The following is a 72089-nucleotide window of genomic DNA, read 5'->3' on the forward strand; positions in this document are numbered from 1 at the left end:
GAGTTAATTCTCTTGCAGGGGTTGAATTGTCCTCCCAACATACCTCTTTTTACATTGTCATTCAATGACGTATATCACAAAGATGTTATGCACGAAAAGTAATGGAGAATATTTCACCAGTACTATTAGAGGAAAAAGTGGTAAAGCCAGGATAAGTGGAGGAGCAACATCAGGCATTTTCTTAAGTTGCACTTGAAAATATCGTATGATAATTGTGAATGATTCACGCTATTAGTATTGTTATTACACTGTGATTTGAGTTGGCTCGAGGCCACAATGTTTTTAATTGAAGGCTCTTTACAGAAGGTTGATGTCAGGTTTTTGGGTATGGTAATTATTTATTGAGAATGAGATCATTTACTGTAAATGGATGTGCCCTTGGAAAACTTGTTGAATTTCCTTGTGGCATACATTATAGGTGGTAATAAAATTGTATTAATATTCATCCTGTTTACTTATTTTCCTATCTACTTCAAGTAATGTCTCTTGTTTATGTTTGATAGTATTGAAAAAAGCATGATTTAGCAGTTTTGTTTTATATATTTTATCCTCAAACCTTTGACGTAGAGTTGTAGCCATAATATTGAAATCAGAGTCTAATGTACAATTTTTTTGGTTCCTCATAAATTGTTTTTGCGGTATATTTTCCAAACATTTGCTATAGTGTCCACTGTTAAAATGTATATACCTGTTAGCATTGACTTTTTTTTAAAAAAATTACAAATTCTGGTGCAAATGCGAGTGTCACAGATGAAAATGTTGAAGTCCAAAAAATCGATACATTGGGAGTCAATAAAGGGGAAAAAATATATACACCAATTATTTATGTTACAATCTTTTGTTCGTGATATTATCTCCTTTTTCAAATTATCCCAAATGAGAAAGAGATCATCGATAAATCTTTTGTATAAAACTTTGCTTTCCTTGTATTTGTCCTTGTAGATATATATTGCTTTAACTGTCCCCATGAACAAATTTTCATAAGCAGGTGCGACATTAAACCCCATTGCAGTCCCTCGTATCTGGTGATAATATTCTTCTTGAAAAGTAAAGTAGTTGTTCTATAGTATGAAGGACAGACCTTAAAGAATAAAGTTTTTTTGGTGATCAGGCAGTCTCAAATCACTCCTTAAATAATAGCCCAATATCATGTAATATATTGGAATACAGGTAGGCAACATTTATTGTAACAAATACGTACATAATGTTCCATTAAATGCTTTGCAGTAATTGCATCAGATGTGTTGTTTCCCTTAGGTGGCCATTTAGATTAAAAACATTAGTCTGAACAATTTTGTCAATATGTTCAGAAAGATTACTGGTCATTGAGTCAATTCCCGATATGATGGGTCAGCCTGGCGGATCTCTGAGATTTTTATGTATTTTTAGCAAGTGGCATTACTGTTATGATCCTTAGTGGTTGAGGATCACAAATTACTCCAGCTAAGTAACAAACATAGGACAAGCTCTAGGGAGGTGGCAAACTGGACTGACCGCAAATCTGAACCTATCCAAACATACTAGAAGTAGCCGGTGAACGTGCCTAAAAATCCTAGACGTCTCGAGCCAGCCTGAGGAACTAACTACCCCCAGAGAGAAAGAAAGACCTCTCTTGCCTCCAGAGAAATAATCCCCAAAGATATAGAAGCCCCCAACAAATAATAACGGTGAGGTAAGAGGAAGGCACATACACAGGGGTGAAAACAGATTCAGAAAATGAGGCCCACTAATACTAGATAGCAGAAAATAGTAAAGGGGTCTGTGCGGTCAGTAAAAAAACCTTACAAAATATCCACACTGAGATTTCAAGAACCCCCGCACCAACTAACGGTGTGGGGGGAGAAACTCAGTCCCCTAGAGCAATCAGCAAGCGAGGAGATCACATCTTAGCAAGCTGGACAAGAAACATGATGAATGCTGATAATCAAAAAATGAACGGACAAAAACTTAGCTTGTCTTGGAGAGGCTGGGAGCAAGGTAATCACAAGGAATCTGAAGAGCACTGAATACATTGATAGCAGGCAAGGAACTGAGTATCCAGGTGAGTTAAATAGGAAACCAACCAAGGATAACGAACCAGCTGATGCAGCCAACCTGCAGAAAGACAACACTACACAGTACCGCTTGTGACCACTAGAGGGAGCCTAAAAATAGAGTTCACAACAGTACCCCGCCCTTGAGGAGGGGTCACCGAACCCTCATCAAGACCCCCAGGGCGATCAGGATGAGCCGCGTGGAAGGTACTAACCAAATCGGCCGCATGAACATCAGAGGCGACAACCCAGGAATTAGTATCTTTGGTTCTGACATAGGGCTATGAATAACAAAATCCTGAATACTTTGCACCCGTGCAGTAAGATGATCCACACTAGAAGTCAGAGTCTGAATATTCATGTCTGCAGCTGAGCTCAAAACCACCCAGAGTTCAAGGGGATGAAAGAAGCTAAACAGACTGCAGCAAAGGAAAAGCGGGAGGAAAAAAAAATGTACTCAGGTCTTCTTTTATCCCACTTCTGCGATGCATTAAACACTTTTTTGGCCTGCTATACTGTTATGATCCTTAGTGGTTGAGGATCACAAATTACTCCAGCTAAGTAACAAACATAGGACAAGCTCTAGGGAGGTGGCAAACTGGACTGACCGCAAATCTGAACCTATCCAAACACACTAGAAGTAGCCGGTGAACGTGCCTAAAAAATCCTAGACGTCTCGAGCCAGCCTGAGGAACTAACTACCCCCAGAGAGAAAGAAAGACCTCTCTTGCCTCCAGAGAAATAATCCCCAAATATATAGAAGCCCCCAACAAATAATAACGGTGAGGTAAGAGGAAGGCACATACACAGGGGTGAAAACAGATTCAGAAAATGAGGCCCACTAATACTAGATAGCGGAAAATAGTAAAGGGGTCTGTGCGGTCAGTAAAAAAACCTTACAAAATATCCACACTGAGATTTCAAGAACCCCCGCACCAACTAACGGTGTGGGGGGAGAAACTCAGTCCCCTAGAGCAACCAGCAAGCGAGGAGATCACATCTTAGCAAGCTGGACAAGAAACATGATGAATGCTGATAATCAAAAAATGAATGGACAAAAACTTAGCTTGTCTTGGAGAGGCTGGGAGCAAGGTAATCACAAGGAATCTGAAGAGCACTGAATACATTGATAGCAGGCAAGGAACTGAGTATCCAGGTGAGTTAAATAGGAAACCAACCAAGGATAACGAACCAGCTGATGCAGCCAACCTGCAGAAAGACAACACTACACAGTACCGCTTGTGACCACTAGAGGGAGCCTAAAAATAGAGTTCACAACACATTACGGGACATTAACTGGTGAGAAATCTCTTTTATTGTGGATTCAATTATTATCTGCATTTGCTTTATTAATGAGGGAGCTGTAAAGGGGAGTTGTATTAGGCAGGGAATTTGATGGTATTTTCAGGTAATATTTGAAATCTGAGAGAATTCTATAGGCTTTGCTATAATATTTGTTGTAATTCTGTATGACAACACCCCCTTTGCCTCTTGTCAGCAGATCTAACAACAATGTTCCTATTATCATTGAGAGACCGGAGAGCTTCTCTCTCTATTTTAGTGAGATTGTGAGAGGTTTTCCTTGTAAAAGAATGTTTTTTCAGTAATGAATTTAAATTTATTAAGAACAAAATCATTAAAAATGCTTAAGTGATGTCCCTTGCTCTTTTTTGGAAAAAAATTAGATTTTGCTTTTACATTTATACGGTGACTTACATCAACTTGTGATGCCAGTGGGTTGGAATTTATTTATCCTTAAATAGTAACATTTATTTTTAGTGTAATTTTTCTGATTAAAATCTGAAGTTCTGAAAAAAAGATCAAAGTCCTTAGGTATAAAATTGACACAAAATGAAAGGCCTTGTACCAAATGTGAAAGTTCGGTATTTGTTCATTTATGATCTGATAAGCTGAACACATGTGAAGGGTTGTCTACTTGGGATTTGGAGATAGGCTGATTTTTCCTTTTTTTCGACTTGCTCTGGTTCCTCTATTTGATTTTTACTTTGCCCAGTTTGTGGAAAAATTGATTTATCAGTCATTTTTTGAAAGAACTCGGGATAAAAAAGGAACCAGAGTCCTGGTTCCAGGGGTAGTGTTATCCATGGTAATTGTTTCATTATTATAGTTAGAATTTTCAGTGGAAATCAATTCGGGTGTAGTATCATATATAGATAGATCCACTAGTCTGGTGACAATGGGATCTCCAAACTCAATAAGCGATTCAGATTTAATGACACTAATTGGCGTTAGAGGGTTCACCAGATTCAAAGGTGCATTTTTTTTTCCATAGGAGTGTTTATTAGTAAGGAGGTTCTCAAATTTAAATTACTACTTTTATATGAGAGAGTTGTCCTCCTATCATTATTGGTTTTGTTGATTTTTTCCCTGATGCTCTCAACATGTTTTTTTTTTGTGTCAGAAAAGGATGTAAATGAGGATGATGAGAATTTGTGTTCGAAAATAGTTGTTTTCCTATCATGTCCAGAAGCAACTTCTATAATATTATCAGTTGTCTCTACCATTGTTTTTTGTATACAGTATTATTGCTGTATAATTCCAATGCAGTTTCCTATGGTAGGTCATGACTATTTTATTTTTTTGATGATCAATTGTTTTAGTTTTACTATTACATGTTTTTTATTTGTATTGAAATGAGATGGAGTATTTACGTTATATGACTTTTTGGGTTTATTAATGGAGGGCAGACCCTGTGTTTCATTCTTGTTTAATTTTCCATAATCCTCTCTACCAGGCTGTAGTTTCTTAGATTGTTTTGGGATCGTTTCGTGTTCAAGTTGTGATATAGAAGTGGTGAATGTGATGTTAACATTCATTTTTTTTTTTAAATCAGGAAGAGTTTCAAAACTTAATAATTCATATCCAGGCCAAAACGTAATTCCTCTTTGAGGGCGTCTTCGATCTCAAAGAAGGTTTTTCTCAGTCGTTTTGTATCATCTTCATTAAATAGATCAGTCGTATCACCGGTGTCTGAGGATGGGATCCCAGTAGATCTGATGGTTTTTAAGATGAGACGTTCTCGTGATTAAAGTCAGTTCTGAAACTATTCCATGATGTATGTGGATAAAAGGATAATAGGCTGATAATAGGCTGGATGGTGTACAATATTATATAGCAGCTGGGAAGCAGAATAAGTCCAATAGGGTCTTACCCGGTAGAAACTATAAAAATGAATAAAGATTGTGCTAACCTGATAAAGTTATGTATACACAACAATAAAGAAGCATGAATGTTCAGCTGCTGCAGATCGACAGGTCTTCCGGCCGGTATTGAAGATATGGGAGAAATGAATTTTACGCGCTGCTAATGAATTGATAATAAGGTCCAGATACAGGAACTGTATTTAATGCGATTTTTAATAGACTAATTTCAAAGTACATACACTTGTTTCTTCAGGATATAACTACATGTAGATACATGAAACAGGCAGACACATTTATTGGGGTTGAAATTCAAATAATGGCGCCAAGAAGGCACATGGTATGTCAAAGATCACTCACTATCATTTGTGCTCTGAAAAATACTTTTTAATTACATGGACACCATAAAATCAACCAAAAGAAAGTCCTAAAAAAATATGCTTGACATTTTCATGTGGTGTAAATAAATATTATATATAAATAAATAAATGTGTTTAAAAAGATAAAAAATATATATATTTAAATATATGTAATTGGAATTGAACTCATGCTTTTTGTGTATTAATGTCAGAGAGTGGGCCATATAGAATGAATAAATCACTCTGGAACGCTTGATTGGATCACTTTGATTGTATTTATGATATCATGATAGTGTAAAATTTAGTCGATTTCACTTGCGTTTATCTGTGAAAATATCAGAAATTTGCCTAACATTTTGAAAATTATGCAATTTTCAAACTCCTAATTTTTACATGCTTAAACCAGATAGTTATATCACACAAAATGGTTATTAAATAACATCTACCACATGTCTACTTCACATCAGCATAATTTTTGAAACATCATTTTTTTGTTAGAAAGTTAGTAGGGGTAAAATTGGATCATTTTATTTGCGGGGCCTACATAACAGAGAATACCCAAAAGTTACATTCTAAAAAACACACCCCTCAAAGTCCTTAAAAATATATTAAGGCTGTGTTCACACGTTCAGGATTTCCATCCTTTTTTTTTCCTGACTGAACTGCAGGTCTCTGCAGAAAACGCAGGTGCGTTTTTTGGTGCGTTTTTGGTGCGTTTTTTGGTGCGTTTTTTAGTGCGTTTTTTAGTGCGTTTTTTGATGCAGTTTTGTCTGCAGATTGTCTGTGTTTGACAGAAATAAAGTTTACTGCAGTGGGGAGGAAAAAAAAAAAAAATGATGTCATTTCCTTGTCCAACCCTTTTCTTCTTCCATCCTCCATTTTGGAACTTAACACACCAAAATGAGTGGACGTGTTTGTAATGACAGCGCTCTGCAGAGTGCTGAGAGTAGGCCAGATGACAGCCCGCGGATCCAGCTCCGCACGCCACACCGGATTGCGATCCTGGGGTTGATTCTTCTAATCTTGAATCGTCATAAACGTCAGGTAAGCAGATGTCTGTTTGTTTTATATATTGGGTTATGGGTACATGGCCACGTTCTGGAAACGCTGTGTGTTTGGCGCTGCGTGGGGCCGCAGCGCCAAACATGCAGCGTCCACATGTAACAGCATAGTGGAGGGGATTTCATGAAATCACGTGTCCACTGTGTGTCATGCGTCAGCCCTGCGACTCTGGACATGCTGCGCGTCTTTTATGATCACAGCATGTCCGTGTTCCTTGCTGAGAAGCTGCGGCTCCGCAAGGAATAAAACAGGGCCCTATGCGTGGGGTGCGATGATGCCGGATTTGTACAATGAACACATCTGGCATCATTGCGTCCCAGAAGGGGGTGGGCCTTCCTGAATGTGGACACGTACCCTTACATAATCCACATTGTTTTCCAGGCATGTTGGATATATTTTTCATTGTTGTGTTTACAAAATATATATATTTTTTTTTATTTTAGAGGCTGCGGCAGAGAAGACGTGCGCAGAAAAGGATGTGGGTGCACCCGCTTGTAGCAGACCGAACGGAGAAGGGGCACTTTTATGTGCTGTACAATGATTTGAGGAGGTAAGTAGAAATATATTGAATGACTAATTTACATTTTTTTGCTAGCAATACTTGTGAAGTAACCCTTTTTTGTGTTTCTTTTTAATTTTTCAGATATCCGGAAAAATTTATCTCTTTTTGTCGGCTACCAATTACGGCCTTCGACAGACTGCTTACCATCCTGGCACCCCATTTAAAACGGCAAGACACGGTGATGAGGAAGTCCATCTCTGCTGAGGAAAGGCTGCTCATCACCTTGCGGTAAGTAACAATTTTTCAGGGGGGAATGTAGTTAGGTCTCTATTCTACACGTCTCTGTGTCCAGTATGTGTGATTAAACCCACCCAGTCCTCCTGTTGGACAGGGTGCACACATACACACACACACGTGAGATACGGCCGAGTGTTGCATGGTAATCCCCGGCCCTGCCGCCTGCACTCTGGAGCGGAGTGTGCACCCACATACCAATACATGGAGCCGCACGCTCCACAACGGAGTGCATGCAGCAGGTCCGGGGATTACCATGCAACACTCGGTCATATCTCGCATGCGTGTGTGCACAAGTCCCATCAGGCTTTCTATTTAAATTTTTTACACCCTTTGTGTTGTGCTGGGTGTTAATGCCATCATTATTGAATGGTGCTGGACGCATATTATAGCGGCTTTACTTGTGACATGTTGTAATTACCTTTTTGTGTGACATTTCTAATTTTCTTTTTTGTTTCTTTGCAGATTTTTGGCCACAGGAGAGAGCTATACATCACTGCACCTCCAATTTAGAGTTGGTAAATCTACCATCTCTAACATTGTGAGGTGCACATGTACCGTGATCTGGCAGAAGTTGCAGCCTATAGTGATGCCTTCCCCAACCGAGGAGACTTGGCTGCAGGTTGCAGCAGGCTTTCAGTCTGTGGCCAATTTCCCAAACTGCATAGGTGCAGTCGATGGTAAACATGTTCGGGTTCAGCAGCCACCACGATCAGGATCACGCTTCTTTAATTATAAGAAGTATTTTTCAGTGGTCCTGATGGCGGTGGCTGATGCCCATTACAAATTTGTTGCCATTGATGTTGGTGCCTATGGTAGTACTGGGGATTCTCGGGTGTTGCGAACGTCACAGATTGGGATGCAAATTCTTCGAGATGGCGGCACGCTCCCAGCCCCAAGACCTTTGCCGGGTTCCACACATCCAGTGCCCTTTGTGATGGTATCGGATGAGGCGTTTCCCTTAACGACAACCCTGCTGCGCCCATACCCACGAAGGGGACTGGATGCCCGACGGAGGATTTTTAATTATCGGCTGAGTCGTGCACGCAGATATGTGGAATGCACCTTTGGGATCATGACTAGTCAGTGGAGGATCTTTCACACTGCCATTCAGTTGGACACAGACACCGTTGATGCTGTGATAAAGGCTTGCTGTGTACTCCACAACTATGCTCGTGAGTACAACACTGACGTAGATGTGGAGTACCAGCAGGCAGTATTTAATCCAGTGGTCAACGGGGGTCTGGGCAGGCCGTCCAACTCGGGTGTGCGTGTGAGAGAATCCTTCACTGACTACTTCATGAGTCCAGAAGGTGCCGTGCACTGGCAATACTCCTGTGCTGGTGTTGAGCAGCCTGACCAGCAGAGAAGGATGCATCTACACTGACCCCCCCAGAAATGTTGCCGACATCGCTGATAACAGTTTTGCCAACATCCCGAAGAATGAGAAACGCCAGCAACCAACACAAAAGTTTGAAAAAAAATTTTTTTGTTTCATGTTACCAAAAAAAGTTTTAAATAATTGGTTGTAATATCAATAAAAAATCTATTTGGGTGTAATTTGTTTTTTTTTGTTTTTTTTGGCTACAAAAATTTTGGTGTTTTATGAAAATAATAGCAGTATGACGTATACAATTGTTAACACATCAACACATAAACCACTAATTGATAGCCCATAAACCCAGGATAGCGGCCTTGACCGCATTGTAATAAAGACGAGAATATTATGTGTGAAATATAATATATTTAAAAGAACACAAATTCTTTGCAATATTTACAAAAGATTTTTCAATTAGAAAAAAACAAAAAAAAGCCCCTTTCAAAGGCAACCGGCAACTGGAGCTAAAAAACAAACAAAAAAAAACTCGGTGCCACTGAAAACTTTTGCCCACGTTCAATTCAGAAAAGTATATTCTGGAGAATAGAGGAAATTTGATCCCTCTGATTGATATGGTGCTCCCCCCATATGCTGCGAACTTCCTCTATCTCCAGAAGTAACTTGGCTGTGGGCCAAATACTGGGGTCTGGAAGCTGGTGTTTCCGGTGTTCGGTGTCGGGGCCTGAAAAGTCCCAACACCCCCATCAGAACTTCATTGTATGGAGATATCGGAGCAGGGTCCTCCAGAGCAGTGAGGGACATCTGGACCATGGACATGAAAAGAGATTGTCTATCCGGTGGCAGGGAGCGTGTTTTTCTTGCCACAGTTATTGCGAAGGAGTCGCAGTGGTCATCAGAACTTGATTTTTTTAATAGATCTAACGTGTCGCAAGCTATTTGGACAGTTTGGTCATCTTGGTTTTTCTTTGTTTTTTTTTTTTTCTCTGCTGCCACCGGATAGACAGCTCTCTTCTCCACTCTCACAGCTTCTGCGGAATCAGATGCTTCAGCAGCTGCTGAACTAGATGTTGATGCAGCAGCTGCTGAAGTGGATGCTGATTCAGCAGAAGCTGTGGGAGTGGAGGTAGAGATGGTCCCTCCCACTCCAGAGGAACTGCCTGCTCCATCCTCTTTGTCGCTGTCCTCCAAATCACCCACCGACATGTTTCCTTCCGTCCTGTTGGAGAAAAAAAAAACATCAATTTTTCGCACAACATATTATATTTAAATAATCATGTGGAGTGGATTTTAACTTACTTTCTCAATGTCCTACTGGACACAAGAAACTGCAGCTCTTCGCTAAAGGGAAATTTACTTTTGCTTGGCGAAGAGCCACTCTTAGAACATTCGTTCAGGAACTTCGTGAAACGGTCTCTGATTGAGCGCCAACGTTTTCTCACATCGTTATCTACCAAAAAAAGGTTACAAAATACAACAACATTTTTTGTGAGATCTAAACAAATTATATTTTTAATATACTCAAGGTTTACTAAATAAATTTAAATAAAATTACCAATTTGCTGCTGTGTACTCCCTGGATACTTGTCCCAATCTGGGATAAGGTCTCGTACTATTTTAGTCCAGGCTAGTTCCCGGAAATATTTATCCTTGTAGGATTCATCAGCTGGGTCCCACAAGGCCGGATAATCCCGAACCTACAATAAATACAATAGTGTCATCTCATAATCTATAGCGCGACCAAGTAATGTTAAACAATTGCTGGAATTGTTTGTGTTTGGTGTGAACTTTAGTATTGTGCTAAGTCGCCGGACACAGGGACAACTCTCCCATCCTAAATACCGCATGGGAGTTGTAGTCCGATACGGCGACTTAAAAAGGAGCAAACGGGGGCACCACGGTCGGTGGGACTCAAACCTAGGCCCAGAAAACACTATATGACAAAAAAAGAGAAAAAAAAAGATGGGCCTAACAAAAAACGGGAGTCACCACCATACAAATAACAAGAAAGCAGCTTTATTCCACACATATGCAAAAGACAGAACATTTTAAAAACATTAAAAACTAAGGGATGTGACATATCCCTGTACAAACCAAAGGCCCATAATACGGCCACAGCACCGCATCACTCCCAAAGGGGTATTATTTGCACATGCCCAAAATAATACAAAATCTGTCCCACAGGCTCATGTGAAGGCTAAGAATAAAATTAACCAGCTCCCTGAATGCTGACTGTCACTAAGATGTGAAAAATGCAATGCCTACCTAATAGTGGTATGCAATCTGAAAAAGGAAGAAAATGCACACAATTTTACACATGAAAAAAACCATCAGACTAGGACAGCATGCTGTAAATAACCATGGATGAAATACCCACCAGTAGAGGGAGAATCATGACCTGGAGCGCAAAAACACATGCAATAACGCAGAAATACCACAGATTGCTAGCATGGGCATGTATACCCTAAGGGAGGTGCGGGCGGCAGACACCCAACGCGTGTCGCCACACAGCGGTGGCTTCGTCAGGGGTGATGACATCCTTGGTTTGTACAGGGATATGTCACATCCCTTAGTTTTTAATGTTTTTAAAATGTTCTGTCTTTTGCATATGTGTGGAATAAAGCTGCTTTCTTGTTATTTGTATGGTGGTGACTCCCGTTTTTTGTTAGGCCCATCTTTTTTCTCTTTTTTTGTCCGATACGGCGACTTAGCACAATAGAGGCATATCGTCGCATGGGGACGGACACACATATTTAAGTATTTAAGTGCCACGTATAAGTGCCACGTGCCACGTATTTAAGTGCCACGTGCCACGTATTTAAGTGCCACGTATAAGTGCCACGTGCCACGTATTTAAGTGCCACGTGCCACGTATTTAAGTGCCACGTGCCACGTATTTAAGTGCCACGTGCCACGTATTTAAGTGCCACGTGCCACGTATTTAAGTGCCACGTGCCACGTATTTAAGTGCCACGTATTTAAGTACCACGTATTTAAGTGCCACGTGCCACGTATTTAAGTGCCACGTATTTAAGTGCCACGTATAAGTGCCATGTGCCACGTATCACGTACAAGTGCCACGTGCCACGTATTTAAGTGCCACGTGCCACGTATTTAAGTGCCACGTGCCACGTATTTAAGTGCCACGTGCCACGTATTTAAGTGCCACGTATTTAAGTACCACGTATTTAAGTGCCACGTGCCACGTATTTAAGTGCCACGTATTTAAGTGCCACGTATAAGTGCCATGTATCACGTATAAGTGACACGTATCACGTATAAGTGACACGTATCACGTATTTAAGTGCCACGTATCACGTACAAGTGCCACGTGCCACGTATTTAAGTGCCACGTATCCCGTATTTAAGTGCCACGTCTTTCATTTGCACGTATTTTTCCTATTGTAAGGTGGCATTAATCCCGGTTAATAATGGAGAGGCGTTAATAAGACGCCTATCCATTATTAATCCTATTAAAGGGTTAAATGGCGGAAAAAATTGGCGTGGGCTCCCGCGCAATTTTCTCCGCCAGAATGGTAAAGCCAGTGACTGAGGGCAGATATTAATAGCCAGAAGAGGGTCCATGGTTATTGGCCCCCCCTGGCTACAAACATCTGCCCCCAGCCACCCCAGAAAAGGCACATCTGGAAGATGCGCCTATTCTGGCACTTGGCCACTCTCTTCCCACTCCCGTGTAGCGGTGGGATATGGGGTAATGAGGGGTTAATGCCACCTTGCTATTGTAAGGTGGCATTAAGCCCGGTTAATAATGGAGAGGCGTCAATAAGACGCCTATCCATTATTAATCCAATGAAAGGGTTAAAAAAAAAAACACAAACACTAGAAAAAAAATATTTTAATGAAATAAAGACACACACTTTTTGACCATATTTTATTGTACGCTCAATCCGTCCTGAAGACCCTCGACCTGAAAAAGACGCAAAATAAAAAAACAAATTCATACTCCCTGGCCCTGTCCGCAGAAATCCATCGAGGGTCCAACGAAGATCTTCCATGGAGAACAGACACATCCAGAGATATGTCTGCTCTCCACGGCTGCAGCAACACACTGACAGGAGCCATAGTTCCTGTCGGTGTGTCACTGCGCATGCGCGAGCGAGTTAACCGGCGGTCATTGACCCCGGCTCTCTCGCTTAACGGCAGTGCTGCGTGGGAAAGTTCAACGCAGCTGTACTGCCGTTAACCGAGACGCCGGCGCCATTGAGCTCAGGGACAGTACGCGATACACTGCTAGGAGCTTCGCTCCTGGCAGTGTATCGCCGGAGAGCAGCCGATCGTCGTGGGACACTCGGTTATGGATTCTGCGGACAGGGAGTATGGATTTGCTTTATTATTTTGGGATTTTTTCATTGAGGATCGAGGGCTTCGCCTACAAGTGTGCTGTTGGTGAGTATATACTCTGTGTTATGTGTTGTATGTACTGTACTGTGTGTCATGTTTGTGTATTGTGTGTTTGTGTTTGGTGTGAACTTTAGTATTGTGCTAAGTCGCCGGACACAGGGACAACTCTCCCATCCTAATACCGGATGGGAGTAGTAGTCCGATACGGCGACTTAGCACAATAGAGGCATATCGTCGCATGGGGACGGACACACAGACTTACCAAATCAATCAGACGCCCGACATCGATCCCCATGCGACGGTATAACTCCATGATGACAGTCTCTTCGTGACACAGTCGGGACCACACACGCCGCCCACGGACTTCCGCCCACGCACTTCCGCCCGCTTCCCCGCACTTCCTGCAGCAGCGGTTCTGCACATCAAACCGCAGTAAAACACGCAGATATATTTTTGATCTGCGTGTTTTACTGCGATTTTGACCTCACAATGGAGGTCTATGGGTGCAGAACCGCTGCGTTTCAGGAAGAAGAATTGACATGCTCCTTCTTTTTTCCGGGAGCTATTCAGCACGGCTTTTTTTTTAAATTTCCGGACCATGTGCACAGTGTGTCCTGTTTTCCATAGGGTACAGTGTACTGTACCCTGCATGGAAAACAGCTGCGGAACCGCAGCGGCAAAACCGCCGCGGTTCCGCGGCAAAAAACGCACTGTGTGAACATGGCCTAAAGAAGATTATTAACTCTTCAGATGCTTAACATGAATTAATGCAATGTGGAAGGAAAAAATGACACATTTTACTTTTTTTTTTTACAAATATTTTACTTTAGCCCCAATTTTTTTATTTTCACAAAAGTAACAGGAGAAATTGGGTACCAAAATTTTAATGCAATTTATCCTGCGTTATACAGCATATGTGGGGGAAAACTACTGTTCGGGCACATGGCAGGGCATGGAAGAGAAGGAGCGCCATTTGAGTTCTTCAATGCAAAAATGTCTGAAATCTAGAGTGAACACTGTCATGATAATGTAAAAATGCCATGTTTGAGTATCTACCTAAAAGTCCCATGGCTTTTCAGACACACTCTGTGGGCCTTTCCGACACCCTCTTCCTTCTCACTCTGCCTGAGTATGTAATTCAAAACCCCTCATTTCCCCCCTCCCTCAAGAATTTATATGGCTTCAAAGTGAAAGTACAAGTAGAAGCACATGGGAAAAAGAACCCAGGTTTCTTTGTCCTTGCAAATGTAAATATCATAGCACCAATTAATAATAGATGTGGGACAAATACATTTTTGACATGGGCTTCGGTAGAACAATCAGCCTGTGAGTTTTCTAGGTTCCAGAACCAGCACAATTGAGAAATGGATTACTACAGAACTGGGTCACCCAGCTACCCCATGTCTATACTCAATGAATCCTTATGGCATGCTGAGCATAACGACACAGGTGTCGTCTTTCTACAAGGTTCCTACACCAAGATATGTGGGATGATGGGTTTTCATAATGCTAAGACAGGGGAATATCTAGTCTCTAAGTGAGGTCACCACAGGGGAGGGCTTTGGTTTTAGGCTAGGAAATAAGTGAGTCAAGCAGCAGTCTTCACATGTCTTTGTCTGGGGTCTAGCTGCTATACAGGGGTGATGCATCTGGACATATGCTTGCCCTTCCCCCACAGCACACGGTCGGCCAGGAGATGATATGACATAACGAAATGTAAGTGTTTTTCAATTTTAATCCCATTTTATTTATAATTTTATTGTACATATGATATTTGTCTTCTTTATAATATCTTTTTATACTTTGTAAACACTGCATACCTTTTTTGGAGTAAAATATAAAACTACTAGCTTGTCTCTCCTTGTTCTATAACGAACTGTCACGTCCTCTGATGTGAAATACGCTACTGATTTGGGTTGCCTCCGGACCCGTAAATAATTACAAAATCGGAGCTGGTGGCAGTGGAATTGTCCTGGGTGTTTTTGGAGTCTTTGCAGCAACTGGTGGCATTGACAATTATTGTTTCCGCCTGAGTGGGAGTAGTTATATCACCCTCGCTGCAGCGTGCCCAATAGCCAGTACATATCAGGCAGCCTTTCTGGTGACTAATTACCCTAGGTGCAGTATCCTGACTGACCTGAGGGTAAGGGGGGCGCCAGAGAGCTGCAGGTTCCATACTGGAACTTGGAAGTGGGATATAGATAAATCCCCTTCAGAAAGAACCAGGTTCAACCAAACAACCCCGGTTCATGACAAATTGGTGTGAGTGGTGGGGATGATAAAGGTATCCTCCCCGTGAGCCTTGACATATTGGGGACACACAGTGGGATTCCTGACAGACACCATGTCACATTTGGAGAGCCCCTGATGTAACTAAACAGTGAAAAAAACAGTGACACCATTTTGAAAACTAGACCCCTCAAGGAACATATCTAGATGTATGGTGAACACCTTGAACCCCCAGGTGCTTCACAGAGCTTTATAACATTGAGCTGTCAAAATAAAAGTCACATTTTACCCACAAAAATGTTCTTTTAGTGCCATTCTTTTTTAATTTTCACAAGGGTAACCATACAATTTGTTGTGCAATTTCTCCTGGGTACACTGATATGCCATATGTGGGGGAAAACTACTGTTTGAGCACACAAAGGGCTTGAAAGGAAAGTAGTGCCAAAATTGTCTGGAATCATTAGCGAATGCCATGTTGGATTAGGAGAGCCTCTGATGTGTCTAAACAGTGGAAATCCCCCACAAGTGAAACCATTTTGGAAACTAGACCCCTCAGAGAACTTTTCTAGATATGTGGTGAGCACTTTGAACCTTCAGATGCTTCACGGAAGTTTGTAATGTTTTGAAAATGAAAAAAAAATGCTTTTCCTGCAAACATGTTGGTTTTGCCTTAAATTTTTCATTTTTACAAACAGGTAACAGGATCAAAATGCACCATACAATTTATTGTGCAATTTCACCTGAGTACAACGATACCCCATATGTGGTTGCAAAGCTCAGACGGGAAGAAGTGCCATATTGAAGTTCAGAAGGGAAAAGGCGCCATATTGGAGATCAAATTTGCTGGAATGGTTTGCGGGTACCATGTCATATTGGCAGAGCCCCTGAGGTGCCAGAACAGTAGACCACCCCTCATAAGTAATGTAATGTAACAAACTACACTTCTCAATGAATTCATCTAGGGGTGCAGTGAGAAATTATACCATTAGGCGGTGAAGAAAGAATAATTACATTTTTACAGCTAAAATGTTGTTTTAGCCCCAAAGTTTAAATTTTTATAAGGGCTAATTGAAAAATGGACCTCTCAGTTTGTTGTGCAATTTCTCCTGAGAGCGCCAATAACCTACATGTTATTAGAAACTACTTTTGAGGCACAGTGCAAATCTTAGAAGGGAAGAAGAACCATAATTTAGTGCAGATTTTACTGTTCGGGTTTGTGAGGTCTATGACCCACTGAGCTGTACAGGACTCGGGAGGGATGGAGCGCTATTGGCCTCCTGGAGTGCAGATTTTCCTAGAATAGTTTGCAGACTCCATACATAGAGCCCTTAAATGCTAGAAGAGTAGAATACCCCCCTCAAGTGACCCCATTTTGGAAATTACACCACTTTAGGAATTTATCTACAGATGTAGTGATGATTTGACTCCATGTGTTTTTTCCAGAAACAAGAAGCAGTGGATGTTGCAGAATGAAAATTACAAATCTGCTATTGTAGTGCCCGTACATTGTAGAGCACAGTACGTTATTCCCAGCTCGTGCTTCTGGAGACACACATTTTTAAATTAAGCGGGCTCTCATCGTTACAGAAATTTCAACTATGTGAACGTTAAATATGGTTTCAGCATATGTGGGGCTCAGAATGGAGGGTGCATTTGGATTTGGGAGTGCAGAATTCGCTGGATTTCTTTTGGGGGGTGAGGAGCCATAGCGCTTTTCAGAGCATTTGTGCTACCAGTAACGTAGAAGCCCCCTATATTTCCATTGACAGTTCATGGAGCTGAGTGGGGACTTGCTTTTTTTGTTGAATGAGTTGAAACTTTTATTGGGAACATTTTACATAATGTTTAAGATTACATTTATCCGGTGATCTACGCTGAGCACTTGCATTGTGGTTTCCATCTAAATCTTCAAACAACTTTATTCAGAAGAAACCCCTGAGGGACCAATTCACTATGATGAGGCAGCAGGGTTATTCTGGACTCTGTTCAGTGGTGTTCTTTTTTTCAGAGGTGCATAAAACTGTGGTTAACTGTATTTTTATGCATGCCTAAAAAGATGGACACCACCAGATCATAGGCCAGACACCGTCCACAGTGACCCCATCTACCTCATTTTAGGGAATCTTCCACAGGGGGGTTTCATCTGAATTGCATATTTCAGAGATTCACCTGGAAACCCTGGTGTAAGCGCTTAGCGCAGAGCGCAGGCTAAATATGGGCCAAGCCTTACTGCGATCTTTAAGAGGTAGAATGAACAAACCAACAGCAGGTGAAGAATTTATTCTATTTATTTTTTACACTGTTCCTCATGTGGTATAAGTGATTACTGATTAGACTACTTTATTCTTCTGGTCGTGTGATTACAGTGATACTAAAAAAAAATTATGTTTGTAAGACAATAGCTTTTTTTGTTTTTTAAACTAGATTTTGCATTGCCATATTTTGAGAGCTATATTTTGAGAGCTATAATTTTTCCATATTTATGCTGACAGAATGATGTTAGGGCTTGTTTTTTGCGGGACCAGATGGCGCTTTTATTGGTACAATTTTTGGGCACATGGCATTTTGTGATCACATTCTATTCTGAATTTTGGGAGGCAGAATGAGCAAAAATGAGCAATTAAGGAATTGTTTCTTTGGGGTTTTTTTATACCGTTCTGTGAGTGGTAAAATTGATAAAACAGCTGTTTTATTTGGGTCAGTACGATTACAGTAACATAGTAACATAGTTAGAAAGGCCGAAAAAAGACATTTGTCCATCTAGTTCAGTCTGTATGTCAAAATAAATCCCCAGATCTACGCCTTTCTAAAGAACCGAATAACTGTAAGATACAATATTGTTACGCTCCAGGAAGACATCCAGGCCTCTCTTGAACCCCTTGATTGAGTTCACCATCACCACCTCCTCAGACAAGGAATTCCAGATTCTCCCTGCCCTATCAGTAAAGAATACTCTTCTATGTTGGTGGAAAAATCTTCTGTCCTCCAGATGCAGAGAATGCCCCCTTGTGAATATCACCTTCCTTGGTATAAACAGATCCTTGGGGAGATATTTGTATTGTCCCCGTATATACTTATACAGGGTTATTAGATCGCCCCTCAGTCATCTTTTTTCTAGACTAAATAATCCTAATTTTGCTAATCTCTCTGGGTATTGTAGTTTCCCCATCCCCTTTATTAATTTTGTTGCCCTTCTTTGTACTCGCTCTAGTTCCATTATATCGTTCCTGAGCACCGATGCCCAAAACTGTACACAGTACTCCATGTGCGGTCTAACCAGGGATTTGTACAGAGGCAGTATAATGCTCTCATCATGTATATCCAGGCCTCTTTTAATGCACCCCATGATCCTATTTGCCTTGGCAGCCACTGCCTGGCACTGGCTGCTCCAGGTAAGTTTATCACTAACTAGGATCCCCAAGTCCTTCTCCATATCAGATTTACCCAGTGGTTTCCCGTTCAGTGTGTAATGGTGATATTGATTCCTTCTTCCCATGTGTATAACCTTACATGTATCCTTCTTAAACCGCATCTGCCACCTCTCAGTCCAAGTTTCCAACTTATCCAGATCCATCTGTAGCAGAATACTATCTTCTCTTGTATTGACTGCTTTACCTAGTTTTATATAATCTAAAAATATCGATATCTTACTGTGTAAACCTTCTACCAGATCGTTGATAAATATGTTAAAGAGAATAGGTCCCAACACCGACCCCTGCTGTACCCCACTGGTCACAGCGACCCAGTTAGAGAATATACCATTTATAACCACCCTCTGCTTTCTATCACTAAGCCAGTTACTTACTCATTTACACACATTTTCCCCCAGACCCAGCATTCTCATTTTGTGTACCAACCTCTTGTGTGGCACGGTATCAAATGCTTTGGAAAAATCAAGATATACCACAAACACATCTAATGACTCACCTTGGTTCAGTCTATAGCTTACCTCTTCATAAAAACTGATCAGATTGGTTTGACAGGAGCAATTCCTCATAAACCCATGCTGACATGGAGTTAAACAGTTATTCTCATTGAGATAATCCAGAATAACATCCCTCAGAAACCCTTCAAATATTTTACCAACAATAGAGGTTAGACTTACTGGCCTATAATTTCCAGGTTCACTTTTAGAGCCCTTTTGGAATATTGGCACCACATTTGCTATGCACCAGTCCTGTGGAACAGACCCTGTCGCTATAGAGTCACTAAATATAAGAAATAATGGTTTGTCCTTTACATTACTTAGTTCTCTTAGTACTCGTGGGTGTATCCCATCCGGACCCGGAGATTTATCTATTTTAATCTTATTTAGACAGTTTCGCACCTCTTCTTGGGTTAGATTGGTGACCCTTAATATAGGGTTTTCTTTGTCTCTCGGCATTTCACCCAGCATTTCATTTTCCACCGTGAATACTGTGGAGAAGAAGGTGTTTAATATATTAGCTTTTTCCTCGTCATCTACAACCATTCTTTCCTCACAATTTTTTAAGGGGCCTACACTTTCACTTATGATTCTTTTACTATTGATATAGTTGAAGAACAGTTTGGGATTAGTTTTAGGGTACCGTTACACTAAACGACTTACCAACGATCATGACCAGCGATACGACCTGGCCGTGATCGTTGGTAAGTCGTTGTGTGGTCGCTGGAGAGCTGTCACACAGACAGCTCTCTCCAGCGACCAACGATTAGGGTAAAGACTTCGGCATCGTTGAAATTGTCTTCAACGATGCCGAAGTCCCCTGCAGCACCCAGGTAACCAGGGTAAACATCGGGTTACTAAGTGCAGGGCCGTGCTTAGTAACCTGATATTTACCCTGGTTACCATTGTAAAAGTAAAAAAAAAACAGTACATACTCACATTCTGATGTCTGTCACGTCCCCCGCCGGCGTCCACAGGGTTAAACTGCTTTCGGCAGGAGCGCTTGCTAATGCACACGCTGCTGCCGAGAGCTTCCCCACTGAATGTGTCAGCGCCGGCAGTAACAGCGGTGACGTCACCGCTGTGCTCTGCTTTACGGCCGGCACTGACAATCAGTGCAGGAAGCTCTCGGCAGCAGCGCAGCATTAGCAACGCTCCTGCCGAAAGCAGTTTAACCCTGTGGACGCCGGGGGACGTGACAGACACCGGAATGTAAGTATGTAGTGTTTTTTTTTTAACTTTTACAATGGTAACCAGGGTAAATATCGGGTTACTAAGCGTGACCCTGCGCTTAGTAACCCGATATTTACCCTGGTTACCATTGTAAAACATTGCTGGCATGGTTGCTTTTGCTGTCAAACACAACGATACACGCCGATCTGACGACCAAATAAAATTCTGAACTTCTAGCTCCGACCAGCGATATCACAGCAGGATCCGGATCGCTGCTGCGTGTCAAACACAACGAGATCGCTATCCAGGACGCTGCAACGTCACGGATCGCTGTCGTTCTCGTTGGGAAGTCGCTCAGTGTGAAGGTACCTTTACTCTCCTTAGCAATGTGCTTCTCTGTTTCCTTTTTGGCAGCTTTAATTAGTTTTGTAAATAAAGTATTGTTTTCCCAATAGGTTTTTAGAGCTTCAATGGTGCCATCCTACTTTAGTAGTTTAAATGCTTTCTTTTTACTGTTAATTGCCCCTCTTACTTCTTTGTTTAGCCACATTGGGTTTTTCCTATTTCTTGTCCTTTTATTCCCACCAGGTATAAACCGCTTACAGTGCCTATTTAGGATATTCTTAAACATTTCCCATCTATTATCTGTATTCTTATTTCTGAGGACATTGTCCCAGTCAACTAGATTAAGGGCATCTCTAAGCTGGTTAAACTTTGCGTTCCTAAAGTTCAGGGTTTTTGTGACCTCCTGACAATTTCCCCTAGCAAAAGATGCCCGAATAGCTGCAGATTTGTTATTCTGTCAGGTCTATTAGATAGTATTAGATCTAAAAGTGCTGCTCCTCTGGTTGGATTCTGCACCAATTGTGAAAGATAATTTTTCTTGGTTATTAGCAGAAACCTGTTGTTTATGGGTTTCGCAGGTCTCTGTTTCCCAGTTAATATCCGGGTAGCTAAAGTCCCCCGTAACAAGGACCTCATTATGGGTTTGGGTTGCAGCTTCATTTATCTGCCTTAGTAGTATACTTTCCATGACTTCTGTTATATTTAAAGTTGTAAACTTTCCATGATTTCTGTTATATACAGTGATACCACAATTACATTTTTTTTCATGTTTTGGCACTTTTACGCAGCAAAAACTATTTTATAGAAAAAATAATAATCGGCCCCTCGCGTTGATGTTGCCGATCGGAGGGGATAGGATGCTCCCTCCCTCTCCCTGCCTTCTAAATGCTGCAATTGATATTGATTGGAGCATTTAGGGGTTAAACTGCTGTGAATCGGTGTGGGCACCTTTCCTTCGCAGTGAGAGCTGTGTGTGTCAGCTGTCAGAATCGCTGAACACTCAGTGACGATCACTGTGTATGCAAAATCGCCAGGACATATCCATATGTCCAAGGTCGGAAAGTTCTTCCCCATCTGGACGTATGGATACGTCTAAGGTAGTGAAGGGGTAAATGAAGATGATACAAAACAACTGAGAAAAATCTTCTTTGAGTTTGAAGACGCACTCAAAGACGAATTACATTTTGGCATGGATGTGCAGTTCTTGAGCAGCTATAGGGAAGGAAAAATGTGCCCCAGAAGGTTGGTGAATAACTTGCCCTTTCCTAACGTAATTGACTTCACATTAGAATGGAGTCCAATATTAATAATTGCAGGTACAAAATGGACTTGTTTATAAAAAAAGGTGTAAATTTTCTGACATTGCCACTGTGAAGATTCTTTTGTTTGGTAGGTAAAGAATTATTAGGTTTTGAAAATCTGATTTTAAAAAAATGTATTCTAACATTATCACTTCTATTCAAGTAAAAGGACACCACACTCAAGAGTCAGCATCGGTGCACAAGTAGGGTATCCAGCCCTTCGTAACAATGTCTAGAAGAAAGACTTGGCACTCAGGTAGTGAAAAAATTGAAAGTTTAATTTATTTGCATCCAGACAACAATCCGTTATTTGAATGTTTTGGATCTACAATCAGACCTTCATCAGAAAAATCTTTTATCCGGATGGAGAATACATATACATATGGAGTAAACAAAAAATAGTTTTTCTTCTATACATTATCACTTCTACATCACAACTCGAACATGAAACTTTCATGAAAAAATCTATGAAACTACAGCATGATAGGGTCTGTCCCTCATTAACAAACCTAAAAAGTCAAATAACGTAAATACCACATCTTATTTCAATACAAATAAAAACATTTTTAATTGGAAAGCCAAGAAAATTGATAATAAAAAATTAAGCAATCATCAATGACCATTGACCAATCAAAGAAATCTGCATTGAAATCAGACAGTAATAATATAAAAATTACAATAGTAGAGACAACCAATAATATTATGGAAGTGGCCTCTGAACAAAATAGAACACCATGTTTTGAACACAAATTCTCATCATCCTCATTTATTTCCTTTTCTGACACAAGAAAACACCTTGAAAGTGTCAATGAACAAATCAACAAAATCAATAATCATAGGACTCAGGAGGATATTCTCTACCATAAAAGCATTAATTTAAATTTGACAACCTCCTTACTAATTAACACTTCTACAGAAAAAAATGAAAGCCTCAGAATCTCATTAAGTGGAAATTACAAATATAGATTAAACAACAAACCAGGTATCATTTTAATCAGTATAACGCCACCAACCTGACAGTGTCTGTAGTTTACTTAGCAAAATTCTGATGATAGGTTCGCTTTATAAAATATATTTTTATTTTCTGTCTATTTAAACATTTATTTTTTTATATAAAATAATTCTTGACACCACATGCAAATGCCAAGAACTGTCTTTTGTTTTTTTTGTTAATGGTGTTTATATAATGAAAAATGTTTTATTTAGAGCACAAACAATAGTGAGTGAACCTTGACATACCATGTGCCTTCTTGGTGCGAATACTTGAATTCAACCCCTATAGATCTGTCTGACCGTTTCATATATTTACACGTGGTTATATCCTGAGGAAGTGTGTGTTCTCCTGAAGGCGTCAATTAAAACCGGCAATAAATACAGTATCTGAACCTTGTTATCAATTCAATAGCAGCGCGGAAGTTCTACAAATTTCTCCCATATCTTTAATACCAGTCGGACAACCTGTGGATCTGCAGCAGCTGAACATTCATGCCTCTTAATTGTTGTGTATGCAAAACTTTGTCACATTAGCGCATTCTTTATTAATTGCTATAATTTCTACCAGGTAAGATCCTATTGCTGTCATTCTGCTTCCCAGCTCCTGTATAATATTATACACTGGGAAGGAAATATCCTATTATCCTTTTATCCACTTGAGTCGTGGAGAATTTTGACAACCAACTATGAGTAGTGCTGGATATGATTTGATTAGTGATTGCAGACCACTGGCATGAAAAACTCCCACTACCCCAGTGCGCGTTTCACCATTTTCTGCATCTTTTTGGGGCGTGTCAGGGTAGCGGGATTTTCTCATGCCAGTGGTCTACAATCACTATTCAAATCATATCCAGCACTACATTTCCCTGATAATGCTATTTTTAAAGCACTTTGTCCCATTATATGGGTTGGTACAGTAGCTGACAATATGCAGTCCAAGAGAATGCAGTGTACTAATCACGTGGGTGTGTATGGCTGTTTGTCTATGCACTAGAATTGTATTATTAATTTTCGCATACCTACATGTGGCTGGCTAGGCAATTGCAAATTGGACTTAATAGGTGTTTGATGATACCAATTATGGCCCTTTCTGCTCCATATTAGAAACTCCTCTACTTTGCACATTTATATAGATATAAGAGGTTTTGGACATTCATGGGAACCACATACACTTTTTGTTGGAGCATGTATGTGCATTATTACAGCTTGGTATAATTTATACTAATAATTGTTTTGGATCCTTTTATCATATAGTAAGTATTAATGATTTATAACAGGCATGTTTATGTCCCTAGAGGTACTCCATGTTTTATGAGATTATTTATTTGCATGTTTTTTAATATAATACTTTATTGAACTTTTCAAGATTTTTATTATACATATATCTCTTCTTTTCTATCCATCTAACTTCCTTATGGACATTATAAAAATTGTTAATGACAATTCATGCAGATTAATGTTTTTAATCTAACTGGCCACCTCAGGGACTCATTTGATTCAATTAATGCAAAGCATCGGATGAAACACTACGTACATATTTCTTATATTAAATGTTGCCTCCCTGTGTTCCAATATATCACATGATATTGGGCTGTTATGCTTTGAAAATTATTTAATGAGTGATTTAAAACTTCCTGGTCACCGACAAACCTTTATTCTGGAAGGTCTGCCCTTCATACTAAAGAACAACTACTTTACTTTTCAAGGAGAATATTATCACCAGATATGTGGGACTGCAATGGGGTCCAAGATCGCACCTACTTATGCGAATTTGCTCGTTTATGGGGGCATTTAAAGAAACATATATCTTTAAGGACGAATACAAGGAAAGCATAATTTTATAATAAACATTTATCTATTATCTCTTTCTCATTTGGGATAATTCAAAAAGAGTCATACAATCTTTTATTCATGATATTAACATAAATAATTGGGGTAGACATTCTTCCCCCTTCATTGACCCCAATGTATCAATTTTCCGGATATCACCATTTTCATCTCTGACAATCGCATTTGCACCAGAACTTCTTCTTCTTTTTTTTTTTAAAGTTGATTTTAACAGTTCTATACATTATAACAGTGGAGACTATAGCAAATGGTTGCAAAATATACCACAAAACCAATTTATGAGCATCCAAAAAAATTGTACATTAGACTCTGATTTCAATATTAGGGTTAAAACTCAAAGTGAAAAGTTTGAGGATCAAAAATATCCCAAAAAACTGCTAAATTGTGTTTTTTTCAATGCTACCACACATAATCAAGAGATGCTATTTGAAGTTGATAGGAAAATAACTAACCAGGATGAATATTAATAGAATTTGATTACCCCCTATAATGTATTCCACAAGGAAATACAAGCTTTTCAAGAGCACTGGCTCATCATTTAAATGATCCCATTTAGGGTAAATAATTTCCATACTGAAAAACCAGCCATTGACCTTCCCTAAATCACCTACAATTAAAAACATTGTGGCCTCGAGCCAACTCAAACCACAGTGTAATAACAATACTGATAGTGTGAATCATTCCCAATTATCATACTTTATTTTCAAATGCAACTTAAGAAATTGCCTGTGTTGCTCCTCCACTTGTTATGGCTCTACTACTATTTCCTTTAATAGTACTGGTGAAATACTCTTCATTAACAACTACCTTTCGTGCATAACATCTTTTTGTGATATACGTAATTGAATGCCATTGTATGCTGGGAAGACCCCTGCATAAGAGAATTAAATCTCATAGATCAAATATAAAAAAAAGTTTTCTCATGCATGGATTATCCAACAGTTTAGTATTAAGCATAACAAAGACTATAAAGGTCTCCATTTTAGTCCCATTGACGGGGCAGTGTTAGGGGTGAGGCAAACTGGGCATTTGCCCAGGGTCTCCACTCTCACAGGGGCCCCCAGCCAGTGGGGTGCCATTAATAGTCGGATGACTCTTTTTTTCCCCCAAATTGGACAAAAGAAAGCACCAAATAGAGGAACCAGCACAGATCAAAAGAAAGAACGAAAGAAATCGGCCTATTTCCCATTCCCAGGTAGAAACCGTTCAAATATTTAGCCCACGTGTATTAAATTAAGAGGGCACATGGGAATTTAAGGTACAGTTTTGTAAAATTGTGCCCTTCTGCACTCTACTGATACTGTTCATGTTTGTGAGCTTATTAAAGGGTTAAGCCTGCACTGTTTTGGCTGGAGTGAGCTTTCAGGGCAGATGTGGAACCTCTGAGAAAGTTATCCTGCCAGAATTTCAGACCCCCCAGGATGGGTGGATCAGCTCGAAGGTGGTAGAGAGAGGACCCATCTACTTAACCCCCCCAGGCTGTCAGCATCCTGACCTGTCAAGTTTGAAGATCTAGGATGGAGGAGCTGCTCATCCACCTCAGGGAGAAAACGACTGGAGGGAAAGCTTGGCTGCTTTGCTGTTTTGAGGAGTAACTGACAATACCCACTAGAGCTTGGGAGGAGGACATCAGATGACAGTAGAATGAGAAGGCTCCTAGTTGAAAGGCTACCGACAGAAGGAGACCATCATCTTCATACTCCCCTACTGACGGGAAAGCAGAAGGAAAAAGGTGGCGCTGGAAGAGATGCCATTGGCCATTTTAATGATAACACAGCTAATGTTGAAAATGCTCATGAGGTTTGTTTAAAAGAGTCTTTCCCTTGTGAATTATCCACTCTCAGTTTTCATCTGTCAGCAGGTACAAAAAAGAAAAATTGGCGTAATGATTTTATTGATTTATTTTCATTACTGCCGTCTGCTAAAGAATCGTTTAAGCCTGATAAAAACCAATGAGAAAGAAGAGGACCACGAAAGAGGTGCCCCTTCCATAATTGGCTCCAGGATTTTTGTATATTTTCATCTATAATAGCTGAAAAATTCCCTAACAAATGTAGTGGTTTGTTTCAGCAGGTTGACATTATTCTTGAAGCTTATAAAAAGGTTGGCAGAATGGCTTGGTTTTATTACGATGAGCAATTCCACCAAAAACTGACTGTTCAGAAAAGTTTAAAATGGGGTTAAAGATGTGGTTTTATGGATAAACCTCATGCTCCTCCAGAGAATACCAAGCTTTGTTAAGCAACAAAATATTCTGTCAATCACATTAATGCAGTCCTACAGTAGAGGTTCGTTATTAGCAAAAGTGGATATAAAGGGGGCTTTTCGTTTTCACCCAGTAGACCCAATCGGTTTTCCATCATTGGGTTTTCAATCTGATAAACAGTTTTTCGTTGATAAATGTCTTCTCATGGGTTCTTCCTTGTCTCATTATTACTTCAAGGCATTAGCATCCTTCCTCCATTGGGTAGCTACAGAAGGTGAATCGGTGAGAGGGATCGTTCACTACTTGGATGATTTTTTATTTGTAGACCTTCCAGGTTCCCCTGTATGTCATAGGTTACTTAAAAAAAATTTATCTTCAAAACCAATTTCCTTGGCTTTCTCCTGGCCACCGAAAAAAAGTTTTTTCCTTCATGTTCATTGGATTTCCTAGCTATTGAATTGGACAGTTTGGCTTTGAAATTTAGACGTCCAATGTCAAAAACTGATTACATGGTATGTGACATAGTCCCCTTTGTCTGGTATAAAAAAGTGTTGTTGAAGGATTGTAAAGTTTTGCTAGGTAATTTCACCTTTGCCCTTAGAATTATTCCAATGGATATTTTTTTAAAACTTTTATATCTTGCGACTAAGGGTCTCATATCCTCCAGATCCCAAATTAGACTAACAAAGGATCTGCAGGAGGATTTTTGTATGTGGTTCTTATTCTTGAGGGGTTTTAATAACCATAACATTATGCAGGACCATTTTGTCTCTAATGCATCGCTGTCTCTTTTCACAGATACATCTAATTTGTATGGTTTGGGTTATTATTAGTCAGGTTTCTGGTGCACGGAAGTATGGCCACCCGCTTTGCAGCAGAAGGCATTTTTGGGTAACTTGGTACTATTAGAATTATGCCCAGTGGTGGCAGTGGTGATTATTTGGGAGCAATTTTTGAAAAACAAAAGTATTTGCCTCCTTTCTGACAACATGTGTGTCATGTTTGCAATCAATTGTTTGAACTCAAAGAATGTTATGGTGGTTAGTTTGCTCAGACTTGTGGTTCTGTGTTGCCTAGAGTTGAATATTTGGTTAAAAGCTAAATATATCCCCGGGTCTAAGAATATTTTGGCTTATTGTCTATCTCGTTTCCCATGGAAACATTTTCAGGAGTTGGTGCCAGTAGCTGATCGAGATGGACCTGATCATGGAATATCGCTTCAGTTTATTAGAAGGTCTGTGTGTGAAAAAATGTCGTGTGACTATAATAATTGTGGGTTAAAATGATACCACAGAAAGCTGTTCTGAAACTCATCTGTTTAGGGGAAAGATACCAGACCGCACAAGAGCTGTGGACAGGGATCAAGCAACAGACTGTTGAGAACTTCAACACTGGCATGGTGGTCTGCGATAACGTACAAAATCTCGTAGCAACTTTGTGCTTAGACGGTTTCAAGCACATGCCTTGCCAGGTGCATGTGCTGAATTTGGTAGTTCAGAGCTTCCTGAAAAAATATCCTAATGTCTCAGAGCTGCTGCTGAAAGTGCGGGCCATCTGTGCATCTGTGCACGCTTTTGGTGTTCTCACCCTGCTGCTGCTCGCCTGTCTGAGGTGCAGCATGACTTCTACCTTCATGCTCACCACCTCTATTGCAATGTACCCACAAGGTGGAACTCCGCCTTGCATATGTGTCATGTCGGACGCTGTTCAGACCAGGTCGTTCGACAGACTACGGTAATTCCGCTTTCGACCACTATTTGCTCACTGGCGTCGGCTAGATGTTATCTAGCTGTTCCGGGGTTAATTTGCCTTATCCTCGGATTGGAAGCTGGGCCATGCCCATTGCCTTTAAATAGTTCTCCTGATCATTGGGCGTCGCCGATTATAGCTTCTGTCTTGTGCGTTGTTATCTCGGTCTGGAGTGGAGAGCTGGTTGTTGGAGATTCGTTGCTGGTGGTGTATTTTCCTTTGTCTTATTTACTCCTTCCTATATTTGTATTTATTTTGCCCTGCACATTTATAGTGTATTTCTGAGTGACTGCGGCGTGGTGTATATTTTCCTTTATCCTTGTCTGTGCTAACTGTGGGTATTGGTGTATTACCTCTTCACTGGGTAGTGGGCGGAGGTTTCAGCCTGGGGTTGAAACAGGAGACAGGGTGAGGTTCGAGGCCTGGACATGCACACCATCAGTGTAAACTCCAGGTAGAGGGTCAGTCAGGATTTCCCTAGTCTGAGGGAAATTGCAGGGGCCCGGGTTATTAGCTCTCGCCCACCTAGTCTCCCCGTGACAATATGTTGTAGAAACTGTGCCAGCAGCAGCAGGCAACAATGGAGTTTCAGCTGCAACACGCACATATGAGTTCCTTTGTAGAACAAAACCACTTCACCACCAATCAGTGGGACGTGTGTGCCGTGCTGCCATGCCCGAATAAAAATAACTGCCCCATGCTGAGCCCCTGTATAAACTAATAACTCTCACAATGTTCCCTGCTCAAAATATGATCCACACTCTTCTACTCTTATGGTAAATATCCTCCACACTGTCCTCTCTTTTCTATACAGGATCTCCTCTTCAGACTGTCCTCTCACACTGGGTCCCCAATATACTGCCCAGTTTTTATATTGTGCCCCTTCCTCACACTACCCCTCCTCAGCATACTGTTCCCTCCTTGCTGTGGCCTCACACTTTCTTCCCTTACTGCCCACTCTCTATATCTCCCCCCATACTACCCAGTCTCTATCCTCTGTCCCCTCACACTTTTCTCTGACCATACAGTCTCCTCACACCATTGCCATCAATAGTCTCCTCACACATTCCCCCTCACTCTCCATACTGTCTCCTGATACATTGCCCTTCCCCATTCTGTTTTCCCACCCATTCACCATACTGTCTCTTCACACATTCTCCCCATACTGTCTCCTCGACTTTCTCCACCATGTCTCCCCAATAATAACAAAACTTTCGAAGAGCACGCAGACATGCACAAAGACACACATACAGAAGCACACAGACATGCAGAAGTGCGCATACACACACAAAGACACGCACACATACATGCAGACATGCACACGCAGGCACGCACGCACGCAGACACGCAGGCAAGCATGCACACACACAGAAATGCATGCACGCATACATAGATGCAGGCATGCACTCACGCACGCACAAACACAAACACGTGCAGGCAGGCACACATACTGAAATACATATGCAGATGCACAAACAGAAATGCACACTCAAACACGCACACAGCACTTATGCAGAAACGCAGACACATAAACAGAAATGCATACGTAAACTCACGCAGACATGTACACGCAGACTCATGAGCGCACGCATAGTCATGCACAGACTTGCAGATACGCACACAGAAATGCACACTCAGACAAGCACACACATGCACAGACACAGATGTACAAACACAGAAATGTGGACACGCACATATACACACGCAGGGAAGCACGCACACATGTGCAGATACACATGCTATACATAGAAATGCACACTTAAACACACACCGGCATGCACAGATAGACACACAAAGACATGTGCACACAGTAATGCACATGCAAACGCTCATATACACACAGAAATACATATGCAGACACGCACACCCAGGTAGACACACATGCGCAGACACACGTGCACGAGCACACACACAACCAAATGCACAAACATATACAGGAACACATGCACAGACATATATATATATATGTACACATACAGGCACATACACAAAAATTCATATTAACATATACACATATTAGCAGTGTTATTTCCCTACCTTGGCTGGAGTCTTGTTCGGCCCAAATGCCGCAGCAGTGGAGGGCTCGCTGAGTGGCATAATTTTTAGCAGACACAGTTGCGGCAGGGTCTGCTTACTAGGATGCGGCAGTGTGTACATTCCCCGCTCCCCTGCTCGTGATCTCTGGCCAAGCCCACCACTGTTCTGTGCATTGCGGTGGTTAAGCTGCGTGTGCGTGCCCCTGCGCTTTTATTTTAATTTTTTTTTTCTCCTCTCACCCTCTCTCCTGAGCAAGGGTCTGCCGGTGCTTTAACTGGCACCCCGCTAGGCCAGTCGGTCCCTGGTCCACAACCAATGTGGGCAAGCTCACACTTTTTAAAATAAACCAGGCATGGATCCTACTGGACTTGTCTGTACCTTTGGATGAATAGAGAAGTAGAGTACTGCCACAGAGATGGGTGCAAATTACCCCCACAGAGACGGGTACAGAGTACCCCCACACAGGATTACTAAATTGTTGGTACAGATTCAAGAATACCAGTAGATTATTTTATCAATTTATTTTGTTATTGCATTTGCACAAAAAAAAACGAAGCACATGTTACTGAACAAATTCCTCCTAGTATAAATCGATGTGAATACTATTCTGCCCAATGATGACAGAAGTATTCTTCTGTCATCATTGGGCAGAATAGTATTCACATCGATTTTTCTGGCTAACACGGTACCACAATACAATTTGTTATTGTACATCACTCCTAGTATAAAGAAAGCCACTGTGAATTTCAGATCGTAAAATTAAATTAGCTTTGAAATGTCATTGTGGCATCACTACAGGTAGCCATAGACGTGTGTTTTGTAAGTGCCCCATAACTCCATACACAGGATTCGATGGGCAGTGATACCGGCTTTCTTTCATTCTTTTTTATGGTTTATTGATATATTTGTGCAGGAATTTTACTTAAAGTTACTTTTTACATTTCAAAGTGTTGTTACTGATTAGAAAGTGGGGTTTGTATTTTCCAGTGTACAACAGTGGTGCTGTCCCTGAAAAAAAAAAGTTGACCTCTTAGACTATGTGAACAAGGAGTCTTTTTCATAAGTTTTCGAAGCAGAAACCGGAAGCAAACTCAAGTGTTTTTGAGGCTGTTTGAGACTTGGACGAGCCTTTGGGGAGTCCATATAATTTTCCAAAAACTATTAGAAAAACTCTGTGTGTACATAGCTTTAATTTATTTATGTACAACCACAGGGGAAATTCTTTTTTATCATGTTATTGTGCATGTTGGAAAACAAGCAAAGCATCTACCGCAAGGTAACATATACAGCTCTGGCAAAAATTAAGAGACCACTGAAAAATTTTCAGTTTGTCTGATTATCTTTTTATAGGTATATTTTAGAGTAAAATGTAAATTGTTATTTTATTCTATAAACTACTGACAACATGTCTCCAAGCAATAAATGTTGTATTTTTTTTTCTGACAACGAAAAATGGTCAAAGTGAAAAAACCCCAGTGCTTTCAGACCTCAAATAATACAAAGTAAACAAGTTCATAATCATTTAGAAACAACAATACTAATGTTTTAACTCAGGAAGAGTTCAGAAATCAATATTTTGTGGAATAACCATGATTTTTAATCATAGCTTTCATGCGTCTTGGCATGCTTTCCACCAGGCTTTCACACTGCTTCTGGCGCCAAAATGTAAGCAGTTCTTTGTTTGACAGCTTGTGACTATCCACCTTCCTCTTGATTACATTCCAGAGGGTTTAAATGGAGTTCAGGTCTGGAGATTGGGCTGCCCATGACAGGGTTTTCATGTGGTGGTCTCTTAATTTTTACCATAGCTGTATATAAAAGATCTTTCTCTTGAGAGGACCATACACACGTGATACAAATTAGTTGAACTTTCATTTTCAAGTCTTCTAGACGCAACATAAGTAGAAAACTATCTTACAAAAATCATTAGCAGAATAGGTATTTTTATATTGCCAATGCAGCAAGCTAACATTGCTGTAATCTATATTGTACTTCTGTATATGATTTATTACACGTTTATAGTAACACATAGCATTTTTTGCACTTTAATAAATTGCCCTCTGGCTGGTTCCTTAAGGAGTTAATTGGGCCTTCGACCATACAGTGACTGTATTCCGTTGACGTCATCTTGTGGCAGGCGATAATTGTCTGTGTTTACAAAACGGTAGGTTGGAAACATCAGGGCCTGTGGGTCTTCAGAGTGATTGAGTCCCAAGGAATGGCCAAACTCATGTGCAGCCACCAGAAACAGATTGAAGCCTAAACAAAAGGTTTAAGTAGGTTAAAATGAGAGATATTCAGCAGGTGTACGTGGCTTCTCGTATTATCCTAGACAGATGTTTGCTTTTTTATGTTTGTTGTGTGTTTTAACCACTTAAGGTGATGTCCTCTGTTTTTTATTCTTAAAAAGTTGCCTAACATTTACTAAAAAGTAAAAAATCTAGCATACGCTCCTACTGATCTTCACTATTCCTCTCCAAGTACCACTCAGGTCACCACCGCTCTCTTTGTCTCTTCTTCTAAGGACTCTTATTCACTTGCGAGAAACTCGGATGAGTCTCGCACGGCAATACCCGGCACTGCACCCGGCGCTCAGATCGGAGCGTGCGGCCGCATAGCAATACATGCAGCCACACGCTCCGCTCCTGAGTTTCGTGTGCAGTGCCGGGTATTGCCGTGTGAGACTCATCCGAGTTTCTCACAAGTAAGAGCCCTTTCAGAAATGCTTGCGTAAATGCTGCAGCCTATCAGGGTATGTTCCCACGGTCAGTAAACGCTGAGGGTTGGACGCTGTGTACATTCGCAGTGTCCAGTCTTAGCATCCAATCCGCAGCATCCAACTCGCAGCGGCCAGATGTTTCAGCATAGTGGATGGGATTTCAACAAATCCCATCTCCACTATACATGCAGGGACGCCTCTGGTTTCCCTGCGGAGACGGATGTGCGGCGCATCTTTCCAGACCGTAGCATTTCTATTAATCTTGCGGAGACGCTCAGTCCCCTCAAGATAAATATCACCAGTCCAATGTATTGGGACGCGGTGATTCCGCACGGTTCAGTGAACACATGCGGAATCACCTGCGTTCAGAAACTGGCAGAGCTTTGGGTGGAGCGGACATGTGCTGGATCCAAAGCGCTGCCAATTACTGACCGTAGGAACATACCCTAACTTTTGAAGCAGTGACTTATGGATAATTGCTGCTGCCAATGATTGGCTGCAGCAGTCACTTGTCCATCCAACTCAAACAGGATATTTACAACTGATATTTAGAATGTTGCAAGTGGAAGCAAGAAGATAGTCCCCTGAGCACTTAAAGGAGAGGAACAGCAAAAGTTCAATAGAAGACTTTGAAATCATTTTTTAATTTATGCTCGTCTTCTTTTAAAATTAAAACTAGAGTGGTAAATCCATTTATTGTTTTTTTTTCTTAATGATGCTATGAATATTATAAAATCTTGAGAGATTCCAGTTCTCTCGCTGGAGTAAACAATAGGCTGACATCTCCTGCTTCCTGTGTAGACTGGGGCAGAATCAACAGGTTTTAATGAATTTTGTATTGTGGTGCTGGGGGATACCAAAATAAGGTAGGATAAAAACATTATGTATGAAGCTGCCCTGATAATACCTGGTCTCTGGAGGACTGGCTGTGTATCATAATCTCACGGACACTGTAATTAATAATGTTTTTCTGTCAACTAAAATGGTTGTCCACCTTTTTTTCTCTTTAAAAATACGCCCAGCATGGTCTTCCCCAACCATTTCCGCTCCAATCCTCCTCCTCGCAGGTCACCGGTTTCTTCACTTCCTCTTTTAGCAAGAACAACATTCTAATTATTGAAGCTGACCTGAAGCGCACACATACTGCTGCAATGTCTATGCAGGGAATATAGGAAGGAAGTCCGTGCCTCCAATATGGCTAGGATTTTTTTTTTTTTATTGAAAACAATAATAATAATAATTTTAACCTTTTCACACCCAATCCTGTTTTCACCTTCCTCACCAGGCCAAATTTTAAAATTCTGTCCAGTGCCACTTTATGTGGTAATAACTCTGGAATGTTTGAACGGATCACACTGACTCTGCGATAGTTTTTTGTGACATATTGTACTTCATAAAAGGAGTAAAATTTGTTCTATATGTCTTGTGTTTATTTGTGAAAAAAATCAGAAATTTGGCAAAAATGTAGGAATTTCCAAACATTTCATTTTTATACCCTTAAATCAGAGTTATGTCACACAAAATAGTCAATAAATTACACTTCCTACATGTCTACTTTACATCACTACAAATTTTGAATCCTAATTTCTTTTTTTATAAGAATTTAGTTGACAATCGATTTCTCATTTTTTCAACAAACAGGGGTCTACATCGCATTTGAAGCAACTTTGAGGGATCTATATGACAGAAAATGCCCAAAAGTGACATCATTCTAAAAACTGCAACCCTCGTAGTCCTCAGAACCACATGCAAGAAGTTTATTCCCCTTCAGGTGCTTCACAGAAAATAATGTAATGAGCATTTAACTTTTATTTTTCTCCTGAGCACATTAATATTCCATATGTGGGGAAAACTGCTGTTTGGGCACACGGCAGAGCTCGAAAGGGAAGGGGCAAAATTGAACGCAAAATTAGCTGGAATCGGGAGCGATGCCATGTTGCATTTGGAGAGCCCCTGATGTGCCTAAACAATTGAAATCTCCCACAAGTGACCCTATTTTGGAAACTATACCCCTCAATGAACTTATCTAGATGTGTAGTGAGCACCATCCATAGTGCCTCTATCTGCCTCATAATAGAGAATCTTCTGCCGGGGGTAAGCGCTCACCATAGAGTGTAGTATAGATGTGCAGCCACCCATGCTGCGATCATTGGGAGGCAGAATGAACAAATCAACAGCAGGTGAAGAATTGTTTTTATTTATTTTTTAAGTCGTTTCTCGTGCTGTATAAATGATTAGACAACTTGATTTTTCAGGTCTGTGCAATTTCAGTGATACAAAATTTGTATACTTTTTTCTCTTTGGCTGCTTTAGCACACTAAGGCCTCCTTCACATGTTCTGTGGATTTTTGTACTGGAAAAAACTGGTGAGATTCGTAGCCCATATCCGTGTGCCATCCATATGTACTTATGTGGCATTCGTGTATCTGTTTACTCTCTGTGCAATGTGTCACATCCATATGGCAACTGTGTGCTGTCAGGTGCCTGTGTGACACATATCAGCACCTGAGAAAAGCAGTACAGTTAGCTGTTCCCAGGCGCTGGGTGCTGAAAGCAGCTCTCATCATTGTCACCTGGTCTCCCTGAGATGAGCATGGTTAGGCAACAATGATTGGAGTTATATTCAGCACCTACTGTGCACATCGTGTCTAAAATAAATAATTAAAAAAATGGGGTAGGCTCTTGTGTAATTTTTTGAACCAGCAGAGGGAAAGCTGGTAGGGGAGTATTTTTTTCAAATAAAGGATTTTATTCTTGCTGTGTGTTTATTTCTAAACTTTCTATGGGTTTGTAATGGGGTGTCTAATAGATGCCTCTCCTTTACTAACTCCTGGGCTTGATGTCAGTTGACACTACAAAGCTGACATAAATCCCAAACCTATAACCCCACTTGCCACTGCCACAGGGCAAGTGGGAAAAGTGAAGCTAAGAGCCAGATCTGGCGCATCCTATGTATGTTGCGGCTGATGTTGGTAGCCTGAGAGGGAGGACAGCTGTCTGTTTAGCCTCTGCTGGCTAGAATTTAAAAGGGACCCTACATCTAAACTAAGCAGTAAGGGCTAAGCAAACATCTGTGAGCTGTTATTAATAGCATGGGAACCTTTTTAGGATGTTGTCCTCTTTCCCAGATTAGAAACATCAGCCCCCAGCTGTGGGCTTTCCCTCTACTAGTTATCAAAATTACGTGGGAGCCCACACCAAATTTTTTTTATTTCATTCTTCATTTTACACATGATCTACACAGCTCCCATCATTGTCGCCTGGTCGCGCTGATCTCAGGGAAACCAGGCGACAAATATTAGAGCTGTCCTGAGCACTCGGTGCCTGGCAACTCTGCAAACTGTGCAGCTTTTTCCCAGACACCGGTAAGAGTCACGCTGATGACACACGAATGTCATCTGTCTGTCATCAGTGTGCACGTACGCGACATGCATTTTGTTCGTGGTGCATGTAAAAAAGCTGACATGTCTGCAGGTTTTTCACACTGACACATGGTTTGTGTGAAATGCCTGACATGCTCGCACCAAAACAATACAACGGGTGTGCGTGTGTTCGTATTTACGGACACAAAAAACAGACTTGTGAAGGTGGCTTGATAGACACTTTTTTTGTGTGCAAAAACTGTTTTTCCATCGCCATGTTTCGAGAGCTATAATTTTTCCATATTTCGGCTGATAGAGTTATGTGAGGGCTTGTTTTTTGTGGGACGAGTTGACGTTTTTATTGGTTCCATTTTCGGACACATATCATTTTTTGATCGCTTTCTATTCCAATTTTTGGGAGGCAAAATGAGCAAAGACCAGTAATTCAGGAATTTATTTTTGCACATTCTTTTATGTTGTTCCACATGTGGTAAAATTGATAAGGCAGCTTTTCTCTTCTGGTCAGTACAATTACTGCGATGCCACATTTATTTTTTTATGTTCTGAAGATTTTGCACAGTTTAAACGATTTTATAGAAAAAAATAATTAGTTTTGCATCACTTTATTCTGAGAGCTCTAACTTTTTAATTTTTCTGCTGATGAAGCTGTATCACTGCTTGTTTTTTGTGGGACAAGATGATGTTTTCAGCTATACTACGTTTATTTGTGTCTTTTCAATCCCCTCTTATTCCACTTTTTGTTCGGTGGTATGATGAAAAAGCATAGATTTTTGCCTCGTTTTTTATTTGATTATTTTTTTTTACAGTGTTCACTGAAGGGGTTACCTAGTGGGACAGTATTATAGGTCGGGTCATTCTGGACTCAGCAATACAAAATATGTGTAGTTTTTTTGTTTATTTTTTTCCTAAAAATATTTATTTATTGGTACAATATACAGTGGGTACGGAAAGTATTCAGACCCTTTTAAATTTTTCACTCTTTCATTGCAGCCATTTGGTAAATTCAAAAAAGTTAATTTATTCTCATTAATGTACACTCTGCACCCTATTTTAACTGAAAAGAAAAACAGAAATGTTGAAATTTTTGCAAATTTCTTAAAAAAGAAAAACTGAAATATCTCATGGTCATAAGTATTCAGACCCTTTTGAGCTAGTACAGCCATGAGTCTTCTTGGGAAGGAACAAAGAGTATATATATATATACTGTTCAAAAAACTAAGGGGAATACTAAAATACCACATCATAGATATCACTGAATAAAATATTCCACTTGTAAACCTTTATTCATTACATAGTGGAAAGCGTTGAGAGCAATAAAACATAAAAATTATCAATGCAAATCAAAATTAATATCTCACAGAGGTCTGGATTTGGAATGATACTCAAAATCAAAGTGGAAAATCAAATTACTGGCTGATCCATCTTCAGTGGAAATGCCTCAAAACAAGGAAATGATGCTCAGTAGTGTGTGTGTGGCCTCCACGTGCCTGTATGACCTCCCTACAATGCCTGGGCATGCTCCTGATGATGTGCCGAATAGTCTCCTGAGGGATCTCCTCCCGAACCTGGACTAAAGCATCTGCCATCTCCTGGACAGTCTGTGGTGCAACGGGACGTTGGTGGATGGAGTGAGACATAATGTCCAAGATGTGTTCAATAGGATTCAGGTCTGGGGAATGGGAGGGCCGATAGCTTCAATGCCTTCATCTTGCAGGAACTGCTGACACACTCCAGCCACATGAGGTCTGGCATTGTCCTGCATTAGGAGGAACCCAGGGCCAACCGCACCAGCATATGGTCTCACAAGGAGTCTGAGGATCTCATCTCGGTACCTAATGGCAATCAGGCTACCTCTGGCGAGCACATGGAGGGCTGTGCGACCCTCCAAAGAAATGCCACCCCACACCATTACTGACCCACTGCCAAACTGGTCATGCTGAAGGATGTTGCAGGCAGCAGATCACTCTCCACGGCATCTCCAGACTCTGTCACTTCTGTCACATGTGCTCAGTGTGAACCTGCTTTCCTCTGTGAAGAGCACATGGCTCCAGTGGCGAATTTGCCAATCCTGGTGTTCTGTGGCAAGTGCCAAGCGTCCTGCATGGTGTTGGGCTGTGAGCACAACCCCCATCTGTGGATGTCGGGCACTCAGACCATCCTCATGGAAACGGTTTCTAACTGTTTGTGCAGACACATGCACATTTGTGGCCTACTGGAGGTCATTTTGTAGGGCTCTGGCAGTGCTCCTCCTGTTCCTCCTTTCACAAAGGCTGAGGTAGCGGTCCTACTGCTGGGTTGTTGCCCTCCAACGGCCCCCTCCACATCTCCTGGTGTAATGGCCTGTCTCTTGGTAGCGCCTTCAGCCTCTGGACACTACGCTGACAGAAACAGCAATCCTTCTTGCCACAGCTCGCATTGATGTGCCATCCTGAATGAGCTGCACTACCTGAGCTACTTGTGTGGGTTGTAGAGTCCGTCTCATGCTACCATGAGTGTGAAAGCACAACCAACATTCAAAAGTGACCAAAACATCAGCCAGAAAGCATTGATACTGAGGTGGTCTGTGCTCCCCACCTGCAGAACCACTCCTTTATTGAGGGTGCCTTGATAATTGCGAATAATTTCCATGTGTTGTTTATTCCATTTGCGCAACAGCATGTAAAATTGATTGTCAATCAGTGTTGCAGAAGTTTGATTTACTTGGAGTTAGATTCTGTTGTTTAAGTGTTCCTTTTTATTTTTATTAAGTGTTTATTTTTTGAGCAGTGTATATATATATATATATATATATATATATATATATATATATAATTTTGTGATTTAAGAAAATATTTTTACACTGTTGTTTACTTTTTTTTGCTTTTTTACTTTGTCCACTATGGAATTTTGGATTTCTGCAGACTGATCACAGTTATAAAGCATAGCATGCAGGAGATATTGCTGCACATGATCTAACTAGCTTTCTAGAGCCTGGTGATCTGGACGTCATCATGTCGACACAGGGTCGCTACGGCAACATTCAGCCCCTCATGATAATGTCACGGGGGGCACCAATTGGAGGGCAGAGGAGCCCCCCTCTCTCTGCCTGCCTTCTAAATGCTGCGATCGATATAGGTTGCAGCATTCAGAGGGTTAAACTGGTGGGCACCGCTCCTGACAGTGAGTGCCGGGTGTCTGCTGTCATGTCAGCTGAACACCCAGCGGAGACCGTACGTGCAAAATCACTTGGACATATCCATACATCCAAGATCGGTAAGTCTAAGGTCATGAAAAGGTTAACTATGTCTCTTCTAATTCATGAAACAAAAGTTAGATATATGAGAAAGTCCCTTTAGGCTATTGAGAAATATTTCAGCATTTTTTGCATTATTTTAAAGAAATCTATTCGCCGATAACATGTTGTAACTGTGTAGTATCATACCTGCTTGGCTATTTGTCCATCTTTCATCTTCATCAAAGTGGGCATCACCACCGATTCTAGCACCAGGAGCATAGGCATGAGCGAGGACACGACCGGCACCATCAAATGGATTCTGATCACCATGTGCTGCAAAAAAAGTACAAATTTCATGTCATTGTGTTCTTGACTTTGATGCTGCATATTGAGGTGCTGGTATTTTGCTGGAAAAAATACCAAATAGTTCACTGGGAACACAAGAAATCTATTATATTTTAACGTAGCTGTAATATACTGTATTATGCTTTACTTTTATGTAAAAGGATCATAACGCACTTACCTCGTGCCCGGAACTGGATGAGGATATCTGCATCTCCACGGTTCACTTTGGTGAACCTCAGAGGAGTGACTTGGCTCCAGACACCGAATGCCTTCTGGATCGAATCGTCAACCACACCGGTGGGAAGATCTGGGGTGTAATTTAGAATTCTGTACAAGAAGACAATATATCTCTTTAATGTAATAATCCTCTTTTTTTTGGACTAATTCAACAAAAAAATAAATAAATACCGTACTTGACATCTAAAATGTGATCAGTGGAGGAGGTTTACTAATCAAAACTAAGAAGAATTCTGATAGAAGCTGTGCCAAAAAACATCAGTGCAGGTCATTTTGTTTTTTGCGTATTAGTCACCATTTGCTCCATCATAATTTTCTAAACTTTTCTTTAAAAAAGAGTCATAAAGTCACAATCTCTGTATTTTTGTTTTGAGTATGTTTGTAGTTTTGGGTGGGGCAGCTCTTTAAGAAAATGTTTACAATCAATAATAAAGAAAATGAGCAGGCTGTAGCTTCCAGAAAGAGATATGCTCTTTATTGCCTATTTAGGAATAAATAAAAAAAAAAAAAATTGGGCCCCAGCTTGTTTTCATTTGTCCTTATCCATGAACCTACCTGTAGGTTATAGAGTTTGTCTGCCATCTTGGCCTTCCATTGAAAGTAGAGAATTCTGCCACGTCAGGCATGCCACATCTTGGGGCTTTCATCATATTCATTGTGTTTGTGTCCAGCTGTCCTGTAACTTTCATCCTGAAGAATCTTTGCATTGCCTCAAGCCTTTCCGTAAATGAACTTTTTTCCTCAGCGTTGGAGGAGTAAAATTTGTTTAAATATTCCTGGGAGAAAGTCAAAGATAAAGAGACTGGTTAATGAAAAAAGAGTATACTACTTGGTATTATTTGTATTGTATATGTATGTATGTATATAGAGCAGTGGACACAGACAGGAGAGGCCTCTGTGCAAGAACAATATATAGGCCAGTTGCAGTCCAAAAGCGCATCATTATGCACAATTTCTCCTGGTCTCAAGGTGGACATGGACCCGATATCACTCTGTTCCCTGTACAACTGCACAGGTTTCACCAATGGTATGTCCGCCCCTGTGTATGTATTGTATAATTTTCCCCTTAAAATAAGAATTACTCCAAAATAAGCCCTAACATGATTTTACAGAATTTTTCAAGTATGCTTGATTAATAAGCCCTACTTCAAAAATATGACCCAGTTACAGTCAAGGCAAGTGTTGGGGGAGGAGAGGGAAACTGGGCAATTTCACAGGGCCACACTCTCCTAGAGATCCCCACTGTTTCTAATCTGAGGTTAATACTGCTTAGGGAGGACCTTTGGTGACATGACGGTCATGTGGCCATGATGTCACCAGAGGTCCTTTAACTGCAGGAGTCTAGAGAAACTTAAGAGGAGACAGGCTGCTATGTGCCTTCTGTGCAGTGTGTGTACAGTGAGTATGTAAAGTATTCAGACCCATTTAAATTTTTCACTCTTTGTTTCATTGCAGCCGTTTGGTAAATTCAAAATAGCTCATTTTTTTCTCATTAATGTACACTCTGCACCCCATCATGACTAAAAGAAACAGAAAGGTAGAAATTTTTACAAATTTATTAAAAAAGAAAAACTGAAATATCACATGGCCATAAGTATTCAGACCCTTTGCTCAGACACTCATATTTAAGTCTCATGCTGTCCATTTCCTTGTGATCCTCCTTGAGATGGTCCTACTCCTTCATTGGAGTCCAGCTGATAGGACTTGATCTATATAAGACCTCACAGCTCACAGTGCATGTCAGACCAAATGAGAATCATGAGGTCAAAGGAACTGGCCAAGGAGCTCAGAGACTGAATTGTGGCAAGGCACAGATCTGGCCAAGGTTACAAAAGAATTTCTGCCGTATTCAAGCACAGTGGCCTCAATAATACTTAAATCGAAGAAGTTTGGGACCACCAGAAGTCTTCCTAGACCTGGCTGTCCAGCCAAACTGAACCATCATGGGAGAAGAGCCTTGGTGAGAGAGATAAAGAAGAACCCCAAGATCACTGTGGCTGAGCTCCAGAGATGCAGTAGGAAGATGGGAGAAAGTTCCACAAAGTCAACTATCACTGTAGCCCTCCACCAGTCAGGCCTTTATGACAGAGAGGCCCGACGGAAGCCTCTCCTCAGTGAAAGACATATAAAAGCCCACATAGAGTTTGCTAAAAAACACATGAAGGACTCTCAGACTATGAAAAATAAGATTCTCTGGTCTGATGAGACGAATATAGACCTGTTTGGTGATAATTCTAAGCATTATGTGTGGAGAAAACCAGACACTGCTCATCACCTGCCCAATACAATTCCAACAGTGAAACATGGTGGTGGCAGCATCATGCTATGGGGGTGTTTTTCAGCTGCAGGGATAGGACGACTGGTTGCCATTGAATGAAACATGAATGTTACCAAGTACAGAGATATCCTGGATGAAAACCTCTTCCAGAGTGCTCTGGACCTCAGACTTGGCCGAAGGTTCACCTTCCAACAAGACAATGACCCTAAGCACACAGCTAAAATAACAAAGGAGTGGCTTCAGAACAACTCTGTGACCATTCTTGACTGGCCCAGCCAGAGCTCTGACCTAAACCCAACTGTAACAAGGTTTGAGATTCACCGCACACTCTAAGATAGTATAAATTTGTAATAGAAATTTATTGTATAAACAATCTGGGAGCGGAACAGAATATACAGTATTTTGCGATCTTTTAACAACGTTTCGGCTCAACCTGAGCCTTTTTCACGTGATCGCTTCTAATGGTATCCCCAATATTCTGAAGGGGTAAGGTTTTACTGAAAAAACCTATACTAATGGGATGTGAGTATCCACCTGTTCGCCGAACACAGCAGGGCGCAGGAGCGCCGCTTACCATTAAGGATTCTACAGATACAGTGGGGCAAAAAAGTATTTAGTCAGTCAGCAATAGTGCAAGTTCCACCACTTAAAAAGATGAGAGGCGTCTGTAATTTACATCATAGGTAGACCTCAACTATGGGAGACAAACTGAGAAAAAAAATCCAGAAAATCACATTGTCTGTTTTTTTATCATTTTATTTGCATTTTATGGTGGAAAATAAGTATTTGGTCAGAAACAAAATTTCATCTGAATACTTTGTAATCTATCCTTTGTTGGCAATGACAGAGGTCAAACGTTTTCTGTAAGTCTTCACAAGGTTGCCACACACTGTTGTTGGTATGTTGGCCCATTCCTCCATGCAGATCTCCTCTAGAGCAGTGATGTTTTTGGCTTTTCGCTTGGCAACACGGACTTTCAACTCCCTCCAAAGGTTTTCTATAGGGTTGAGATCTGGAGACTGGCTAGGCCACTCCAGGACCTTGAAATGCTTCTTACGAAGCCACTCCTTCGTTGCCCTGGCGGTGTGCTTTGGATCATTGTCATGTTGAAAGACCCAGCCACGTTTCATCTTCAATGCCCTTGCTGATGGAAGGAGGTTTGCACTCAAAATCTCACGAAACATGGCCCCATTCATTCTTTCATGTACCCGGATCAGTCGTCCTGGCCCCTTTGCAGAGAAACAGCCCCAAAGCATGATGTTTCCACCACCATGCTTTACAGTAGGTATGGTGTTTGATGGATGCAACTCAGTATTCTTTTTCCTCCAAACACGACAAGTTGTGTTTCTACCAAACAGTTCCAGTTTGGTTTCATCAGACCAAAAGACATTCTCCCAAAACTCCTCTGGATCATCCAAATGCTCTTTAGCAAACTTCAGACGGGCCTGGACATGTACTGGCTTAAGCAGTGGGACACTGTCATGATTCCCAATGGCAGGGACACGGGCAAAAACGGACTAGCTCTAGGAAGATGGTATCTCAGGTAACCGCGATGCTGAACCTAACACGCAAATAAAAGTAGCCAGGGGGTGTGCCTATGTTTTATCCCTAGACACCTCGCGCCAGCCGGAGATCTAGCTGCCCCTAGAAGAGGAATACACAGACCTGGCTTGTCTCCAGGGAAACCCCAAAAGTTATAGTAGCCCCCCACATATAATAACGGTTAGGCAAGAGGAAAACACAAACGCAGTATGAATATAGATTCAGCAAAGTGAGGCCCTCTGACTAGATAGATGAAAATACAAAAGAGGACTTCGCGGTTACCTCAAAACCCTAAGGAGCCATCCTGAAACTACCTTGACTCCGTTATCAACTCATGACACCGGAGTAGTAATTTCAGATCACTAGAGCTTCCAGCAGCACGAGAAATACAAATGCATGCTGGACAAAACAAACACAAAAAATGCCAAAAAATTCAACTTAGCTGAATTGCAGACTTGGAGCAGGTAGCAAGCAATAAATTTGCAAAAACTTCTACAATTCTGTTTTTACCAGTCAAGATGGGTGCAGAGTGTACATTAATGAGAAAAAAAAAATGAACTTTTTTGAATTTACCAAATGGCTGTAATGAAAAAAAGAGTGAAAAATTTTAAGGGGTGTAAATACTTTCTGTACCCACTGTATATACATGTGTATGTGCATTTTGTATGTGTATGCATTTGTATGTGCAGTGTATGCATACATGTCTATGTATAGTGTGTGTACATACAGTACATGTGTATGTGCAGTGTGTATGCATGATGACATGATTTTATTTGAATAAATGTTGATTATTTTTTGTACAAGAAAAATGTGGATTGTTGGTTATGGAAAAAAATAAGTTATACCCTGAAAATATTCTGTAACCCCACTTTTGGAGCAAAAATTAATATAAAACCCTATCTTATTTTTGGGGAAACACAGTACTATATTTATGAATACTAGAGATAGGCAGATCTAGTGACATAAAAAATTTGTTAGATCTGGGAATAATTTTGATTTGCAGCAAAGTTTTTCCCTGCAAATTGAATGTTCCATAAGGTGCAAAAAAACTAAAACAGCCTAATACTCACTTCACCGCTCACCTTTTCACCCTTTGCTCCCTGAATGGTCCTCCTCGACATTTCTTTCCACCATCTATCTCAGGATCTTCAGCATCTTTACTCTAGAATGGGATTTCCAGGCACAACCAGACCTCGGAAGTAAGTACCTGCGTGCTGTGCAGTGGTGGCGCACGCTGTGACGTCACAACATGCAGTGACCTTCGAGGTCTGCTCGTGCCCAGAAGTCACTTTCTACAGTCAAGACGTCAACGATGCAGTGTGCAATGCTGTAAAGAAGCTCTGTGCAGGACGTTAACGGTGAGCAACGGGGTATTATTGATTTTTTTTAACCTTTTGCTGCCCTCTATGATTCATCAAAATGGTGGCAAGCTGGATGCCATTTCGTTGAAGTGGTGTGGAGGAAATTACTATTGTAAAATTAAAGCGAAATTCAATTTCTTTTTAATAAATCAGCCCACCTGTAATATGCCGATGTACATAGGCCATAGACTGTATTTACTGTGTATATTATATCCCAGTATTTTTTTAATATCTTCCTTTTCTTTAATCTCTATTTCCCTCATATCACAATAAAACTTGAGAACTACATAATGATCTTCCTTGTGCCTCCTCCTCCTCCTCTTCTCAGGCCTGTGTGTTGCAGTAAGACAACTCTCTGCAGCAGATGCCTTCTGCCTTCTGGACCTGACATGTCGGCAGCAACATAAATATTGATAAGTTCCACACCTTTGCTATTAGGCTGGGATTTAAATGGGCCATCAGCTAAAGATGGTAGTGTTCACCGCGTAATTACTAAAAGAATTGCTGTTTCAGGATCATGCAAAAAAAATGCTAGAGCCTAATAAATAGTAAGTAGATTTATTGCTTCATGTAAACATTCATGTCTATACTTAGTGTTCCTTTATAATAGTAAAAAAAAAGCCCCAGTACATGGAGTGTGGCAGTAGTCCACCTTCACAACCTTTTTGTCACAGAACATTTAACTTATAAAATGAAGCTGTTTTGGAAAACTCCTAATTGAAGGGAATCTGTCAGTAAAATCAACCCCTAAACTGCCTATATGATCATGCAGGTCTTAGAAATGTGCATCCATATACACTTTAATAACTTATATCTGTTGTTGCATTACTGAGAAATTAGTATTAAGAATGAGGTGTTAAGTGCTCTGGGCATGACAGAGAACTTCCTGAGCCTCTGCCTCTAGAGGCTTGTTCCCGCCCAGCACCAGCCTCTTTAAGTTGGTTGATAACTCACTGTCAGGAGCCAGGGAAGGAAATCAGACAGTGAGCTATCAACCAATCTAAAGAGGCTGCTGCAGGGTGAGAAAACAACTTCTGGAGGCAGACAGTCTGAAAGTGCTTTTTCACACATAGAGCACTTAAAGCCTTGCTTGGCATATGGATGAAAATGCTAAATGCTCAGGAATGCAGCAACAGATAGAAGATATAAAAGAGCTGAAGGATTTACATTTTAAAGACTTGCGTGCCCATATATGTGGTTTGGTTGGATTGATATTATGACTGATTCCCTTTAACGATTTCAAAGTAATTTTGTGGCACCTTAGGCAGACTTATTTGTTTATCAGACTACAAAAAACTTTATTTTACACTGAATAAACAATCATACTTTATGCCATCTGTTCCTTATATCTTATTAATTTACATTTGTTATGTTGGCAATAAGCAGGGGACAAATAAAATAAATATTGATGGCAGAATCAGACTACAAAGGGTTTGCTTGTAGTCTGTTACCAATGGAGACATTTTGGGTTCTGTGCTAATATATTTAGGTCTCAGAGCATTACTTAGACTGGATGCAAATGTATACAGGATTAGCAATGCACAATTTCAGTGTCTGAATTTAGACATGAGTGTTCCTACTGACGTAAAACCTATATTGATAAATTAAAGCAAGGCAGATTACAAAGTTTTAGAACTTAAACCCCATCTGGAAGGCATTAGAATTCGCTCACAGAAGTAGTTTTCATTGATCGAAATTTACAGTTTTCCATTTTACTATATGTATAAATTCTTCACATTTTTCAATTCTGTTTTCTGTCAGTCACCGTTCATCATTTACATCTAAAGGATAAAAATCTACATTACTCATCTGATGGATACACAGATGCAGGACTGGTTACACTTACAGTACAGTCATCACAATTGTGTCTTGTAATAAGTCAAAGTGTTAATTCCTAGAAGTAAACAATAAAGGTTTCTATTGTACAACAGCAAGCAGAAATCTTGAGAATTGTGACAAATTAATGAATATATTAGTGCATTTTGTAACCGGTCATTAATTATACAATAAATCCTCTTAATTGAGGAAATTATATTACCCCTTTCTAGTTTTATGTTATTTATTTTTTACAAAAACATACCTCTGCCAACTTCTGATCGGAAGAACTGACGTCTGTGTCGTCCTGGGGTCTTGGCATGGCAAGGGCACCATAACACAGTGAAAGTAGGACCAGGTAATGTACTTGCATCATGGTGGCAGTCAGAGTGCACAACCTGCACTGTACTGTGCCACTCACATCATCATGCTTTATAGCTGAAGGTGTGTTGCAATGTAGTGATTAATTATGAAATTAACCAAGTTCTTTTTACAGTAATGCTTCTTAAATAGTCACAGGCACTTGTCCACTGTAATTATAAATGAGTAACTACACAATTACAATACATTGCAACTTTTTTAAAGGGAATATACCCGCAAGTTCACTCCTTTTTAACTATTTCAAATATAAATGCATGGATACCTTATTTATTGCTCTCCATTGGGTTATCCTGCTGATTTTATAAATATGCAAAATAAGCATTAGATGCTTTGTCCCACCCAGAGCACCTAACGAAAATCTATCACTCTTGGTCATTTACATATTTAGCTCCTGTCTCCCACTTTTGATTGATATCTAGCAGTCTTGCTGATGTCGGGTGCTGGGCACGAAATCTCGCGCCTGCTCACTTTGCGGTTCCCAGGCCAGCACTGTAAAGAACCCTTTAAAGGCACTTGGATTTTTTTTTTCCTATTTTCCAGTAGACTATGTCACAAAATAAATGGTGTCATTCAAAAATACAGCTCATCCTGCAAAAAAACAAGCTGTCATATGTCAACATAAAAAATAAAAAAAAGTTATGGCTCTTGGAAGAAGGGAATTAAAAAGTTAAATAAAGAAATGGAAATTGTCCTACTCGAGAAGGTGATAAATGATTGGATAGAACGCACATCCACCCCACCTCCAGAGTCCAGCGCAGGCTTCCTGCTGCTGCTCTGGTCTCTCTGTTTTGCCTGCAGTGGTAATATCACAGCATCACCACTGCAACCAATCACGGAGCTCAGGAGCGCTTCTCGTGATTATTTTTCTACATTTTTCCTCAATTTTTAAGGGAACACTAAAAATATAGCCGGCACATTTTCTGTGTCGAGGAGGCTCAACGGCTAACCCTGCTCCATAAACCGGGTTGTTTCATGATGGAAAGGAGTTAAACTATATAATAAATCATGTAAAATAAATCTACACATATTTGGGAGTGTTATATTACTGCCACATTTAGGTTTCATTATACATTGAATTTTATTTTAAAAATGTGTTATGTGTATTTTTAGACTATGCTCATTTTTTGGTACGCAGTGTTTTTTTTTTCATTACAATATCCTGATATACATATGTCTGGCAGTGTATTGCATCTATGCATCTTTTTCTACACTTATGTTACTTACTTGACGGAGGCCCGTAATGTCACGATGGGGGCAGGCTTTGCAGCGTTGAGAATCTCTCCTCCATGTGCTCACCCATCTATCCACTCTCTCTTTCTCCGTCTGTACTCTCTTCTTTGACCTGTCTACCCCATGTGCTATCCCTCTTGTCTGCTGTCTCTCTCCTTCCTGTGCTGTGTTCTCCCCTAAAAGACAATACTGATATTACAGCAGGGGATCGCAGAGGACTCATTTTGTGAGGTAAAATATTTTTTAAAAACAGTCAGTGAAATATTTTACCTCACAAAATGAATCCACTGTGATCCCCTGCTGTAATGTCAGTATTGTCTTTTGCTTCCTCCCCTACCCAGGAGATGTGCTATGCTCCGTACATGGTCAGACACAGACAATTTTTTAAAAAAAAGTTCATATTAAAAATGGTTGATACCTTTTAATGGCTAACTGAAAAGATGGTAACAAATTGCAAGCTTTCGAGACTACACAGGTCTCTTCATCAGGCATAGACTAATACAAATTCTGAAGAATCACATATTTATGTACAACATAGCACAGAAAAAAAAACAACCATGGATAAGACAGGTGACATGAAGCAGAATTACCATGAGTGATAAACAGTTATGTCCATAAATATTGGACCACTTCTTAGATAAGGAATGTTTTATTGTCCTCTGATTGGGGTCTCTGTTGTGATGACCCCTCATAGTCTGAGGGGCAAGTTCATTAGTTGATGTAAAAAGACATAAATCCATGCGACACATTCATTCCACCACTAAGACAGTCAAAGGTCGTCATCAGTTTATATTCCCAGACTCTTCTGTCTCTCTGAGTTTTGAAGTTACCTTTTAACACAAGTAATTTCATGTCTATAATGTTATGATTTGGGAGACAAAAATGTATTGCCACAGGTAGATCCATTCTTTTTTCTCTTATTGTGTGGCGGTGAGAATTCATTCTTGTTCTCAGTTTCTGCCCTGTCTTCCCTATGAGGGGTCATCACAACAGACCCAGACCCCAATCAGAGGACAAAAAACATTCCTTATCTAAGAAATGGTCCAATATTTATGGACATAACTGTTTATCACTCATGGTAATTCTGCTTCATGTCACCTGTCTTATCCAAGGTTTTTTTTTTCTTTTTTTTTCTGTGCTATGTTGTGCATAAATATGTGATTCTTCAGAGTTTCTTTTAGTCTTTGCCTGATGAAGAGACCTGTGTAGTCTCGAAAGCTTGCAATTTGTTACCATCTTTTCAGTTAGCCATTAAAAGGTATCAACCACTGAGGACTCTCAATTCTAAATGTTTTTTTATTGTACATCACTAATTGATAATAGAAATGTAAGAATGACCAAATGGCATGATGATGTCTCTACCGCGCTGTGGAATATGTTGGGGCTTTATACATAATAATAATGGTGCACACATATACCATACATTAAATCTAAGTCATGAAGGCAACTTCAAACCCAGCTTTGAAGCATACATATACAAACAGTACTGCAGCATACATACACAAAACAGCTCTGCTGTACTCACACACATGCATGCTCAATCCTGTTGAATCCTACACACTGATTTTTATGATGGAGTGAAGAGCATATGCAGTGCCCCAGAGTCCTGGTCGTTGCAGTAATGTCGGTCTTCCACCAGGGGGAGTGATGTTACGTCTGATGGTACTAAAGGAGTTCACCTGACCAGGTATCACAGTCACACACTACACTTCACACTCCAGTCCACCAGGGGGAGCAAAGGTTCTATTTACTAGGCCACTCCTCCCACATGGTTAAAACTGATGGGTTGGATAGGAAGTCAGTCAGAAGCTGCCTGGGTTTGACCCAGAGAGGACCTGTCAGGCAGATAGGGGGAGAAGGAGGAACATCTGAGCTGCAGACAGAGGGTCCCTGTCAGGGGTGGGATCCTGACAGGCCAAGCACGAGAAAGAACGTTATGGAGCTGCGCCTGCAGTTCATTGCGGCAGCATCCTAAGAAAGGACACAAAGCGAAGTTTATTGTGGAGAGTGAGAAACGAAGTCATAGCACAAGGAGATAATACCGGCAGGAGTCCTGCCCCAAGATCGGCAGCCTCCTTCTGAGGCGTGTAGCCGGTGGCCGGAACACCGAGGGAGTAATAGGCTCTATGCATTACTTCAGAGACTGGCAGGACAGTCGATTCCAAGTTGGCTGCCCGACCTTAATACCTATGAAGACACGGAGGCAAATTGTGGGAGAGGGGCGTCTCTAGGGTCCCTATAAAATAGCTCCAGGCCTACCCCATCATACGGGTTGTCCTATCCATATCATCTGGGGGACAGAGAGAGAGAGAACATCAGAAACATCCACGAAAGTTGTGAGGACTATCCCGTGGTGCTCAGCAGGGAGGTACTACAACACACAGGCGCTAGTAGGAAGGCTACTGATTTCCACCTGGATAAGGGAACTTTGGATGTGCCTTCGGACCGGCCGGACTCAGCCTGCCCTGTGGACGGTACTCTGGACTGTGGACTCTGAAGTCTTCAGTAAAAGGTAAAGAGACTGCAACCTTTGTGTCCTAGTTATTCATTGCGCCTTACGACGTCCACCATCACCACCTATACAACTGGGAAGCCCTGGGGACATACTTCACCTGTGGGAAGGTACACCATGTAGCTGCCATTCCATCACCCCAGCGGACCCCTGGCAGCGTCGGTCACCCTGACCGAATACCACAGGTGGCGTCACGAACACCGTACAAACAACAACCCCTTTAAGTGGATGCCCCTCAGAAGGGCCACGGACCGGGTGGGCCACCGTGACATCCCCAGAACCGAGAGAGATAGACCTGGTTCCGAGTACCCCATTGCCCTTGCACGTGGGGGCGCTCCAGACACACTACCATATTTTGAGATTACTTCAAGGCACGTGACTGACAGCATGGCCTGATAGGTCTTTCAACTAATCTGGACCTGCAGCATCTGCTGAGATGTGTAGGTCATGTTCAGCTTTCTCTCCTGCCCTGCACTCATCAGCTAGATAAGAGTCAGGCAGAGAGCGAGAGATGCAGACTATAAAACATACATGAATTTAACAATATGTTGTTCTTGTTAAAAAGTAAGACTTATGTATGGTAAGACTTATGTATGGTAACTAAACGAACCATAAAAGCCATAAAAGTCACAAGCTGCAATGCAAAATTCACTCCATTCCCTCTATCCAATAATTAAATGGGTCATCTGGGAATTTACAAATGTACAGGTGCTTCTCACAAAATTAGAATATCATCAAAAAGTTAATTTATTTCAGTTCTTCAATTCAAAAAGTGAATCTCATATGTTATATAGAGTCATTACAAACAGAGTGATCAATTTCAAGCATTTATTTCTGATAATGCTGATGATTATGGCTTACAGCCAGTGAAAACCCCAAAGTAATTATCTCAATAAAATAGAATAATTAACAAAAAACACCTGTAAAAGGCTTCCTAAGCATTTAAAAATGTATCTTAGTCTGTTTCAGTAGCTCCACAATCATGGGGAAGACTGCTGACTTGACAGATGTCCAGAGGGCAGTCATTGACACACTCCACAGGGAGGGTAAGCCACAAAAGTTCATTGCTAAAGAAGCTGTCTGTTCACAGAATGCTGTACCCAAGCATATTAAAGGAAAGTTGAGTGGAAGGAAAAGTGTGGTAGAAAAAGGTGCACAAGCACCCGGGATAACCGCAGCCTTGAAAGGATTGTTCAGAAAAGGTAATTCCAAAATTTGGGGGAGGTTCAGAAGGAGTGGACTGCTGCTGGAGCCATTGCTTGAAGAGCCACCACACACAGACGTATCCAGGACATAGGCTACAAGTGTGGAATTCCTCATGTGAAGCCACTCATGACCAATAGACAATGCCAGAAGCATATTACCTGGGCAAAGGAGAAAAAGAACTGGATCGTTGCTCAGTGGTCCAAGGTGTTGTTTTCAGATGAATGTAAATTTTGCATTTCATTTGGAAATCAAGGTCCCAGAATCTGGAGGAAAAGTTGAGGCCATAATCCAAGCTGCTTGAGGTCTAGTGTGAAGTTTACACAATCAGAGATGGTTTGGGGAGCCATGTCATCTGTTGGTGTAGGTCCACTGAGTTTTATCAAGACCAAGACCAAGGCAATTTTCCAATACCTGTAGCATCTCCATTTTTCGTGACCTCGGGTTGCGTGAGGGCTTATTTTTTAGATGCTGAGCTGACATTTTTAATGATACAATTTTGGTGCAGATGCGATCTTTTGAACGCCCTTCATTGCATTTTAAGGCAATTTTGCAGCAACCAAAAAAACGTAGTTCTGGCATTTTGACTTTTTTCTCGTTATGCCGTTGAGCAATTGGGTTAATTCTTTATATTGATAGATCTGGTGATTCTAAACCCGACGATACCAAATATGTGTATGTTGATTTTTTTAATTTTATTTTGAATGGGGCAAAAAGGGGGATGATTTGAACTTTTATTTTTTTTATCTTTTAAAATATTTTTAAAAACATTTTTTTTTGCTTTTGGCATGCTTCAATAGTTTCCATTGCAAAACAGTGGGGAGACAAAAAGCGCAATAGGGTCTTATCCACGTTACATAGAGGAGAATATACACCAAATTTGCTCACCTGGTTAGGATGAGATTAGAGCATATAGATAGCGGCTGCTGCAGATCCACAGGTCTTCACCGACCAGAGAAAATAATGTCTTCAAAAGGAGATTTGTAGTTAAATTTCCGCGCTGCCGCTAAGATGAATTTCAGGAGAGTATAGTTGACTCACAGTGGTTTTATTCAACGCGTTTCAGGGGTCTCATGCCCCCTTCATCGGGAAATACCACACAGAATATACAGGCATCACAGGTATAAATAGTTTTGCTAGGTTAAAAAAATGAGCTCCACCAGGTCAGATGACTCAGTGTCAAAGTTCAATGATAACACATCATTAACAATTCAAACGATTAGAGAAGTATATACAATGACAAAATACAATGACTTCTTTTATGTTTCTAGACAATAGTTCCAAATTTGCAACATTAAGGAGGAAATTTTAGAAAAAAAAAAAAAAATCTCTACTTAAATGGACAAGAACCTGTAAGAAAAGGAGCTACTCCAGTTCAGAAGCGAATGCCTTACAGATGAACTACCGTGTGGAATCAACAAGTTGCTATTTTCTTATCGTGAATCCATTGGAATCTTTACATTAAATGTGGAATAAAATCATGTTTTATTATTTTCCATTAAAAAATATAAATATATATATGAAAATTAATTTCAACGCGTTGAATAAAACCACTGTGAATCAACTATACTCTCCTGAAATTCATCTTAGCGGCAGCGCGGAAATTTAACTACAAATCTCCTTTTGAAGACATCAATAGTTTCCATGGGAGACTAGAAGCTGTCATAATCTGATCGGCTCTGCTACATACAGGCGATGATCAGATCGCCTGTATATAGCAGAATTACTCACTTGCTATGAGTGACAATCACTGGGCGGCACTCATAGAAATCCAGCAGTGACAACCATAGAGGTCTGCTGGAGACCTCTGGTTGTCATACTGATGGGCGGGATTTCCGTTGCACTTACCGGAAGCACGAGTTAAATGCCGCTGTCAGAGTTTGACAGCAGCATTTAACTAGTTAACAGCTGCGGGTGGATCATGATTGAAAACAGCTGACATGGGCCAAAAAGGATGTGGGCTTAGCACCGAAGCCCATATCAAGGGAGGGAGTCCAACATCAGTGTACATTTACGCCCGATGTCAGAAAGGGGTTAACGAGCCTTTCAATATGAATTAGAATAAATTGCAAATCAGAATCTCAATTTCTAAACACGGTGTTTCAGAGTATTGCCCCTCATCATTGCAATGCATGAGATCTGATTAGGTTAGGTGAGAGGCTCTGGACTGAGGTCTAAGGAGTAAAGTATCTCCTTGTGGAGAGTGATATACCGACTCTGGAATCCCAATGTAAAGAGGCACATTTCTGTGCAATATTCCTCTGGGAAATTAAAGATGCAAATTGCCTCTTCAGAGAGGAAGAGGACTAGAACTCTAGGGAACTCTAGGGAAAATGCTTCTTTTGCCCCAAATTTATCATTTTCACAAGATTAAGAGGAGAAAATGGACCATAAAATTGTTGTGCAATTTCTCCTGAGTACACCAATAGCCAGTATGTGGTGGAAAACTACTGTTTGTACACACAACAGGGCTCCCAAGTGGTGGAGCACCATTTGAATTTGGAGTGCAAAATTGGCTGGAATAGGCAGCATACCCCATGACTCGTTTGCAGAGATCCCGATGTGCCTAAACAGCAGACACCCTCCACAAGTGACCACATTTTGTAAACTACACCCCTTAAGTAACTTATCTAGGGGTATGATGAGCACCTTGAACCCACAGGTGCTTCAGAGAATTTTATAACATAGAGCTGTGAAAATGAAAAAATATATTTTTCCTTCAAAATTGTTCCTTCAGCCCCAAATTTTGCTACAGAAAGCCCAAACATGTGGATGTGGTTTAAGCACACTGAGACTCAGAAGGGAAGGGGGCATTTAGATATGGTAGTGCAGAATTTGCTGGACTTCCTTTTGGGGGTGAGGAACCATAGTTCTTTTCCAAAGCCTTTGTGCTACCAGTAACGTGGAAGCCTGTTATACTTCCATTGATAGATGATGGACCTGAGTGGCGACTTTTTTTAGGACCTTTAAATTTGTCACTCTATGTGTCATAGCAGCCATTTGGTAAATTCAAAAAAGGTAATTTTTGTTCTTATTAATGTACACTCTGCACCCTATCTTGACTAAAAAAATAGAAATGTAGTAATTATTGCAAATTTATTAAAAAACAAAAACTGAAATATCACATGGTCATAAGTATTCAGACCCTTTGCTCAGTATTGAGTAGAAGCAAACTTTTTAGCTAGTACAGTCTTGAATATTCTTGGGAATGATGCAACAAGTTTTTCACGCCTGCATTTGGGGATCCTCTGCCATTCTTCCTTGCAGATCCACTCCAGTCCCATCAGTCTGGATGATAAACATTGGTAGACAGTCATTTTCAGGTCTCTCCAGAGATGCTCAGTTGGGTTTAGGTCAGGGCTCTGGCTGGGCCGGTCAAAAATGGTCACAGAGTTATTCTGAAGCCAATACTTTGTTATTTTAGCTGTGTGCTTAGGGTCATTGTCTTGTTGGAAGGTGAACTTTCAGCCAAGTCTGAGGTCCAGAGCTCTCTGGAAGAGGTTTTCATCCAGGATATCTCTGTACTTGGTAACATTCATGTTCCTTTCAATGACAACCATTCATCCTGTCCCTGCAGCTGAAAAACACCCCCATAACATGATACTGCCACCATCATGTTTCACTGTTGGGATTGTATTGGGCAGGTGATGAGCAGTGCCTCATTTTCTCCACACATACCGCTTAGAATTATCACCAAAAAGGTCTATGTTCATCTCATCAGACCAGATAATTTTATTTCTCATAGTCTGGGAGTCTTTCATGTGGTTTTTTTTAGCAAACTCTATGCGGGCTTTCATTTGTCTTGCAGTGAGGAGAAGCTTCCGTTGGGCCACTCTGCCATAAAGGCCTGACTGGTGGAGGGCTGCAGTGATAGTTGACATTGTGAAACTTTCTCCCATCACCCTACTGCATCTCTGGAGCTCAGCCACAGTGATCTTGGGGTTCTTCTTTACCTCTCTCACCAAGGCTCTTCTCCCACGATTAATTAGATTGGATGGACAGCCTGGTCTAGGAAGACATCTGGTGGTCCCAAACTTCTTCCATTTAAGTATTATGGAGGCCACTTTGCTCTTAGGAACCTTGAGTACTGCACAAATTCTGTTGTAACCTTGGCCAGATCTGTGCCTTGCCATAATTCTGTCTCTGAGCTCCTTGGCCAGCTCCTTTGACCTCATGATTCTCATTTGGTCTGACATGCACTGTGAGCTGTGAGGTCTTATATAGACAGGTGTGTGTCTTTCCAAATCAAGTCCTATCAGTTTAATTAAACACAACTGGACTCCAATGAAGGAGTAGAACCATCTCAAGGAGGATCACATGGAAATGAACAGCATGTGACTTAAATATGAGTGTCTGAGCAAAGGGTCTGAACATTTATGACCATGTGATATTTCAGTTTTTATTTTTTATTAAATTTGCAAAAAAATCTACATTTCTGTTATTTTCAGTCAAGATGGGGTGCAGAGTGTACATTAATGAGAAAAAAATGAACATTTTTTAATTTACCAAATGGCTGCAATGAAACAAAGAGTGAAAAATTTAAAGAGGTCTGAATACTTTCCATACCCACTGTACATCTGGGTTTCCATCTAACTCTCCAAATGAAATGACTCAGATGAAACCTCCGAAGGATCTATTCACTATAATGAGGCAACAGCGTTACTTTGGACTTCATCTGTCCTCTGTTCAGCAGTGTCCGTCTTTGGCCGACCACACTTTTATGCACACTTAAATAGACAGACACCGCCAGATCACAGGCCAGACGGTTTCCACAGTCTCCCCATCTGTCTCATTATAGGAAATTTTCCCCGGTGGTTCCGTATGAATCACGTGTTTCAGAGATTTATACGGAAACCCCATTGTAAGCACCCAGTGTAGAACGCAGGATAAATGTGAGCCAAGACTTACTATAATCTTTGGGAGACAGACTGAACAAATCAACAGCAGGTGATGAATTTGTTCTATTAATTTATATGCCGTTCACTGTTCAGTATAGCTGAATATACAACTATATTCATCTGGTTGGTGCAATTACAGCAATACCAGATTTACCGTATATACTCGAGTAAAAGCCGACCCGAATACTGTATAAACCGAGGCACCTCATTTTACCACAAAAAACTGGGACAACTTATTGACTTGAGTATAAGCCTGGTATGCATTGCACCCTCATCCTTATCCTGGTATGCATGGTTCCTTCTCCCTATCCTGGTATGCATTGTCCCCTCATCCCTACCCTGGTATGCATGGCCCCTTCATCCCTATACTGGTATGGATGGCCCCCATCAGAAAAACATTTAAAAAATAAACCATCTTACCTACTTGCCAGCAGATGATTTATACTTGTAAGCAGCGCATGGCAGTGACATCATGCTTTGCTTGCAAGCAGAGGACAGCTGCCAAAATACTCACTGCTCTCCATGCCAATGACTAAGGGAGTGGAGGGCAGTGAATATTTATTGCTCTTTAATTGCTGGCACAGTAACCTCAGCCGCTGGTTTGCTGAAACGAATGGGAGATCATGTGTATCCGCTACTAAAGAGAATGAGTATTCACTGCCATCCACGCCCATGGATGAATTTTTTTTTTCCTTTTTGTGCATAAGCCGAGGAAGGCTTTTTCAGCATTAAAAATGTGTTGAAAGACTTGTGTTATACTCGAGTGTATTTGGTATGTTTTGTTGCTGTCACACACTGAAAAAATGTTTTTTTTTCAAAGAAAGGTTTTTGCATCACCTTATTTTGAAAGCTTTAATTTTTCCAAATTTCTACCTACAGTGTCATGTGAGGGCTTATTGAAATGTTGTTTTTGTTGGTACTATTTTTGATCAATTCAATTAATAAAGAAAGAAATTTGAATAGCACTAAGATAAAGTTTACTCACTGTTGGAGACGGTGAATTCCGAGTCAATAACGCCACAGCCTGTTAAACCACAGTGTTTGGGGTGCTTGCTAGAAGACACGTGTAGTAATCCAAAGCAGAAAAGAAAGCAGCTGCAGTATTCGATCATTCCGTGTGATAAAAACCTTTGTCCTTTATTTATTGCAACATGGACATGGTGAAAAGGGCAGGATAATTGCAGAAATGGCCGGTAACAAGAAAAGGACTACGGCCGTTTCACGTCCTACACGCTTCAACGGGTCCTGATGTAACAAATGGTATATCATTTCCTTTTATCCGTCATCACTAGGGTTGAGCGAAACGGATCATTCATTTTCATAAGTCGCCGACTTTTGGCAAAGTCGGCGTCTCATGAAACCCGACCCGATCCCTGTGTGGGGTCGGCCACGCGGTACGCGAACTTGGCGCGAAAGTCGCGTTTCGTATGACGCATTTAGCGCCATTTTTGCAGCCAATGAAGGAGCGGTAGAGTGATGACATAGGTGTTAGGGGGCGTACACAACTAACGGAATTTTTTGCGCGTGCATTACAGCGATGTGCAAAGTGTAAAATGAGCGTTCTGGGAACGATGTGCAAAATCAGCGTTCTGGGGTTCAGGGGAGAGAGAGAGAGAGAGAGAGAGAGAGAGAGAGAGAGAGAAAAAAAAAAAAAAAAATAATAATAATTTCTTCATTGGGTTTCGTGTTTCGGCCGATCCCCGAATTTGAACGGTGGTCGGCCGATTTCACTCGACTCAACTTTTAAGACAGTCGGGTTTCACAAAACCCAACTCGACCCTAAAAAACTAAAGGTCGCTCAACCCTAGTCATCACATGACTACATTTGCATATATTTAAAAACAATTAAAACATCGATTAAAAACAACCATTGTGACAAAATACGTTGGTAACAATTTTACACAAAATACTGTAAGATGAACATAATCAAGTTGTTATAAGCAAAACTTTTTCAGAATTTTTTTTTTTTACAAAAAATTACAAAAAACATGAATAATCTAGTCTTTCATTAAGTCCCAAGGGACCCTGTGCCTTTGTTTTTATAATCCATTTGGCTTCTTGCCGTAAAAGGATTTTATTATGGTCTCCCCCATTTTTTGGAAATTTAACCATTTCAATGCCTGCACAATGCAGGCATTGGGGATTAGAGCCATGTTCCTCTTGAATGTGTTTTATAAGTCTTGGTGAACCCTTGCTTGTTGAAATCGAATGAAAATGTTCGCGAAATCTTATAAATAATGGTCTTATAGTTTTGCCGATGTAATAGAATAGGCAGGGAGAGAATATTATATATACCACGTATTTAGTTTTGCATGATATTAAATCATTAACCCTATATTGGATATGTCCAATTTTCATGGTAGTGCCTGTTAGATGGTGTTGACAAAAATTGCAGTTCCCGCATTTAAAGTTCCCTTAGGGAGTGGTCGCATTTAACCAATTTTTTGGTGTATTTTCAATCCGATTGTGGACTAGAAGGTCTGACAAATTATTTGTTCTTTTATATGCAGATCTGGGTTTGATTTTTCCTTGTTTAGTTAAATCACTATCAGTTCCTAGGACGTGCCAGTTTTTTTGAATTGCTGCGTGAATTGTTTTATCTAGGGGCGTATGTTTAAAACAAAAGTTGAAAAAATATTTCTTGTGTCCCTAATTGAGGAAGTTTCTTTAAGCGGTTAGATTGTTTGAACAATAGTTCTCTTTGAGTAATTTTAATTACTTGTGTTTCGGCACTGTTTAAAACTTCTAATGGGTAACCTCTATCAAGAAACCGCTCTTTAAAGTCTGTTATTTTTTCTTTAAAACACTCGTCATTGTTATTATTCTTTCTTAGCCAAAACATCTGTCTAAAGGGTAGGCTTCTTTTAGCATAATCAGGATGGGCTGAGCCATATTGCAGCAGTGAATTAGGCAGTTATTTTTCTCTGGACTTTAGGTGAGAATACTCCTTTCTATAATGCTTATTTATACATCACAAAAATGTAATTTATCAGTGCCAATGCACACTGTGAACTGCATATTTTCGTCATTAGTACCATTCAGGTATTCCACAAAATTTTCAAAGTCAATTTGACTACCGTCCCATACGATGAACACATCGTCCACAAACCGTATATAACAATGTGTTTTAAGAATGGATTATTCATACACGTAATTAATTTTTCTTCGAAAACCGCTAGAAACAAATTTGCGAATACGCATGCTACTGGTGTATCCATTGCGGTACCAGCTACTTGTATGTACCACTGATTAAGAAATTTAAATGCATTGTGTGTAAGCATAAAATTCAAACCTTCTAATATAAAGGAAATGAACTCAGGTGCTTTGTTGGTATGGTCCAGAATCTTTTTAACTGCATTAAATGCGGGAACTGCAATTTTTCTCAATACCATCTAGCAGGCACTACCATGAAAATTGGACATATCCAACATAGGGTAATGATTTAATATCATGCAAAACTAAATATGTGGTATATATAATATTCTATCCCGGCCTATTCTATTACATCGACAAAATTATAAGACCATTATTTATAAGATTTAGCGAGCATTTTCATTCGATTTCAACAAGCAAGGGTTCACCGAGACTTATAAAACACATTCAAGAGGTACATGGCTCTAATCCCCAATGCCTGCGTTTTGCAGGCATTGAAATGGTTAAATTTCCAAAAAATGGGTGAGACCATAATAATCCTTTTACGGCAAGAAGCCAAATGGATTATAAAAACAAAGGCACAGGGTCCCTTGGGACTTAATGAAAGACTAGATTATTCATGTTTTTTGCAATTTTTTTGTAAAAAAAAAAAAAATTCTGAAAAAGTTTTGCTTATAACAACTTGATTATGTTCATCTTACAGTATTTTTTGTATAATTGTTACCAACGTATTTCATTACAATGGTTGTTTTTAATCGATAATTTAATTTTTTTTAAATATATGCAAATGTAGTCATGTGACGACGGATAAAAGGAAATGATATACCATTTGTTACATCAGTACCCGTTGAAGCGTGTAAGACGCGAAACGGCCATAGTCCTTTTCTTGTTACCGGCCATTTCTGCAATTATCCTGCCCTTTTCACCATGTCCATGTTGCAATAAATAAAGGAGAAAGGTTTTTATCACACGGAAGGATTGAGTAGTGCGGCTGCTTTCTTTTCTGCTTTGGATTACTATTTTTGATAACTTGACATTTTTTCATAGCTTTCAATTCCAATTTATGGAAGGCAAAACTAACAAAAACCATCAATTCAGGAATATTTTTTTTATGTCATTCACTGTGTAGTAAAATTAATAAGACAACTTTAGTAGCAAAGCTACAGGGGGCAGAGGGTGTAGTCGCCCCGGGCTCCGAGCGCTGAGGGGCCTACTTGGAGCTACCATTAACTATATTGGTGTGCGCAATCCCCCTTTACTACCACTGTCTGTTAGGTAAAGTCCAGCGGCGGCTGGGCCGAAGTTAGAGGGCAGAGGAGCATATGCCCCCTGGGGTGCTGGGTGTTGGCACTATACTGGTGTGACAGCTGCCTCCAACATACAGCAGACATGCCCACATTGCACTCTGTGTGGCCTGGCCATGTCTGCTGAAGAGACTTCAGGACACATAGCGCTGCTTCTTTCCTCCAGAGAGGAGCAGGACATGAGACAGGATGGTGCTCTAAGTTAGCACTCAAGATGGATTCTTGAGCACCCAGATTCCCAGACAGATTGTTGTGCACCTGGATTTCCAGATGGATTCTTGTGCACCCGGATTCCCAGGTGGATTCTTGTCTTGTATCTGTTGTTTTGCTATCTGAGGCACAGTAGATTTAAGGCAGCTGCTTGAACTTTTTAAACTTTTCATGGCACCCATAACATTGTGGGTTATAGTTAATTTAGTGTCAAAATGTATAATTGGTGGAGGAGGGTTAAACTTGATGGACCTAGGTCTTTCTTCAAGCTATGTAACTATGAATAGCAAAAGTGTAACGGGATCCACACACATGAAGTAAGGGGAGGATCAGCACGGTTGGACATAGCAAAATACATATAGTGATGGCAGTAACGGTCAGTACAAAACAAACAGAAGACAATAATAATACATTGTAAAGATAATGAGGCACATAAAGAATTTTAATGGCATCATCTTGCTAACCCATTATTCCCTGTGTTAGGACCACATATCCACAAACCTTGAAGCATGTTTTGCGTAGGCTTCTTTGGTGTAACTTTGCAATAGTGACAATTAGATTTAGCTGTTAGTAGATTATTAGAAACTTTAGTAAGGGCAATTTCAGTAGAGTGTAAGGAGCGGAAACCAGATTGTGAAGGGTCAAGATGAGCATTATCTGAGAGAAAGAGGTTTAGACTCGAGTGGACCAAGCTTTCCAGGAGTTTAGAGATGAAGGGAAAATTTGAGAAAGGTCTAGTTTTCAGCACAGTTCTGATTGAGGGATGTTTTTAAGTAATGAGTGTATGATGGCATGTTTAAATGAGGAGGGAAAGACACCAGATGAGAGAGATTTAATATTTTAGTTAGGTGAGTGGTGACAACCAGGGAAAGAGACTGAAGTAGATGTGAGGGAATTGGGTCATTGATGCATGTAAAAGGACGAGAAGATACAAGGAGCCTGTTAACTTCTTCTGTGACCAATTCAAAGACAGTAAGTGAGCTAGATGCAGTGCAGGAGGCAAGATAATGCGTAATATTAGGAGAGTGGAAGAAAATTTGCTGTCGGATATTGTCAATTTTTTCTTTGAAAAAAATTTCCAGATCGTCAGTGCTGAGGTTGGTGATGGGGGCCTGCACTCTTGGATTGAGGAGATAATAAAAGGTGTCAAAGATTTGTTTAGGATTGTTGGTTAGTGAGGTGATAAGGTTGATGAAATAGGTTTGTTTGGAGAGATGACGTCAGAGTTGTATGTTTTAAGCATAAACTTATAATTGATGAAATCTTTGGCCAGATTGGATCTTCTCCACAGATGTTCAGCGCACCTGGACAATCGCTGGAGAAAACACATTTGCAGCGTGTGCTAGGGTCGCCGCTGTCTGTGCGAAGTTGTTCTATGTGTAGGAGGTTCAGCTTCATCCAGGGAACTTTGCAAAGTGTCATTATAATATTTCAAAGCAGAGTTGGGGAAGAGGAGATTGGGGCAAATGATGACTACACATTTTTCAGAAGTTTCTGGGTATTAATAATATCTATATTCCTATAAGTGTAGTAAGTGAGGATGTCCTGAGAGGGGTGACAGTTATTGACAGAGCATGAAAGAATGTAGTGGTCTGGGAATGGGACAGGGGAGATAGTAAAGTCATGCACTGAGCAGAGTCAGGAGAAGACTAGGTCCGGCGTATTCCCGTCTTCATGCTTATGAGAGATAGTAAGTAGTGAAAGGCCGAGAGAGAATGCTAGAGATTAAAGTTGAGAGGCAAATGGGGAGGGGAGATCACCAATAATCAAGCATACGGTACTGAAGACAGCTGGAGGCCAAAAAATCCAAAGACAAAAAACAAGCTTGCTGTCCAACATGGATCATAAACTGTAAAAACAAGTGAGAAGACCTTACAGCATCAGGGAACAAACTCAGGCAGATGAATGAAATATATGCCATTGAATGATAGAGGTTTACAGACATGGAAGTGTGATGCAGGCTTCAAAAGGGTTAAACACAGCAGATGAATGAAATATAAACCTGTATGAAGACCAGAGTTATGAGTAATTAGAGTCATGTTTCATATGCCTTATAGCTGTCAGTTACACTGACTGAATGCCTTTTAGATCATGCCCCTGGCATGGTCTAACAGGCCACCATAGCTGGCAGACCCAATGCCATGATGATGTGACCTCTGGTGGCCATGACTACTATCAGCCCCCGTGATCACGGAGGTGCTCATCTGGTGTGAGAGGTAGCCCCCTCCCTTTCCCAGCCTTCTAAATTCTGTGATAGATATTGATCATGGTATTTCTTGGGTTACATTGCCTGAGGCAGTGCAGGCAATGACTCTGGCTGTAATAGTCAGAGGGTGTATATTACTTGCACCAAGCTCCAGACTCCTCTATCTGTCAATTGATGGACAACTGTGATCCGTCTACAGAACAAGATTCCGCTGCTCCAGAATCCGGTGGTGGCAGCTTTACACCAATTCATCTGACACAACATTGTGCTTCATGATGTAAGGCTGCATACAGCTGCTCGACCATAGCGGGGCTCAGTTTATGTGCTGATGGGAATACCAAAGGAGGTTTGGACTTTGCTGCAATGAAGTCAGTCTTCAAAGAGCCCGTTTGTGGCCTCCTATCAGCAGGATTTTGCTAAGTAATCTACAGACGCTAACAGGTTGGTGCTGTTATACTGATTAAAAGAATACCTGCTGTGAAGACATCTGTCTTGTGGTTCTTGTGGAATCAGTGTTAAAAATTTCAAGTTAATGATATGCCCATGCTCCGGGGCGGAACTGTAGGCAAAGTCTTATCTTCCTGCTCTAAGCCAGAGAAACCAAGGAAAGACCTGCCCACAGGCCGTCCTAAAGCACAAACAGTCTGTCTCTATGATGAGAATAAGACTCTTCCAACAGTCTCGCCCCCCGAAGCATGAGCATCTCATTAACTGAAAACTTCTAACACCGATTACACAAGAACCACAAGATGGATTTCTTCACCCCAGGTATCATTTTAGTCAGTATATGTTATGGATCCTGGTGGTAAGGATCACAAAACTGACCTGTTAGGTAAACGGAATATAGGACAAGCTCTGGGGATGTGGGAACTATACTGACCGCAACACTGATCCTATCCAAACACACTAAAGGCAGCCGTGGAGCGTTACCTAAAAACCTAGACGCCTCTTCACAGCCTGAGAAACTAGCTACCCCTAGAGAGAAAGCAAGCCTCACTTGCCTCAGAGAAATAACCCCAAAGTTTAGACAACCCCCCACAAATAATAACGGTGAGTTAATTGGAAAGCACAAACGTAGAAATGAAAACAGGTTTTAGCAAATGAGGCCCGCTAATACTAAATAGTCAGAAGATAGCAAGGAATCTGTGCGGTCAGTACAAAATACTATCAAAAACTATCCACGCAGAGAATACAAGAACCCCCACACCGACTCACGATGTGAGGGGTGCACTCCGCACCCCAGAGCTACCAGCAAGCGAGAAAATCACATATAAGCAAGCTGGACTGAACTCATCAGATAGTGAGAAACATTTTCAATGAAACAATGAGCAAATGAACTAGCAAGACTTAGCTTCTCCAGGAGGAGACAGGTCACAAGTGAAGTCCAGGAGAGATCAGAACCAGTACTGAATACAACGACAGCAGGCAACCAGTAAAGGTCCAGGTGAATTAAATAGGAACCAGAATAGCAGGAAACGAGACAGCTGAGCCACCTACAGACCAGCCGTATCGCTAAAGGCCACAAGAGGGAGCCCAAGAACAGAACTCACACAGTACCACTCATGACCACAGGAGGGAACCTGAGAACGGAATTCACAACAGTACCCCCCCTTGAGGAGGGTTCACCGAACCCTCACCAGAGCCCCCAGGCCGATCAGGACGAGCCTAATGAAAGGCACGAACCAAATCGGCCGCATGGACATCAGAGGCGACAACCCAGGAATTATCCTCCTGACCATAGCCCTTCCATTTGACTAAGTACTGAAGCTTCCGTCTTGAAACACGAGAATCCAAGATCTTCTCCACCACATACTCCAATTCTCCCTCGACCAAGACCGGAGCAGGAGGATCAACAGAAGGAACCACTGGCACCACATACCTCCGCAACAAAGACCTATGGAACACATTATGAATGGCAAACGATGCTGGGAGGTCCAAACGAAATGACACAGGGTTGAGGATTTCGAGAATCTTATAAGGACCGATGAACCGAGGCTTGAACTTAGGAGAGGAAACCTTCATAGGAACATAACGAGAAGACAACCATACCAAATCCCCCACACGAAGTCGGGGACCCACACAGCGACAGCGGTTGGCAAAGCGCTGAGCCTTCTCTTGTGACAGCGTCAAATTGTCCACCACGTGGTTTCAAATCTGCTGCAACCTATCTACCACAGAATCCACCCCAGGACAGTCAGAAGGCTCAACCTGACCTGAGGAAAAATGAGGATGAAAACCAGAATTGCAAAAAAAAGGCGAAACCAAAGTAGCAGAACTGTCATGATCTCTGCAGGCAGAGATCATAGCAAGCCTATAGAGGGACAAGCTCTCGGAAGATGGAACTATACTGACCATGAACTAAGCCTGCCGCGCAACTAGAAATAGCCAGGTAGCATTTCCTATTTATCGCTAGATGCCCAGCTCTGGCCTAAGACCTAAATAGCTAGCAGAGGGAAATATAAGACCTGGCTCACCTCTAGAGAAATATTCCAAAGAAGACAGTAGCCCCCCACATATAATGACGGTGAGTTCAGATGAAACAACAAACGCAGCAGGAAAATAGTCTTAGCAAATTTGAGGTCCGCTTACTAGATAGCAGAAGACAGATAGTATACTTTCATGGTCAGCAGAAAAACACTAACAAAACACCATCCAGAGATTACCTTAAACTCTGGCATTAACTCATAACGCCAGAGTAGCAATCCCTGATCAACGAGAGCTTTCCAGACACAGTAACAAAACTTCAGCTGTGAACTGGAACAAATAGGCAAAACAAAACATGGACAAAAGTCCAACTTATCTAGTAGTTGTCTAGAAGCAGGAACAAGCACTGAGAGGCATCAGATAACATTGTTGACCGGCAAGAAACCACCAGAGAAATGAGCTTAAATAGCGACACCCACTACTGATGGAACCAGGTGAAACAGGAAAGAGGATGACAAGTCCAATTCCACAAGCGGCCACCGGGGGAGCCCAGAATCCAAATTCACAACAGTACCCCCCCCTCAAGGAGGGGGCACCGAACCCTCACCAGATCCACCAGGGCGACCAGGATGAGCCCTATGGAAGGCACGAACAAGATCAGAAGCATGAACATCAGATGCATTGACCCAAGAATTATCCTCCTGGCCGTAACCCTTCCAGTTGACCAGATACTGGAGTTTCCGTCTGGAAACACGAGAGTCCAAAATTTTCTCCACAACGTACTCCAACTCACCCTCAACCAACACCGGAGCAGGAGGCTCAACTGAAGGTACAACAGGTACCTCATACCTGCGCAATAACGACCGATGAAAAACGTTATGAATGGAAAAGGACGCAGGGAGGTCCAAACGGAAAGAAACAGGATTAAGAATCTCCAATATTCTATAAGGGCCGATGAACCGAGGTTTAAACTTAGGAGAAGAGACCCTCATAGGGACAAAACGAGAAGACAACCACACCAAATCTCCAACACAAAGCCGAGAACCAACACGACGATGACGGTTGGCAAAACGCTGAGTCTTCTCCTGGGACAACTTCAAATTGTCCATAACCTGCCCCCAGATGTGATGCAATCTCTCCACCACCGCATCCACTCCAGGACAATCCGAGGATTCCACCTGACCGGAGGAAAATCGAGGGTGAAACCCCGAATTACAGAAAAACGGGGACACCAAGGTGGAAGAACTGGCCCGATTATTGAGGGCGAACTCTGCCAATGGCAAAAAAGCAACCCAATCATCCTGGTCAGCAGAGACAAAACACCTCAGATATGTCTCAAGGGTCTGATTAGTCCGCTCGGTCTGGCCATTAGTCTGAGGGTGAAAAGCAGATGAAAAAGACAAATCTATGCCCATCCTAGCACAGAATGCCCGCCAAAATCTAGACACAAATTGGGTACCTCTGTCAGAAACAATATTCTCAGGAATACCGTGCAATCGGACAACATTCTGAAAAAACAGAGGAACCAACTCAGAAGAAGAAGGCAACTTGGGCAGAGGAACCAAATGGACCATTTTAGAGAAACGGTCACAGACCACCCAGATGACAGACATCCTCTGGGAAACAGGCAGATCTGAAATAAAATCCATCGAGATGTGTGTCCAAGGCCTCTTAGGAATAGGCAAGGGCAACAGCAGTCCGCTAGCCCGAGAACTACAAGACTTGGCCCGAGCACAAACGTCACATGACTGCACAAAGACTCGCACATCTCGTGACAGGGAAGGCCACCAGAAGGATCTTGCCACCAAATCCCTGGTACCAAAAATTCCGGGATGACCTGCCAATGCAGAAGAATGTACCTCAGAGATGACTCTGCTGGTCCAATCATCCGGAACAAACAGTCTATCAGGCGGACAACGATCCGGTCTATCCGCCTGAAACTCTTGCAAGGACCGCCGCAGATCAGGAGAAACGGCCGACAAAATTACTCCCTCCCTAAGGATACCTGTGGGTTCAGAATTACCAGGAGAGTCCGGGTCAAAACTCCTAGAAAGGGCATCTGCCTTAACATTCTTAGAACCCGGTAGGTATGACACCACAAAATTAAAGCGAGAAAAAAATAAAGACCAGCGCGCCTGTCTAGGATTCAGGCGTCTGGCAGTCTCAAGATAAATCAAATTTTTGTGGTCAGTCAATACCACCACCTGATGCCTAGCCCCCTCGAGCCAATGGCGCCACTCCTCAAACGCCCACTTCATGGCCAAAAGCTCCCGATTCCCAACATCATAATTCCGCTCTGCGGGCGAAAATTTGCGAGAAAAGAAGGCACAAGGCCTAATGACGGAGCAGTCGGAACCTTTCTGCGACAACACTGCCCCAGCTCCGATCTCCGAAGCGTCAACCTCAACCTGAAAAGGCAGATTCACATCAGGCTGACGCAACACAGGGGCAGAGGCAAAACGGCGCTTAAGCTCCTGAAAGGCCTCTACAGCATGAGGGGACCAATTAGCAACATCAGCGCCTTGTCTGGTCAAATCAGTCAGTGGTTTAACGACATCCGAAAAACCAGCAATAAATCGGCGGTAAAAGTTGGCAAAGCCCAAAAATCTCTGAAGACCCTTAAGAGAGGAGGGCTGAGTCCAGTCACAAATAGCTTGCACCTTGACGGGATCCATCTCAATGGAAGAGGGAGAAAAAATATACCCCAAAAAGGAAATTTTCTGGACCCCAAAAACGCACTTAGACCCCTTCACACATAAAGAATTAGACCGCAGAACCTGAAAAACTCTCCTGACCTGCTGGACATGAGAGTCCCAGTCATCAGAAAAAATCAGAATATCATCCAGATATATTATCATAAATTTATCCAGAAAATCGCGGAAAATATCATGCATAAAAGACTGGAAAACTGAAGGGGCATTAGAAAGACCAAAAGGCATGACCAAATACTCAAAGTGGCCCTCGGGCGTATTAAATGCGGTCTTCCACTCATCCCCCTGCCTGATCCGCACCAAATTATACGCCCCACGAAGATCAATTTTAGAGAACCACTTAGCACCCTCTATACGAGCAAACAAATCAGTAAGCAATGGCAATGGGTATTGATACTTAACAGTGATCTTATTCAGAAGCCGATAATCAATACATGGTCTCAAAGAGCCGTCTTTTTTTGAGACAAAGAAAAACCCAGCTCCCAAGGGAGAAGAAGATGGACGAATATGTCCCTTTTCCAAAGACTCCTTTATATATTCCCGCATAGCAGCATGTTCCGGCACAGACAAATTAAACAAACGACCCTTTGGATATTTACAACCCGGTATCAAATCTATGGCACAATCGCACTCACGGTGCGGAGGTAACGACCCAAGCTTGGGTTCGTCAAAGACGTCTTGATAATCAGAGAGGAACTCAGGGACTTCAGAGAGAATGGACGACGAAATAGAAACCAAAGGTACGTCCCCATGAATACCCTTACATCCCCAGCTCAACACAGACATTGCTCTCCAGTCCAAGACTGGGTTGTGAGACTGCAACCATGGCAATCCCAGTACCAAATCGTCATGTAAATTATACAGCACCAGGAAACGAATAATCTCCTGGTGATCCGGATTGATACGCATGGTTACTTGTGTCCAGTATTGTGGTTTATTATTAGCCAATGGGGTGGAGTCAATCCCCTTCAGAGGAATAAGAGTCTCCAAAGGCTCTAAATCAAAACCACAACGATTGGCAAAGGACCAATCCATAAGACTCAGAGCGGCGCCAGAGTCAACATAGGCGTCCGTGGCAATGGATGACAAAGAGCAAATCAGGGTTACAGACAAAATAAACTTAGACTGAATGGTGCCAATGGAAACAGACTTATCAAGCTTCTTTGTACGCCTAGAGCATGCTGATATAACATGAGTAGAATCCCCACAATAGAAACACAATCCATTCTTCCGTCTAAAATTCTGTCGCTCGCTCCTGGACAGAATTCTATCACACTGCATACTTTCTGGCGTCTCTTCCATAGACACCGCCAGATGGTGCACCGGTTTGCGCTCCCGCAGACGCCTATCAATCTGAATAGCCATTGTCATGGACTCATTCAGACCTGCAGGCAAAGGGAACCCCACCATAACATCCTTAACGGCATCAGAGAGACCTTCTCTGAAAGTTGCCGCCAAGGCGCACTCATTCCACTGAGTAAGCACAGACCATTTACGGAATTTTTGGCAGAAAACTTCAGCTTCGTCTTGCCCCTGAGATAGTGCCATCAAAGTTTTTTCTGCCTGAAGTTCCAAATGAGGTTCCTCATAAAGCAAGCCCAAGGCCAGAAAAAACGCATCCACATTGCGTAACGCAGGATCCCCTGCTGGCAATGAGAAGGCCCAATCTTGAGGGTCACCCCTGAGCAAGGAAATCACAATCCTAACCTGCTGAGCAGGGTCTCCAGCTGAACGAGACTTCAGGGACAAATAAAGCTTACAATTATTTCGGAAATTCTGGAAGCTAGCTCTATTCCCTGTGAAGAACTCCGGCAAAGGAATTCTCGGTTCAGATACCGGAGCATGTACCACAAAATCTTGTAAATTTTGTACTTTCGTGATGAGATTATTCAAACCCGCAGTTACACTCTGGAGATCCATTATTGTCAGGTGCACACAGAGCATACAGAGATTAGGAGGAGAGAGAGAAAAAAGACTGCAGCAAGGCAGACTGGAGGAAAAAAAAAAAAAAAAAAATTCCAGCAGACTTCTTATAACTCTCCTTTCTC

The 72089-nt window shown here is 41.2% G+C and overlaps 2 protein-coding genes across 2 annotated transcripts; both read right to left on the minus strand.

Annotated features, from left to right (window-relative positions):
• Positions 1 to 9305: 9305 nt before the first annotated feature.
• On the minus strand, positions 9306 to 10173 carry LOC143817255 (uncharacterized). The gene is made up of 2 exons (XM_077298496.1): positions 10047 to 10173; positions 9306 to 9966 (listed from the first exon to the last, which is right to left on the minus strand). The coding sequence occupies exon 2, from the start codon at positions 9951 to 9953 to the stop codon at positions 9306 to 9308; it is 648 nt and encodes a 215-aa protein (XP_077154611.1). The 5' UTR covers positions 9954 to 9966; positions 10047 to 10173.
• A 21246-nt stretch (positions 10174 to 31419) lies between these two features.
• Positions 31420 to 48230, minus strand: LOC143817256 (collagenase 3-like). Its single transcript, XM_077298498.1, has 5 exons — positions 48075 to 48230; positions 41369 to 41589; positions 40755 to 40903; positions 40439 to 40564; positions 31420 to 33174 (listed from the first exon to the last, which is right to left on the minus strand). The coding sequence occupies exons 1-5, from the start codon at positions 48183 to 48185 to the stop codon at positions 32996 to 32998; spliced, it is 786 nt and encodes a 261-aa protein (XP_077154613.1). The 5' UTR covers positions 48186 to 48230; the 3' UTR covers positions 31420 to 32995.
• Positions 48231 to 72089: the final 23859 nt, after the last annotated feature.

This window comes from Ranitomeya variabilis, chromosome 3 (assembly GCF_051348905.1).
Source record: "Ranitomeya variabilis isolate aRanVar5 chromosome 3, aRanVar5.hap1, whole genome shotgun sequence".
Classification (NCBI taxonomy): domain Eukaryota; kingdom Metazoa; phylum Chordata; class Amphibia; order Anura; family Dendrobatidae; genus Ranitomeya; species Ranitomeya variabilis.

Bases quoted from the DNA above. Each gene is read 5' to 3' on its own strand.
- LOC143817255 (XM_077298496.1), bottom strand. From the start codon at position 9,953: ATGTCGGTGGGTGATTTGGAGGACAGCGACAAAGAGGATGGAGCAGGC.
- LOC143817256 (XM_077298498.1), bottom strand. From the start codon at position 48,185: ATGATGCAAGTACATTACCTGGTCCTACTTTCACTGTGTTATGGTGCC. The intron at 40,904-41,368 runs GTAGGTTCATGG...CTTCTTGTACAG, and splicing joins ACAAACTCTATAACCTACAG to AATTCTAAATTACACCCCAG. The intron at 33,175-40,438 runs GTATGATACTAC...CCTTTTGTTTAG, and splicing joins ATGGACAAATAGCCAAGCAG to GCTTCAATCTGTTTCTGGTG.